The sequence below is a fragment of the Hetaerina americana genome, unplaced genomic scaffold (assembly GCF_022747635.1).
Source record: "Hetaerina americana unplaced genomic scaffold, ioHetAmer1.1.p SCAF_1, whole genome shotgun sequence".
NCBI classification, from domain to species: domain Eukaryota; kingdom Metazoa; phylum Arthropoda; class Insecta; order Odonata; family Calopterygidae; genus Hetaerina; species Hetaerina americana.
Window position 1 is genome coordinate 75,095,149 of NW_027286069.1, and position 72,089 is coordinate 75,167,237.

The window sequence follows — 72,089 nt, forward strand, 5'->3', positions numbered from 1 at the left end:
AGGGTTGCAAATTGGCATTAACATTTTGATTACTACAAATAAAGGTTAGCATTGAAATAAGTTAGTCTACAAGACAAAAAAACTGTTATGGATGGTAAATGACATTCAATTGACAAGCAACAATATATCTTTGGAAGGCTAATCAAATTACACAGAAACCAAAGAAATTGTTGTAACTTTTTAACAGGAAGCCACTGACAAATATATAAACCCCAATTGCTTGAAGGTCAGGACAACAGCTCTCTTCATATAAGCGAAGGTAAAGAGCAGAGGGATAAGTCAGGAGTGATTGTGCATATATATGGCAAGGTAATAATCATTCTAGCCATGACAAAATTTAGACGAGATTTATACTAAACTAGGTTTCCAAGTTTGGTTTTGGCCAAAACAAGAAGATTTCACAATTTAAAAAAAATCATAACGAACCAATGGTATGAACACTATCCAAGCTAAATTTGAATGGCCAAAGTTAGGAAAAATATATTGAGACTTGAATTTTTTTTGGTCAGCAATGTATTTGCACAAAAACTCCTCATTAGCCAATGAAAAATGTTAATAATAAAAACCTTGATTTTTGGTATATATGATGAATACTCCTGTTGTATGGATAGCACCACTGCTAACAGGCATCTTGCAGACTAAACGTCAGATCTTGATTTTTGCCACAATCATTAAACAACTATTTTTCAACAAAAAACATATTTCTTTCCCAGTTGAAGCTTTCATCAATACAGAATCATTTGAACTTTTTAGCCTGTAATCAAAGTTGATATCCTTTTAAACTTCCAATTCTGCAGTAATAAATTCTCACAAACAGTTATAAATCCACTAAACTTTTGATCAAAAGGAAGATCTGAAGTTAATCTATGAGAAATTTCAGTTGAACTTCATAACCTGGAGTTAATATTTATTTCAATAGTTAATGTACCTTGAATTTCATGATATATATTTGTTAAAATTCTGTAATATGTCTTCTTTTAAGTTTTCATTTAGTGAATTATTTTTTACACACACTACTAACAAAGTAATTAGCTATGAATTATAATTCATTAAAATTGTTCTTAAGTACTACAAAATATTATATCTTGTAAAACTACTTTCCATTTATCAACTTGAAAATACGATAAAATTAACAAAAGTTAAATTAAACAAAATATTTTGGACATTTTTACAATTAAAGATTAGTTACATCATTTTACCTAAACTTTTAATTGAAACAGTATTGAAAAATATGAACGTTTTAACAATGCTTGAACACAAAAACTGATGCTCAAAATTATTTCACTTATGAACAACTGGCTCTAGCCAAACCGTTCACTTCAATCTAACTCTTTCTTTGGTAATGAAAATGATTCTGTGTTCCTTTGGAGAGGACAAATAAATGAAAAAATGTCACAATGCATTTGGGGGATTTCAAATGTTATTATTATGGGAATTCTACCAGTTAAGTTAGGTTTTGGATGTAAACAAGCTACCAAATAATTCTCTTGTCTCTCCTAACAAAATCAAATGTGTATTACCATTGTAATTTCGAAGTTAGCTGTCTTAATGAAAATATTAGATACTTTTTCCAGGAAGGTAAAAATGCCACTTTTCTTAGCTTGGGACTAGGGAGGTTCATAAAACCCTCTTCAACCATAGAGCTAAAATAATTGCTCTGATCCTGAAAGTATATACAAGTGGTTAGAAAAATTATACTCGTACACCATTTTCTAAAAATAAATAAACATATTTCAATTATGTATCATAATTTAATAAACAATTTGAACATTTATATAATAATTTTTTTCCAATACATATATGGAAACAAAATGTGGTACCAATTGAATAATGGCTGAACTCAGGTCTTAGCACATCATCCCTGTGAAGTCTCATGGCCAATTGTCTCACCAATTATCCCAAAAAAAGATCAAGCTTTCATATAATTTATCACATACAGTTGCAGGAATTGTGACTGCTGAGACAAAGAAATTCCATATTAGTTGAAATATGATAAACACATTAACAGTTTTTGATATTTATGAAGGTGATGAACACTAAGATGGTCTTACTAAATCATTCCCTCAGGATGAAAGTTAGTCAAAATTCTTAGGTATTGTCACAGTTATCAACTGATAACTTTACCAATGGTTGCATAAACAACCACAATATTTTTCCACACTCTTGTTCCAGCCTTCACTTTTTCATATCTATTCATCTCAGCACAATTGCAGCATAAACAATTCTGAAGCACCGTTAAATGCTGCCACATAACCCACTTAAGAAAAAATAGAGAAAGCTCTAAAAACTTTCAGCTGCTTTCACTTCATTTAGAGTTGAATTATTATACACATTTTTTATCAGAGTAATTCTTGCAATACTTTTTTATCGCAAAGGACATTAAGGCAGAGCACATTTCCATTGCAATTTTGCTTGCAACTTAAGAGAAGTAAAAATTAGTATTCTGAAAATGCATCAGAACATATTTTTACCATCTTGGGAAATAGGGGGCTACTGATAATTGAAATTTCAACTCTTTAGGTGCAAAGTAAATACATCATATATACATTTATAGATATTTTTCTTTTACAATACATAGCTAATAACTACATACATACATAATCAAATGGAATGAATCACTTAACCAGGACGGACCCATGACCGAATTCTCGATACAGGGCCAACTCCTCATGCAAACCATTAAAATAGCTTTCAATGAGGAGATCAAGAAGCTTCCAGGTTCCATAAATGCCTTGATTTGGCAAGAGCTTTTACATGGGCTGGTAGGCAGTGGGACCCAATAATATTGGGAGATGGTCCATGGGTTGGGTTGAGGGGGACGGTTAATGACTTGACCCTCATATGGCACCACCCTCACAGTTCACTGCTGCTGTAATGGGTGGTGCCGGAGGGTTTTCATTGATTGGATGAGGCAGCGGTGGGGACGGGGGATCCCTTGACTGGGATGCTGGGGGGGCCACCCAGCCTGGAGCTGATTCTCTTCTAATGGCATTGGGGTGGTGCTGCTGGGACTGAGGCAGTGGTGGCCCAGAGGGATCCCTGCGGTTGGCAGTGGCAGCTGCCTCTTTGAGTGTGGACAGTGTTCGGCTGAGCCATGGAGGGGGCCAAGCACCAACCCCACCGGGTGGAGCAGTCCCTCCTCTGCCTCCATCCACCTGTACCTGATTTGGTGCACTCAGGCGATGGGTAAGTTCCTAAGGACAGATGACAAAACCTGAGAACACATTTTTTTCCGGCATATTTCTATGAATTGTACAACTTGTTTTTCATCTGTTTCAAAGGGTATTACTAAAACTTTTGAGTTCTGCTGACCACTTCCACAATCCTGTAGGCACTACACACCATCTCAATACACCAAACAAAGCACTTCCAGAAACACTTTTTTACATAGTCCTATACATATTTTCCCATTTACTTCACATTCAGGGTACTATGGAAAGGATTAATTCACATACTACGAAGAACTAAAGCAAAAAAAGAAACTATTACAAATGAGGCACCCAAAAATCTACAGGAATCATAAATCTACCAATGATAGAGGCAGTACCACTCCCCAGTGTTGGAAACAAAAATTCACTACCAAAGAAAAGGGGAACAGATTTCCGGTTTAATTCTTCTTTTAATATTTTAACCACAACACAATAAGTTTTAACTTGCATATACTCTTTCTTACAACTAACCATTTGACCAAACTCAACTGATACCTTTGACAATAGAAGAAATGTAACTGTAAAAAAGACTGAACTATTATATAAATTGTAAAAACAAAATGTTAGTAGTACTAATATCGTAGCCATACTAAGCAACATATTATTGTAAAAATAATAAAAGAGAAAAGATTCAGTATATTATCCAAAAATGTAAAAGTAAAGGCCATAAACCACATGCAATTGAAATAACAGAAGAACTCATACAAGGATTGAAATCGAAATAATAGAAAGCAATTGGCCTCATAGAATTTACACATGTATGTACCATGCAAACATCATTAAAGGCAGTCTGTCCTTACTTGATTTCTGCATTCAGCTTCAACTTGAGCTAGCTTTGCCCTTGCCAACTGTAATTCTAATTCACGAATGCGTTGCTGTGCTCGAGGTAACTCTCCTAGGTTAGATGAAGAAGTGATTCCCGGAGGATTACTTGCTGATAAGCTAGCATAATTGGCATCATCTGGCCAAGGCAAACGTGAACATCTTTCGCAACCACCAATGGCAACCTAAAACATTTTGATGTGAAAATAAATATGATTAACAATATTTCTAATAGCAACTAAATGACATTAATAACACCTTGTTAAAAATTTTTTCATTTCCTTTACATTTGAATTCTTGTATTAACAGATGGAAATTTGATATAATTTCTTGAAAATTGAGGAGGTAAATCAGTAAGGCCATTGGTTCCTAAGATACAAATATTTCAAAATGTACATTTTACATTAATACACACCCGTATGGACTCAATTGCTTCCTTTGCAGCAGCTTGCTCCTTTTCCAAGCGCAGACTCAGTTGTGAGCAGATCTGGTAGAAATATGAATGTATTAAAAAAATATTTATTCAAAAATAGCAAACAACAATAAACTTCATTCCTGAAAATATTCTACATGGGTCATTCAATAATTCCTTAGAAAATCCAAGAGATAAGATTAGTATTGGAAAAGGTTTACATTAGTAAATCTCATCTCTCACAAGACTTCTGTTAAAGTTTCAGCTATATCCATTACATGGTTTCATTTTCATAGTCGATGGAAGCAACAAACTTTTTTTTTATTTAGAAAAATGGGAAAACATGAGTTATGCGTGATGATTAAACACTTCGATTTAAATGGCTTAGCACTGTAAGAGATCAAAACCGAGCTGGATGAATTTCTTAGCACATCTGCTCCTGTGTTTGTGACTGTTTCCAATAGGGTGAATGAGCTTAAATGTGGACGTACACAAATGATGAACATCCTTCAGGACGTCCAAAGGAAGTGACTTAATCTGAAATGATTTACAAAATCCATGATATGGTTTTGAGTGAGCCACCAATCTAAGTGCATGAAATAGTTGAGGCCACAGGCATACATATCACAAGGTATAGCGTTTTCAGTTTTGCACAAAAAATTGAGAATGAATAAATTTTGGCAAGATGGGTGCTGCATTCTTTCAGTGAAGAATACATGCAATTGTGTGGTTGATTTGGAGGCTGCTTTGCCATTTTTCCATCACAATCCTGACAAATTCACATATCAATACACAACTATGGAAGAAACATTGATACACTGCTACATAAACTTAAGACAAAGGAACAATTGAAACAGTGTGTTATCCTAAATGCTATCTGGTTCTAAAGAAGGCGAAGAAGGTGACATTGGCCGACAAGGTCATGGCATCTTTGGATTTCCATGGAATCATCTATATCAATTACTTGCAAAAAGGTAACACAATACAAAGAGAGTATTATGCATCATTATTGCACCGGTTAAGCAAAGAAATGAGGAAAACCATCCGCCTTAGGCAAAGAAATAAAATTCTCTACTATCAAGACAATGCATGGTTGCATACCTGTGCAGTTTAAATGGCAAAAATCATGGAATTAATGTTTGAATTATTTAAATATCTACTGTATTCACTAGATTTGGCCCCCGGTGACTATTTTGTAATTTCCAAACTTGAAAAATGGCCCAGCGGATAACAATCTGTGTCGAATGAGATGGCAATCGCCAACAAACACACCTACATATTTTGAGGACCTCCTGAAATGGCTTAAAAAAGTTTGATAAATGCTGGGAAAAGTGTATTGAGCTAAATTTTGACAAACAAAAAACCTCTACCTAAAATAATATGTTTTTATACTATTTCCTGTGGAATTATTTAACAACTAATTCATTATTTTTGGATGAAGAATGTCTTAATTTAATATCATAAAACAATACTAAAGAAAAAGATGTAAAATGATCTGCTTTCCACTATTCCAACATTCTGTTTCATGGCAAGTTTTCACAAACTAGATGCCTGGTTTTACCTACATACAGACATTTTATTATGAACATGATTTTTGTGGAGAGATTTTTTGATGAATGCATAATAATTTATGATTTAAATTATTAATCAGAGAATTACAGTAAAAAGCATTTAAGCTTTCATAAGCAACAGGATATTTCATTGATTCACAGACCACAATGGGAAGTAACTTTACCTGTTTATACTCAGTGATTATGACATTGTTCTGGCATATCTCTTCTTCTGATTTGGCTATTTCTCTTTTCAGCATCTCTTTGACCTAGTGCAAAACAAAATGGTTAGTATTACTTCTTCAGATTTTCAATTTAACTACCTTTACCTCAGAGCTGATTTATATCGTATCTAAAATATTTCATTATGAGCATGAGCTATTTATTTAGTTGCAATCATTTACAAGGTAGGCATTCATAGTACTTCCACACTGTAGATATCAATCAGATCGTATTTGATACCAGTTTTTTGAGAACAGAAATTCAATTTTCAAGGTTTTGTGCAACAATTTTTACTACCTTGTACGAGGGTTGCTATTTATATTTTCAGCCAAATAATGAAAAGATATAGTTGAAAATAGCTTTATTGTTTTTTGAAGTATTCTCCATGATAATCAATAGAGTTTTGCATGCACTTCAACCAATTTTCATAACACTCTTTCCACTCCGATTGAGGTACCTCTAAAACACGGTTTCTGAATGCATTAACGGCTTCTTCAGGCGCTGAAAAACGTTGGCCACGCAATTTTTTCTTGACAAACGGGAATAAAATGAAGTCGGCTAAATAATGGCTGCGCAGATGGATGACCCATCAATTCGACGTTTTGGCCAGTCAAATAGTTTGTTGTTTCAGCTGATCTGTGACAGCTTGCATTGTCATGATGAAGACTGATCCTTTGTTGTCGCTTCTTTTTCTGTATTTCACCAAGCACTTCTGGCAAACAAATGCTTGTGTACCATTCAGAATTCACAGTTCTATCCTGCTCTAATGGTATGGTGGCCACATGTCCAGTTACTCTGAAGAAACAGGCGATCATTTGCTTCGACATGCTCCGTGCATGTATCACTTCAGTTGGATTTAGCTCGTCTTGGAAGACCAATACAGTGGATTGCTGTTTTGTTTCGGGCTCATGCGAATATATCCTAGATTTGTCACCTGTTTAGATGTTATACACAGCTTTTGATGCACCGCTATTGTATTTGTTGAGCATTTCTTTGCACCAATTGACACGAGCATCTTTTTGAGCTATTGTCAAATTCGCGAGATCCAACAAAAACAAATTTTTTCACAGCTAAACGTTCATGCAATATCTTATTGATGCTCGTCTTACTAATCCCCAAGGATGCCTCAAGCCCACGATAAGTCATATGACGATCTTCCTTTACTAGTTCTTGCACTGCATCAATGTTTTCTGGCACAACAATTGATTTTGGACCACCTTCACGACTTACGTCGCTGAGCAAACAGTGGCCATGATGAAATTCGTTATACCAGCGTTTCACAGTGGCAAGGTTGGAGCTTCATCACCAAATGAGGATGTAAGCTGATCAATGCACTCCTGTCTTGATAATTCACGCCGAAAATCGTAAAAAATCATAGTGTCCCAACATGATGCCTTTTTACATTTCTTACGGCTAGCATTCAGAAAATAAAAATTTGTACACATGGGATGTCAGCACATTATGTCAGTGATAAAAATTATTTCTATTTTGGAATATTTATTCGCTCTGGTATTCTCACCAAAACAAGTTATTCTCATTAAGACCTTACAATTATCACACAGTTGTAGTGTAGTGGTAGTTGGGCAATTTTTTTCTTAGCAAGACACTAGGTTAGCCTGACTAATTTCACGAATGCTCCTTCAATGTACACAGATGTGATGCACAAATCTTAACCTTCTTACAGAATAAATAACAATTTAAAAAAAAACTGCAACTTAAAAAAGCTCTCAGTTAAAAAAATTGCATTAGTCATTCATATTAAATATGAATAAGTAATTTATTTTTCCTTCTATTTTCTAGAAAAATAACTTCAGTTCTTCCGAAGTCCAGGTTTTACTGCCCAATTCTATTTTTTCCCAAGATTTTTTTTCAAGGTTTTCCCCATTACACTATACCTCTTTGTTAGAGCAAGGGAATGTCTTTTGCAGATTCTCTTTCACATTCTTCTCTCTTTTGTGGAGCATTATTTGCAACTAAATTCTTTTATTATTGAATTTACCAAAGGTTTCACTCATTTTTGATTTATACACAATTGTAGGCCATTTGAGTTTCACTTTTTCTTTGTGACTTTGAACAATAAACCCATGAATGTTTGGAACATAAAAAGTTTCATAAAACATGTCATCAACAAACATGTACATATAGGATTCCCAAAAGCCTACCTTGAACCGACAGAATACCTGAATGGCGCTTGAATAAATGAATGGCACTTTGGCCCCTAATCAGAAAATGTATCCCACAATGGGTACAAAACACCATCACATCAACAGAAGGCCAATGCAGTGTAGAAGAACCCAGAAATGTAAGTATGCTTGTAAGTACATGCTAGTAAGTAACTTAAATGCATCAAAAGTGCTGCAAAAGCCTTCAGCAGAAAAAAGTAACATGAATTTTGTAAAAATTCAAACCCAGCCTCAATATCAATCATTTCAAATGAGAGAATTGAAATCACCTGGGTGACTTCCTCTTCAAGCCTCTTACGATCTTCCTCTGACCGCTGCAAGGCAATTCTTGTTCGTTCCAGCTCTAAGGATTCTGATGTTTGTTGCACTTCCTCTTCCACGACATCGCTCACAGGTACGACCCCATCCTGAGACTCTATTTTGTGTAAAGAAGCAATCAAATGATAAATGTATTTTTGTTTTCACACAAAATGAGCAATACAATTATCAACTTTTAATAGCATTCCATTTGGTTAAAATTAAAATTTTTTAATTTGGATTATGAATTTGATTTTTATAATACTAAATTTATCTTGTAAAGAAAATAACATGCAAAATATACAATCCCCTGAAAAGAAATTGATCCAAAACAGACATTTTCCAGAAATTAACAAAAAAAACAATTTTATCATTAATAGCTGATACAGGTGAATTTTACCAATTCGCCATTGTGAAATTTTCACAGAAGAGCAGACAATTAAGGAAAACAATATGGTATATGAACTCTTTATATGGCATGTTTGGAGATCTATAGAGGGGCATAAATGTACGAAAAGGCTCATTGCTGAGCAACCAATATGATTACAATGTTTCTACATGTTTTTAACAATCAATACAGGGCATAAAAATTTATATATGACAGGCAGTTGTCCACAATCTATCTCGATGGCTGCTTGATTACATTGCTTCTAACTTACTTAGCCACTAAATATTGACAGATTGATATTGACAAATAAAACAGGGTATTTTGGGAAAAGATATGAAAGATATCTTAGGAATTCTCCCAGCAAATGAAGCCTGGGCTAATAAATATAAAGCCATATGAGGCTCTCATATGGCAGTCAATATTGCCAATAATTTGATACATTAGTAGACCCGACCATGCAAAAAACCAATGCAAGGAATAAAGGAGGGTTTAGGGGTTATACAAAAAAAGAACACAGAATGAAGAGTCCAAGTGTTTTGCAATTGATGCTTGAATGCATAGAGGATACTTAAACAGCCACAAAACGACTCACAAAAGGAATTCATAAATGCAGCCTCAAAGTAGAAATATTACATATAGAAGAGAAAGGAATGAAACAACATATTCTGTAACAAACTGAGATTTTTAGCAGAGAATCAGCAACATTTTGTTATTTTGAATTGTGATTTGTTTCTCTTATATCACCCATTTCCCTTCATCCTCTCCTATAAATCACTCAAAAAAATTCTCACTCTCCTAGCTCTACTCTTTCATTTGACAAATTTCTCCTTTATTCCCCTTCCTTTACTCTACACAGAGCCCAAGATGATGGTAGACATCACATTTAGGCAATTATAAATTGAGCAGATGTGGAAAAGGGTCATTTTACACACTAATCTACAACTTCTGATAGTTGTAATGTAATCAATACCAAGGTTAAAAAGGTTCTCCCGAAAGCTATCAGTGTGACCTAGTGATTAATTTACTTTAAGTTAGACTTCATGCTAAGTTAAATGCTCTTTGTTATTAGTCAAAGTGATATTTATAATATATGTTTCATACATATGACACATATATTTACATTATTACTCCAAAAAGGACTGAGAAACCAGTCAACTTTTTATGTAACATTTATGTATTTTTAGCAGACAAAGTATAAATGGGAATGAGAATAGGGAATTATTTAACAGGAAATCATTATTTAAATTTGAGATATTTCGAATAAGTAATTGTTTGGACCCCAAAATGCACACATGAAACATTTGAAAATCAGAAAAGGAATGATTTAAAAAATCCTTCAAATTTACTTTACAAAAATAATCATATTATTATCATTCAAAGACATTAATAAGACACAGACCATGAAATTAGTTTATAAATCAATGCTCAATTTCATTGAGAAATAGGTTATATAGATGGTAAAAAAATTAGTTTAGGAAAGCAAACTTGAGAAAACTAAGAATAACAATAACGAGTTTCAAAGACGATGGGGAAAAGAAGGTGAAGACATACTAGGTATGAAGATGGTACAAGGACTTACAGATGAAAGATTGTTTAGGGTTTACGAAGTAGGTAGGAAGGTGGAACATCAAGTTAAAGGAGCAGATAGTTTCTTCTCTCATTATTCCTCACTTTGATTATGGTAACATAACATAACAAGACCTTTCAAACAAACTATTGGTAAAACTCCAAAGGACATTTAACTCATGCATACACTTCATTTACAATTTGAAAATTGCAGATCACATTACAGAGTAGTTTAACAAACTAAACTGGCTATTTCTGGAATCTTGCAGGAAACTCCACATGCTGTCCTTACTCTATCAAATACTAAATTAAAACCCATAAGTATTTTGCCAATGACTTCAATAGCCTTGATAGAATACATAATCTAAATACCAGAGGTATTCATGAACTTGTAATCCCTAATCACAGAATAGCTACATGCAACCAATCATTTGCAGTCACAGCATGTCATCAGTGGAATGAGCTATTACCTGTGATAACTAATTCACCTTCCCTCCCATCATTGAAGCATACACTTCATAAAGCACTAATTCCCCAGCAAACCAACCGGTATAAATCCAGCTGCAAACAGGTTTTGAGATCCTTCCTTTTTCTGTAACAGGAGCATCATACTTTGTCTTTGCGTTTGTAAATATAACCATGAATATTGTTTTACCAGTATCGTTTGCATGTATAAGTATTTGTATGTGTATTTGTTAGCATGTATGGTATTTATATGTATTGTATGTGTGTATGTTGTATATATTGTGTTATAGTTTGTAAATGAACTATGCAACTAATGTATTGTTTTGCTGTATGTTAGTCCTATGATATTGAATGTATTAATTTTATTGCTATTTATGTATAATTTGTGAAATTTATTAGTAAGTTTAATCTTGTACAAGTGTGATGAGGGGCTAGGTGACAGAAGAGACTCCATAGTCTCTAACTCGCCCCAAAATAAAGATGACTATCCCGATGATATCTCCCCTTTTTACACCAGTTTTTCCTCTTCATGACTGCTTGGGATTTTTCTTTGGCCAGTTGCGCCTCTCTGTGACCACCTTAAACTCTTCCCTATAGCTTTAATGATTAATTTCATGCTATTTGAGAGCAATATAATAATAATAATATTGATTTTTTCAGCAGACACAGTGTACAGTATTAAGAGTACATGAGACGTGTAAAGGGCACGTCAATGGGATAAAGATCATATTATTCCCAAATAGAAATACGCATACAGTGAATACAGGAAACTAATACACACTTAATTTTTAAATAAATATTCATTTCCACAAATAACACTCATCAACCAGATATGCAAATATATTCTCCTTGAATATTGAAATTTTCGTTTCATTTTTTAAATGTTTAGGCAGATTGTTAAAACATTTTGTGCATATTGATGTTGGTCCTTTAGCTACCATATAAACGTTTGATATTTTCACATGTATGTACATCTTTACATCTTCTGTTATTGTGACAGTATTAACTGTTATTCATTGTAAAGTCACGCTTGCTTTTCTTAGCATGAGTCACTGATATGATCGACTTCTTAGGAAAAGACTGTAACCTGAACACTAGAGCTTCACTTCAGTATGTTGTAATGCATACTGAAAACAAAATAGTCGAAAATAATTTTTATCTATCAACTGGAAAAGTTCTTTCTATGCATCACATCTATAAACATGATCAAACAATGAACGCATTCTGAAACCAAACTACTTCATTTTAAAATCTCATGATCTCAAATCCTACAAGTTTTACTGGGTAGTATGTGTAACAACTACAACTGAAAATAAAACGGGGACAAAAAGAGATCTGAACGTCAAACTAAAATATTTTGATTCCTAAATGCATTTATATCACTAAGGGCATTTTGAGATTCAACGATAGAGTGACAGGATATTAGATATCAGTCTCATTACTATTATGTGAACTTCAAAAAATACTTCAGTTATTAAGTAATATGATTTGTATAGATTCCATTTATAGTCAATGAGACATCAAAGCTATATGCAATTTGATGCCAAAATTATTTTTGCAAGCTTTGGTATTCTGGGGCACATAATGAAAATAAATAAGCTTACACAAAGAGAGACCTAAGAGGTTTACGGCTATATTTTCAGCCTTGATATTTAATATCCTATGCATGTCTAACGAAATAAGCTTTTGTATAAGCATAAGAAAAGGTTTTTCAATGCCCAGTGTAATAATTATTCCAATTGCAAAAACAACCCTTGCCATATAAAAATCAGAGCAATAATATATGTATCAGAATTTATCAGAACTCGGCAATAAATATGGCATATTGGTTAGTTTTTTAAAGTACATTGATACAAGGTGGACCACCTATCTTGATTTATTACTGTTTTATATTGAATGGAAGACATAATGTGCTTTTTAATGGATGTTTAACAATAGTGGTCAATTCAATTGCTCAATGTCAGTTCTCATGCACTGAAAATTGTGTCATAGATCAATGGGATTTAATGGCTCAATATCAAATTGTCCATGTTAACCCTAGGGATATAAAATGTCTATTAACTAGATGTTGATGTCTCATCATATCCAATTATTATGATATTTAAAAAATTACATACCTCTGGAGGCAAGTAATAATTTTTTTTCTCTTCATACTCTTTTCTTTACAGTATGTAATGAATTTAGGAATGATGATTGGAACAATCAAATATTATAAGAATCGTGCATTTTTTTATTTACTCGTACAAAAGTCCACCACAAGAAAATGTAGGTATTCAAGAGATAATTCAACGTCTCACTGAAGATAAGAATGATGAAATATTTCATTGTTAATAAATACCAGTAAACTATGCAGACAGATATTTAATTTCACCATTTTCAAAGCATTATGGTAGTTTGATGGTAGTTAATTCAGGTTTTCCAGGCACTTAAACAGGCCTTGAACTTTATTTGTTAAGGGCACAATTAACAAGAATAAACTTTTTTCCAGGCAAGGTAATTGAAGTTGGAGGGAGAAGGTTGGTATTCAAAACTGCATATATGCTTATTTGGTAGAGCTTTCTTATGCTAATTATCACATAATAAATGCTTCACATCTCCAATTGATTTCATTAACATGTTCACCATTAAATATAAATATATAAAAACTCTGGGTAATAACATGGAAGTTATCTTTTCTTTTGCTTAATAATTTTACTATTATGGCATGCAGTCATTCTATTTCAAATGCTAGTAACAAGGATGAGTAGGGGTACAATGTGCAAGCTTTGGTACAATTTTTAACAAGACAAACTCAAAAGCATTAATCCTACTTGAACCATGCCAACATGTTTCCACCAAATTATTATTGTATAAGTACCCATTTACACCAAAATTAGAATAAGTACCTAGGGTGAGAGAGATGCAATACTCCGAAATAAAATAAGAAACCCACCTTTTAAAGCATTGAACTCAGCCTCATACTTTTTCAGTTTTTTCACTTTGGTGCTGCATGCTAACTTGACTAATTTCTTGGCAGTCTCCTCATTGCGGCATTTTTTCGGCAGGGTTACACGGAAATATTTCAATATTCCTTCAAAGTCTAACTGAAGGAGTTCTTTCTGTGAGTTCTACAACAAAAGAAAAACACACGTCTAAAAAAATTAATGCAATTCACAATTGCATATTTGTTAGATTAATAGTCTCAACAGAGTTAAGACAAAACATCAAAGCCATAAAAAACAACTCTGGCACAGATATATCTGTTAGTTTGCCACTGACAAATGGAGAATAGATGAGACATAATAAATTACAAGTGCCAATAATATGAATATTTCACCTTTTTTTCTTTCTTTTGGGGTAAATAAAACATTCAAATAAAAAAATGTTTTAACAACTTATGAAAATGGAAACCAATACTTGCTCCCTCGTCTGAAGCTAGTGTTGTAATAACTTTCTTTGAAGGAATTTCAATTACAGACAGGAGGGCCCTACATTCAAACCTAAGTAATGCCTATTAACACCCCAAACCTCAAATTATATCTGTATTCAGCATAGAGAAAAGTTTCCATGTAATGTTAATATACACAAGTAACATCTTAACAAACAATATAGTTTATTTTTCATATTTTATTTTAGCATTCTCCAAAGTAATACATGCATATGACATTTACGCAACTCATTAATATGATTTCCCCTTGTGTAAATAAAATAAATTTTCATATTCATCTGCTTTTTTCCTGTTAATTATGGCTGCATCAAATTGTATCTAATGATTTCAATACTTTTAAACAAGAATAAGGGCCTCAACAAACAAACATTCAACTCAGGCATAATATCACCAATAAAAGTGAACAAAGTTATGGCTGAAAATTAAATGAATAATAAGTCCATAAAAAGCTAATTTATCCATCACTACCATATTAAGCTAATGGCCTTTAGTCACAGCATTTATATTTACCTGCATTTCACTTCAAACTGTTAACTGGTTGGGAATCCACCTAGGATATCAAAGTTTTGTTGAAATGATACCTCCAGATTTTTGAGAATTCATGCAATTTCTAAAATCTTGGTCAAGGAATGCCCTAAGCTTTGAATTGCATGAAATTTCAAATTAAGTGGCAATAAAATAATAAGGTTTTACTATACCACAATTCTTAAATTAATAGCTACATTTTTTGGGTTTACTTAGCTGTGGTTTTGTCAAATGAAAGTAACCATTGCTTTCATCTCTCAAGTGTAAAAATAGCAAAATAAAAAAAGGATTTCCTGAAATGGTAACCTTTCAAATTTTAAGGGTCCATCACAAAAGCAAATGGGGATCGGGATGGTGTGGTGGCTCATGCACTGGCTTCCCACCGAGAGGCTGTCACCCTTTCCATCCCATCCATCCCTAATAGCACACATGACCTTAGCTGCCGACCACCTCCCATAAAAACTACTACAAAAGCAAATCCAAATATACAAGTCTTATTTAAAAAAGATTACCAACGGAAAACTAGGAGACTAAGAAAAAGCCTTACCATAAGAAGAGCAAGAGCCACCTGGAAGAGTGTGTCCATGCCCTGTAGAAGAAACACATCCAGTATGTGGTATACAAAGCAAAGAGGAAACTTGGCAGTGAACAGTGTAAGAAACCACTGAGAGCCAAACATATGTGACTCCACTCCTCGCTCACAAAAGTGTTGCCACAGTTCTGGAAGTTGTTCCTGGAATATCAAAACGTACATAAATTAAAAAGGTATCAAAAAATCTTACTCAGAATATATACATTTATATATACTACCGTTGAAAAGGTTAAGGACAGAAAAACCATTACAGACAATCATTCAACAGCAATGTAGGATCAAAGTCAAGAAAATTACCTCCATTAACCTATTCAACTGGTACAACCGCATGTAGAGATTCTCAAAACCATCTTTGAATAGGTCCCGAAGGCCATAGTCATACATAAGCTTCACTAAAACACAAAATGCTTGTTCCTCTGGCATCTAATTAACAAATAAATTGATATATTAGTAAAATTTGCACAAACACAACTATCAAACTAAATAACAAAAATATTGTATGTATCAATTTCTTTAAAGGGTCTGCATAACTGGGTAAAATATATTGTCTAGCATTGAGAAACAGAAGTTGATATGTTGTACGCATTTGAGGATACTGTTCAAAATTATTTTCAGATTAAAACAGGTCTAGACTTAAGAGATTTCATAGGCTTTCTCCCTTTCATCATTCCTTTCATTCACAGATTTTTTCTAAAAATTCACAAGTGATGTTTCAATGCTGGATATAGCTTAGAGCATACTGCATATTTAATTCTCAGTTATTTCTCTACTTTCAGCAAAATTACTAAACTGACATAAATATGTTTGTAAAAAATAGGTCTGTTTGCAAGGGAAATGATATTCATCTCGTAGGCACAAGAGAATGTTTCATGGATGGGAAATCACCATTCTGATACTCCTACTTTCTACCCTTTGCTAGCTAGCAAAGAGGGGGAGGAGTGCCATTTTCATTATAGTTTACTTCTAATGGAGAAACTAACAAAGCAAAGATGTATTTGTGTAACTCCAAGTAACCTACTCAGATGTATACAGAATATATGATCATGCTGTTTGTCGAACTGTTTGCTTACAAGCACGCAGAGGACCTTTCAGCTGGTTCAGTGACTCCTCACTTTTTTGTATTAGTAAAATATCATAAATAATCCTTTTAAGCACACATTTCTACCCGCAATTGCTGTTGAAAAAAAGGTGTGCTCTTTCACTTCTGGTTCCATAAGTATCTCAGCCCTTCTTGGAATGCACTTTAGAAGATGAGTCATTCTTCTGATCTCTTCCCTTTTGTCTTCTTGGGTCAAAGGGTACAGAATAGAAGTACAGTTGTGGACAGTAAGGGTACAGTCTTGTGGGGTGGAACATGAATAATAATTTCTCTTCAATGCCATCAAGAACTAGCGTTTACTCTCTAGCACCCTCCTCCTCTCGACAATATATTGTGTTTATTTAGTCTTGTCTGGACATATTTTCAGAGAAAAGTTTTCTCAAAACTTCTCTGTTGAGTCTTATAAGCATTCAAGGTTTTGGCGATATGTAATTCACTAACAGAATATAAAACGATACCAACATAAACACCATGTTTAAAAAATGGAATGTAAGATTCTCACATTTGAAAGTCCTTCTATACTGTATACATTATTTTTATGATAGAATATGATAAGAGGATGAATAATTAACACACAAAAGACAAATGTCACTGGCCACATTAACAAAATATTATGGAGAATACTGGGACACGCATGGAGAGCCCATCAAATATGGTTTGATGGCTGGCTTTCCTAAAGAGCAACCCTGATTGACCATTATGATAATTTAAACTCACATTTTGAAATGTGAATCTCTCTTAATATCTAAACCAATTCATTTTCACTGACACTGTCACTATGAAATGAAACTAGTTAGGCTCTTAATATCAATTGGCAGGTAAAACTCAACGCGAAGCGTAGCGACTCTCTTTCGCGTAGTCTATTTAGACTACGCGAAAGAGAAAGGAATGAAACAATCTTAACAAGATGTGAATGTCCTAAGCATGTGAGTTTAAAAAGTATATTTGGAATTAAACATTACACTACAAACCATTATTATGGGAAGATAACATTGAAGAAATATCAGTGATTTCCTTTAAATTTTTTTGGAACCAAAAAATATTTCAATTTTCGATAAATAAAATGTTGGTAAATATTAAAAGAGTTTTTGAATACACGCAGGTCTAGGGAGATGCCAGATATGGGATGCTTACTATGCCTATACAGTAATACTTAAAGCTACTAATAAAATAAAAGGAAGGACAAATCCTTCCATTCTTACATGTAATAGGAGTGCTGCAGCTAAGAAGCTTAAACCTTGGCAATATCCAACCTCTTCATCATACACTGCATATGCTTTTGAAATGCGATAGAGAGAATCCTGTCCCAATCCTCCACTTTCCTTGAAAAAATTGTGTGCTGGGAAAGTACGGTGAATATCTCTTTGGATCACAGCTTCACATCCACTTTCCTGTAATAATTTATTCACAATCTTTGGCATTTGAATACAACTTTTTAAAGAAAATATACCTTTTAAATTAACTACATTACATTAACAATGTAAAGCGCCACTTTGCAGAACAGATGAGAGAACATTTTTATCACACATTGCTACAATAGCCTACAGTATTGAAGATAGTTAAATAAAACATCATACTACAATAAAATTTATTAAGGATGATATACCAAAGATAACAAGCAGTGAATAATCAAACTATATTCAACAAAAATCAATCCTTGAGAAGCTACCTTTGTTATGAGTATTCGATAAGTATCCATAGTGTGAGCATCATTCTCACAGTTGGCTAGCCTCTGCCATACTTCACCCCTTAGCGCTTCAGGAACTCCTTGCCTCACAAGGGCAGCCAACTGTCGTGGCCTTGAAGCTGCACCAGCAGGAAGCTCAGATGGCACCACTGAGGGTGGCCCTCCCAGGGGAGAAGTGGCAGAATTTGAAGGATTGGGACTAGGGGAAGGCCGCCATCTCTGCAATGCATCTGCCCATGATTGTAACTCAACCTGAGAACAATCTCTAGAAACCTCACCAGTGCCACTAAGAAGAGGCTCATCTCCATCTGAAAGAACACATCAAAATAATAGACAGGAAAATAAATAGATGGCTTAAGTTTGGCATTCAACTCATCATCTCATCCAAAAAATAAATATACAATAAACAGAGTGTAGATTTAGCGCTAGGAATGATTTCTACGTAGGTGTATTACAGTAATAAGAAGTATCATATTTTCTCAACTCAATGATATATTTTCCAACAATGTATTTTATAAATAAATCTTATACGAGTTTTCAACCTCATACACAATAAATTCTTGATTATCTCTGCACAGATTACCCATTTTTCTGGATTCTCCATGTTATTTTCTTTTCCCAGCACCTCAAAAGTTTAATGATAAAATTATAATCATAAAGGTAATCAAATACTTTGAAACTTTGGCTTACTTACTGACAAAATTTTGAAATACCTCAGCTCTCTTTCAAGTTTTTATTTTGATTACAAAATCAAAATATTTTGATAGTACTTAATGTTTCAATATTTAAACATTTTTCCAATCCATACCTTCCTGTTATTGTTTCCCACATATTCATTAGCTCCGAGAATTCATATTTCATTTAAGATAAGCAAATTTATAGTTTTACCATTCAACAAATAAGTCATTGATTACAGGCACTGCATTATTTTAATAGGTATCAAGAGATGAATATGAATTTGTGTAAATGATCTTTGTCTATATTCGTCCTTTGACAATCAGTTTTATTGTTTTCTTTACCTGGGCTACAAGATTGGTTTAGCTTTCAGATAATACATTCTGTTATTCTTCAAAAGATAGTTGTTTTTTCTACAACTATCACTCAACTCTTAAGAGAAATGGCTGAAAAATTGGAAAAAATTGTACTTTCCATTGCTTAAAAAACTCAAGTTAATCACAAGGAATAATAAAAGAAGAGTTTATTTGTTTCTTAATAGCAGTCACTTCTTTTCTCAAACTATTTTGATTCATAGGAATTGAATCCATTTATATCAGCACCGTAATTCCTTATATTTTGGTTATTCCTGCTCTTTGATTATCCGTGCATCATCTTGAATCCACTAGATTGGAGATAATCAAGAGTTTACTCTACTTCAACTGATTTCCCTAAAACAGGACCAATTAGATGTTGTTATGAAAAGCACTTAGGTGGACAGGAGAGCCCATTCTGAAACTCTTGAATGCTCATATTTGAGTAGATCTCTTCCTCATTCTCCTTTTTATGAGGATATGTATTTCCATACATTTTGTATGATTTACTCCAAATCCTGTGGGTAAAGGAAGTATAAAGGAAGATGTTTTTATCCTATGAGTGATATAAAGTTGAGTGTGAAGTCCATCAGTTAGATTATTTTGGAAATTATTGCATTCTTCCGTTACATACATTGCATGATTAAAATTGCTACAGTGATAGCTTCTGAATGTTTTCGTACACCCAAGAAGTGACTCAGGACTGGCACAATATTTCTTTATATGAGGGCTGTTTAGAAAGTAACCTCCATTATTCTACAATAAATACACAGGAATAGATACAGAAAATGAATAATTATTTTCATCTCAAATCTCTACTATTTTATAAATATTTGCCAAACAGGTTTAAACATCATACCTGTGAACAAGTTTTCTCATTCCTTCAGCATAAAATGATTCCACCTCAGATTGCAGCCAATCGATGATGGCATCCTTAGGTTCCTCGTCAAGACAAGAACAAACCATTGGGTAGCCTAACTTTTCAGTCATGTTTCCATGCAACAGAGTCGTAGAAATCTAAGGAAAACTTTCTTACTAAGGAAAACTTCTTAGAAAAGATTTCAGATATTGTAAAATGCTGGTTTTCATGAATTTTTCATCAATATCAGGTGCAATTCATTGTTCACTGCAGATGGGTGGCCACTTCTGTCATCATCATGGACATTTACAGGTTCACTCTTAAACGAATGACAACACTAACGCACAACTCTTGCCAATTATCACATTTGGTCCATAAAGAGCACAACTTTCTCAATGAATGTCAGCAGTTTTGAAGTTTTTTATCGGTAAAATCCTTATCACTGAATCAACCCTTTGTTTGGTGGGAATAGCGATTGTATTGTTCATTTTGACTTGCTATTTTAAACAAACAACAAGCGGCGTGACCTTCCAACCACTGCAGCTCCAGGCACACCAACCTACTGTGAGCATCAATACGGTGACCATTTACCTCCCTCCCCTAAGTCTCATGCTGCATGAAAACTGAGATTACTTTCTGGGCAGCTCTCATATCATCACAGAGAATTATATTGGATGATGTCAGTTGAAAATTCAAATAAATAGTTATTATTTATGATATTTACCTCAATTCCCTTTTACTAGAAACCTGTCAAGAGACATTCTTTTTGCTGATGCTTCAATGTTTTGTAAAAATGTGACTAGGCTTTGTCATTAAATAAATTTCTGGTGCACACAGACACTGCCTTATTATGGTAATGTTTCGTAAACATGTTACGATGCAAGTTTCCCATGACCTATACAACAAATTTAGTTAACTATTTGGGACTTAACAGTTCTTGCAGGCTTGTGAAGTTTCTGAGTGGTAAACAAGCTGGGGTTTAATTTTCAAATCACCATTTCCATTCATGCAAAACAGCAGCATAGGATGACTTTTCATTAGCCTGCAGGTGGGCAATTCATTCTCTTCTGCTGTTACCTGAACAAATATAGGTTCACTTTGGCATCTTCTTCAATAAGACACCGGTCTCATCACAATTAAAACCTGTTGTGCCAGGTAACCCACAGGATCTATGAGCTTCCTGAAGTCATTGATGAATATCTCTGTTACCTTTGATTTTGAGGTTGCTGCTCCACTACACCTCACAAGGCCATGGATGCCGGTTCTTCTCATTAACTTCTTGAACCACACATAGCTCCCCTAAAATACTTCTTCAGCCATTGATAATCCTGACATCTTCTTAATAAGGTTGGCAAAAATCACTTTTCCCGCTCACAAATGATATTCTCATTAATAGACTCATTGCAATTGCTTTTTGTTTATCCATATGAGAAGTAACCTTTCAACATTGTAGAGAATATGCAAATGTTGCATATATATTCTTGTAACTCCCTTTGAAGCATTTATCTCCTTAATCTTGTTCTTGAAGCAAATTCTCATTGCTGATGTTGACGAATTGTTGACATACATGGTAGATCAGTCACAATCACACCTTGGTCCCAATTTTCAATTATTTTATTTTTCATTTCAACTGTTATTTTTATTCTCTCATGGCTGTATTCTTATAGATTTTTCTTCAGGGCCTTTTTTAAAACTATTCACAAAATATTATTAAACTTTGCATGAAAAAATTGCAATCCACAAGCCTGAACACAATTGTGATCACTAGCAACACTTAGTGCTGGAACGAGTGATAAACACAAACTGAAGTAGCAGGAGCACAATCATTCCAGGAATTCCCCTTTCCTCGTCACTTGTTTTAGAAAAAGTTACTTGCTAAGGGAGTCATTTTATGACCAATATTTTTGCTCATTGTGTGAATTACTCACTATGTGATGTGCTTGTTAAACTAGGTTCCACTGTATTTGGAATAGAAAATAATTGGACATAAAAACATATATAAGAAATAGACAATAATATTACACATGGTATACCAGGAAAAGCAACCAATAGTTATATGCTAAATAAACAAAGCCTTATTAACTTGATAGAAATCTTAAAACTATTTTTTGTGTGGATTGAAAATAAGTATCTTTTTAAAATACTTTAATTTGAGAGTTGAACCTAGTCTGAACCTCAGTAGCTCCAAAACCATGGAGATATCAGGCTACAAAATGATACTCCCTAAGTTTTGTTTTAAGGTCTATGATGATGCAGAAATTTGAAAAAGTGAAACTAAGAAGAAAATTCTTGGATTATTTGACATGAAACCACCTACATTAAAAATATTATCGAAACCTTACATACCAGATAGAGGTTCTTCTTCCTTGGGTGACAATAAAGATGGAGCATGTCCAGTCATAGATGCTGTTAAAGATGCATACGTAGAAAGTGGTCGATTGATCAAACCAGCAAGGTTAAGGGCTAGATTCAGCCTGTTTCGTTCTTTTTCAGTCAGAACCTACAACAAAAATTAAAATATACTTAATAAGTGAATACAACAAGAATTATACAAAGTCAATAATTGAAGAAGCATCATAAATGAGCTTCATTTCAATCACTTTACCAAAACCCTGATATTATGTGCTCTAAGCTATTTCAAAGATAAAGTAGAAAGAGCACTTATGCATTTATGGGGCATTTACACAGATATTACTCTTCTGTTATGCATAATGCTACAAGACCCTTGAATTTATAAAAAAATAATTATAATTAAATGTTATAATAATGAAAATAATAATGGTAGGATCAAATTTTCAATCTTTTCTCCTATAATGTGAAAATATTATTTCAACAATTTGACTTCTAAGGCCGATGCCTCTATAATATTTTATGAATAGTTTTAAAAGTGTCCCCAAAGAAAAATTAGCAAGAAAACAGTCAAAAGAGAACAAAAATAACCACAGAAATGAAAAGTGAAATTATTAGAAAATGAGAACAAGGTGTCAGTGCTGCTGATCTATCACGCACATACAATTTGTCAGCATCAACAATTTGTATTATCCTCAAGAACAAGGAAAAAATTAAGATGATAGATGCTTCAAATGGATTGACAAGCAATGGTAATATATTCTGAACAATGTTGAAAGGTTACTTCTAATATGGGTAAATGAAAAATAATGGCAAGGCAATGCTATCAACTATAATATGCTTTGTGAGAAGGCAAAAGTGATTTTTGCAGACCTCGTTAGAACATGCCAGGATCATCAATAGACGAGAAAGAAGTATTTAAGGGAAGTACTGGGTGGTTTGAGAAGCTTAAGAGAAGAACCAGCATTCACAGCATTGTGAGCCATGGTGAAGCAGCAATCTCCGACTAAAAGGCAGCAGAGAATTTCATCAGTGACTATAAGAAGCTCATAGTTTCTGAGGAATTCCTCCTGCAGCAGGTTTTCAATTGCGATGAGAAGGGTCTTTTCTGGGAAAAGATCTCCAAGCGAACCTATATAATATCAGAGGAGAATGCATTGTCGGGCCAATGAAAGACCGTCACACACTGTAATCCTGTACCAATGCAAGCGGAGATGTGAAAATTAAGTCAATGCTTGTGTACCATTCAGAAACTTCACGAGCCTTCAAGAAGTGCAAAGTCCAGAAGAGCAGGCTAAATGTAATGTGGAGGTCAAACAACAACATCAAGTTTCTTCCTCTCAACACCACTCCATTACTTCAGCCTATGGTCAAGCAGGTTTTTTCTAACTTTAAGCTCTACACTAAAGCACTTTTCAAACATTTTTATGAGGTGACTGAAAGGGCCAATCTCAATCTGACAAGCATTTTGGAAATATCATTTCAACATCATTGACTGCCTTTAGATGATCGAAAAGGAGTGGGAACGGATTTCCAAGAGAACTCTCACTTCTGCTTGGAAGAAGCTTCAGCCGGAGAGCATTGACAACATTGATTTTTTGGGATTTGAGATGGCAGATATATGGACTGTAGTCAGTGAGATTTGGCCAAGTTCCTGGGACTGGAGGTGGATAACAATGATATTCTTCATGAGCTTGTGGAGGAGCACAGCCAGGAGCTGACCACTGAAAACTTATGGGTTGCATTGTGTTTTGCAGGAAGAAGTTTTGGAGGAGAGGTTATCTAAGGAGGTAACAGCAAAGAAAGATTCATCAAGTGTCATAAGAGAAATACAGGAAGCATGGGAAACTGTAGCGTCATACATTACGAAGCATCATCCTAATATGGTAGTTGTTACATGTTCTACAAGTTTTTATGATGATACTGCTGTACTGTATTTTTGAAAAATTTTGAAGAGTTGGAAAAAACAAATTTATTTTGACAGGGTTATCGTATAAAGGAATTATGAATGTACCATAAATAAAAACTAATTATTTAAATTCGTTTTTTTCTATAAATCTAATTCATATTACAGGTTGGTTCATTCCAGGATAGAGGATGAGATGAAGACTATAATTCTCTGTGGCATCTTGTCTTTTGACATGTGTCTTGTAAAAATGAATTATGAAAGTATCATAAGTAATAAACTACTTATTTTGATTCTTTTTTTTTGTACATTCGAATTTGCATTCCCGGTGGTTTCATGCCACAATAGAAGAAAAGGTGAACATGAATCACGATCCTAAATAATATCTATATAATTTTCTTTTGAATAAAACTCACAAAAATTTTTATGGCACAGAATGCATTATTGTATTTTACATTAATTTACATGGAAAAGATGATTCTCTAAACAAGTGTTTCATTTTACGAGAAAGGCCACGGAACAGTTCATGCTCATATTATAAGGTTCCAATGCCATTAATATCTTTATCACAAAGGCTAAAATACATACATGCCAATTCAACGTGATACAATTAAAACTTACCTCTCCACAAGTGTCAATACCAAGGACTTTATAATGCACGGAGATCCCATCATCAGATGATGGAGAGAGGGAGGATGTACCAACTGGGGGAGGAGGAGGAGGCTGATCTCCAGCAGGGCTTAAAATGGACGTGACAGTCTGCAATAAGAAAGATTAGAAATTTTTCTTTATTTTTAACAACCCTCCTTTGGATGCCATCTCATGTTCAATACACTTTTTTTATTTTTCTGTCATAGTACATAATTTATTTTTCTACTTTACAATACAAGTTTGAGTGAATAGATTAAAGAAAAAAAAGTTTAGCACACATTGAAGCTTCTTTGAACACAGCTATTAGATTGGAAAAGTAGCTTGTATAAATATTTACTCGTGATATCAAAACATTAAGGCTCTGATTCATAGTTTCACCAGAATATGTCAAAGGTTTTGAATGACTAATGGTACCTCTCAGAATTTTACTTTCAAATCTCAAACAGCCAAATGTCCCCTGAACTTTAATTATAAAAACCAAAAAAAATATTTCTTAAGTAAATACTTCATTCCCAGGAACACAGAAATATGCTCAATTTGTGACTTTGATGGGATCAGGAAAACAATGGAAAGTCATAGCCAAAGCATTCTCTAAATATGAAGTAAAGAATTTCTTAAGAGCTTATTTTTATTTTTTTAAATTATAGAAGATTAAGGCAAAATTATGAATATTACATTCACGTGCACATGGTAATTGATGAAATAATTATTTATTCATGAGTAATAGTCCACAGATCAAAATTTTAAACAAATTTAAATTAGGATAAAAAATCTACAGCTATAAATTAAAACTGAGTTGTCTTCTCCATTGACATAAATGTGGACCCACATTCAAGAGCCTAAAGTGAGGATGTTTTAATTAACAGTTCACCACCATCTTGCCATATCTTGAGGTTAGGTAATAGCAAGATAATTTAAAAATTTTATAGCCTACCTACTTGTTGCCATTATGACAAAGTAAATATTAATATAATGTGACAAGCTTTTTGTCCTGGTTATTTTATCTTTCTAATCACTTTCCGCTTCTCTTTCCTCTTTTTCAGGACAAGTAATTACCATTATTACTTCTGGATATGCCATGATATTTTCTTTGTACAAATATATGCTTCAATTAAATACAATTGGGAGGTTATTTTAATTTTTCAATTATATACTTTCTCTCCTCATATATATACAAAGATTGAAAATTTGTTAAATAATTTCTAATTATATTCTTAATAACAGAACTTCCTCAAAACAAAACATGGATTTCCAAAATTATGCAGACTCCTTAAATATTGGATTCACATAATTCTATGTATCAGAGGTGAGAAACATTTACATTATGTTGTAGGAACATGTTTTAAAATGGAACAAATTACATCCTTCCTTAACAATATATATTCAATTAGCAATGAATGCTTAGGGACGCACTATTCCAGGGGGCAGAGTGCTGGTCTACTAATCAGAGGGCCCAGGTTCGATTCCAGAGGAGGCATCTGGGCACTCTCAGATTGACCCAATCAGTGAAATTTTCCAGGCATCAAATCTTTCTGGGAAACCACAGATGGCCCAAGAAAAGGAACTACCCCCATAAACTGATGTGTGCCATTGGGCTATTCATTAAGTGAGTTCTACCCACAACTATCACACTAACATTCAGGTTTAATAATATGGCTGCTGTGAACAAATACTAGCACTAAAACAATAATTAATGGATGATGGAGTTAAGGTATTTTGTCACTAAATTTTTAAAAAATTAATGGTACTTAAATGCATGTTTCAGCTGTGGCTTGGACAATAATCTAAAAACAAGAGAATCTTCCTATTCTTCAAGACAAATTTAATCTAAAAGTAGCTTATAAGACTACATATAGAGTATTATAATACCCTGAAAGCTACTGCAAGGGTACTTTTCATTAGGAAAACTGGCCCCATTTACGAGAAAGAAGAAATTGGAAAAAATTTATTTATATTTACTACAGTGGTAGTGTCCCCCCATCTCTTTGCTATTTATGCCATATTCTCTTTCTATACCTGTACTTGTTGGCCTAATATTCTTACCAAATAGATCCTCTATGTGATATTTTCATTTTTCTTTAATCTTTTATCGGTAAATCAATAATTTTCATGGCTATCATTGGTAATGAGTACAGATTTTTCCTAATTACTTATTGACGGTGCTTCCATCTTCCTTTAAAAAGTACCAATTTCATCATTTGTGAACTTTCCATATTCTCATACTGCATACTCCACTATATTTCTTTTGCCCAAGTTTCCAGACTTAATTTACTATTCAACTCTTTGAAATTCCTTCTTCCTTATTCTGTTTATACATTCTTCCATTTACTTCTCTATTCTATCTTCTTAATCATCTTATCTGTGTTTCCTTGTCATTTTCTATTTCACCAATCCTATAGTTTTGTTTGTGATTCAATACATCCTTTTTTTAAGATATTCCCATATTTCTTCCATTTTTGTCCTCACTCAACAATTTTCCACTGTCTTCTGGAACTCTTTTTCACCACGATTAACACTGCATTCTATTTCCTCATCTGTCTTCCCTGTTTTATCTTCCCAGATTTGAATTAATTATTAGAAAATCATTAAACATGTAATTTGTGAGACAAATAATTCGGGAAAAAATTTGTTTTCCTCACCCACACTGTACAAAGAACATTTTAAGTTTGGAAGAGGCCAGTTCTGGTTACAACTAAAATATTGTACTTTTATACTACTTCAAAAGAATAAAATTAAATGGATTAAGAAAAACATTAAAAATGCTTATTTTATTATTATACATCACCTCCTCCAAATGGAGATAAAAGTGCTGGATAAGAGGCCGACGGGTTGAGTACCAGAAGCGCTCAGCTGAAGGGAATACACGGACAGGAGCCTCGATTAAAAACCTCACTGGTTCCCTAATCCCACGTAGGACTAGATCAACTCCAACTGTTATGTAGCTATTATCTATTTGGCCTGGCTGAGATATCGTTGATGTTGTGGTAGGCTGTACAGAAGTCGGAGCATTTGATGTTAAAGAATTAGGTGCATGCTGCCCCAGCTGCTGCTGTTGAGTTATTGATGATGTTTCTACATTTAGAGCATCAAAAGCTTTATCAGAAGGGTCTAACTGCCCAGATATGACATAAGACTTTTGCCCTTCCTCTGCAACACTTATTGAAATCTGAAAGAAGCAAATAAACCAGAGGGTGATAAATTAGTTTACAAAGAACATAAGAATAAAGACATGAAATAAAGACAGGCTAGTACCAGTTTTCCTCCATAATCATTACTGATTGCAATGCTACTTTGCACCTATTATATTGCATGGAAGTAATCAGTCAAAACACTTATTCATGAATTTATATCCATATGCATGGAAACAAAATCACTAGACCAAAACACTGGAGTGAAAATAAGATACTATTAAGAATCATAAAACTATTTAACTACTATTTTTAAGATACTATTAAGTATCATAAAATAATTACTTTTGTGATAATTATATACCATGATTATGTTTTATCATGAACATATACATATACAATCACTTTTGTTGTCAGCTGCAATTTTAAAACAGGTCCAATAAATGCCTGTTGACTCTGAGTTAACAGGGAGAGATAACATGTTATGTGGGTATTAGCAGATGGGCAATATTGTAATAATATAATGGTTTGTATAATAACTACTGTAGCATTTATTAAAAAGCTAATATAGTAAAATAATATAATATTGTAATAATATATAACTTTCTGGAGATTTTACTCCTACAACACAGAAGGTTCAATGTGTGACCTTTGTTACACACAGGGCAGAATAAACCATGCAAGTAAAATTTACTCTAGAACATCATTTATCAGAAGTCTTAATCTCCAATCCAAAATTTTTCATGCAATAAGCAGGATTTTTCAATCATATTATATATCAACACATACAGGAATCACAGAGAGAATAGATACTTTAACTATAAAGGCATTTGGTTGTTAAATATTTTTTTAGTTTTCCACAGTTTCATTTCAAATCATTACCTGCCCACAAAAAGATGCATTTAATCATCATATTCATTTATTGTGTCAGTTAATTTGTATTGTACCCATGCTAGATGAAAAATTGTGGGTATTACATGCTTTTCACATCATTTTCAATAAATTTATTCTACATTTTATAATCAATTGTGCACCATCTATGAAAAAGAACAAATAAAAAACTCTATAGACTTAGGTACACACATAAAAATAAGAGGGGGCACCCAAAAATATCTAGAAACTATTTGCTTTAAATAAAGGATTTATTTTTGAGTTACCAGGGTTAGCCATCTTTTAAGTACTCTCCATTAACAATGAAACATTGGTTCAAATGTTTTCTCTCCTGCACAAAACACCTTTTGTACTCATACTTTCAGATGCCTTGCAGCACCGCCTTCGATTCTCTTTTCATAGAATGTCTCCAAAACGTTTCCTTTTCAGCTCCCTTTTCATTTGCGAGAAGAAAAACAATAACAAGGTGCAAGATCCAGTGAGTAGGGTGGTTCAGGAATCAGTGTCATGCAGTTTTTTGCCAAAAAACATGCACAAAATCATCATGGCTGTGTGAGCTGGAGCATTGTCATGGTAGAAGAACCAGCCGTCAATCTGTCACAAATCAAGCTGTTTCAACCAAACAATATAGTGGCAACCACCTCAAAACTCTTAGGTAGACAATTTGGTTCACCATTTGGTGCTCAGGGATATACTCTAGAGTGAATGATGCCACGAATGTCAAAAAAATAGATCAATATTTGTCTCCACAGCCAATTTGACTTTCCAGGCCTTTTTTTGGCAAGGGGAGTTCGCTGCCTTCCACTGGCACAACTGTTACTTTGTCTTGGAGTCATACCCATAACATAATGATTTATCCCTGGTGCTGATTTTGTCGCAAAAGTTACTGTCCACTTCCAAGAGGTCCTAAAATTCACAGCAAGCAGTGACATGAGCCACTTTTTGATCAGGAGTCAACAAGCATGGCATATATTTCACTGAGATTTGTCTCATTTCAAATCTTTGGCTCAAATGCATTGCACTGAGCTCCACAAAAGACCAGATAATTCATGAGGTTCATCAATAGTACTCCTTCTATCCTTGTACACAAGCGCATGAATTTTTTCCAAATTTTCATCAGTTCTGGATATGAATGTCTTCAATTGACATGTCACCACAAATTATGAATGCCACTCATACACTTGAGTTCTTTTCAAGGCGTGATTTTAATAAGCTGTAAACAACATATCAACCACGTTCAATGCATTTCTACCAAGTGGAAAATAAAATTTCAACACCACTTGCTGTTCTCCAATATCAAATTAAAATATATCAAAGAGGTCAATAAAATCATTGCACAAAAATTCTCTCAGGGACTTTCTACAACCATCTCAAAAGACCCTGCTTGGGCATACTGACTCAGAAGGGTTTGTACTTGATACTTTCAGGCTTCCCTTCATGGAATTGTTTGAGGTCCATATGAAATGAGTTTGTAATTTTCCACAGACTTAAGCCAGTGTAAAATTACAGAGGGGTTTACTTAACATCCATCTAGAAAGAGAGGCCCGAACTACAAGAGCAAGACCAAGAGCGAATCCCATCCAGTTATTTTTAGGTCCCCACTCATGCTGTTTCTCTACTGGGTTACAAAAATTGATGGATACACCTGGGCTTTAGTAAATTGTTTTTTAAAGGCCATTTTGCAGGATCCCAATTATTTTCATGATACAGCAGGTAACTTGTTTTTATTGCATCTTGTTTAATAGAAAGCTCACTAGATGCATGCACTACAGCATATTTGACTATAAATATTACACACATATTAACAAATAATGACCAATATTTTCCACCATCCTGATTAAAGCAACGTTCAACATATGAGAGCAGAGTTATTTAAATAATCAATTAAAAGGCTGAAATCCTCCAACATCTACATGGAGCTATCTCCAAGACTCCAATAAAATCTTGTGTATTTTTAGTGGCACTGGGAATATTTTTTTATAAATGGTCATGGGCAGTTAACTCACCATTTCCAGGAGATGCATATCCCCATGTCGTACATTCTTTCCAGGACTGACTAGTAGGCCAAAACATCGCTCCACTTCAATTGGGCGTGTAAGACGAGGATAACGGCGTAGCCAAGGATGAGGTGGCTTTCCATCAGCTGAGTACTGAGTTGGATTAGGCTTCCCTCCACCAGCTTCACCAGTCTTGAAGAGGAAAATGTTCATGTTAGATCAAAACTGGAGTCCATTATTTCAGTAAATGTTTTGAGATGAAATAATAATAACTTGTTCTGTATGTTCATGTTAATTCCATTATTAAATCGTGAAATTTTCAAAGTTATACATGCACAAACTTTAGTTTTAAAAATATTTTGCTTGAATATGCCATGTCATCTGCTTATTTAAAGAAATGAAAATCACTGCCTTCAACCTAAAGCTCCACTGTTTGATATGCAAAGGAAGATCTCACATGATATTAAGTCCTATGGTTTTGAAATTCATACATTCAGAATGAAGAGGTAAACTTCATATGATTTCAAAGTTTTGAATTCAAAATATTATGCAGCTTGGATTCAGTCAAGTATTTTTAGAGGCATCAAAGTACTTGAACTCAAGACCTTTAGGTCATTAGCCATATAATCTACCAACTGAGACATTGTTCAACATCTATTAAATTTTTTGTACAGGGTCCAGCTCTTAAATCGGGACAAATTTCAATTTGAATTTCTCACCATATCATAGCTCCACTGGAGGTCGCAATTGGCGTTATTGAAAGCTATAGGCATTTAGTAAACAGCCATAACCTCAAAATGGCCAAGATGTCACATACAAGTGCGGAGTACAATTGAAGAGCCGCTATTATCAAAAGTGTTCATGCTGGGCATTATATTTCGAAATATTTCGATTCTTCTGGTACCCCAGATCAATTGTTTTCGATATTGAGGCTAAGTATAATTCTTCGGAGAAGTCTGGAGAAGGTTTCGCTAAACCGGCAAGGAAATCTCGTTTGAGGAAACGCATGCTTCTCCGGATTTAAGCGCCGCACCCAGTATATTAATGGTCTCATTAAAAAAATATTGAACAAGGCAAACTTTGCGAATTCACTTACCTTTTTTCACTAGTGATAATGAAATAAAAGCAATTGATTCTTTATCCACTTCATGCATAAATGCACAGAACATAAAACTTAAGTATTTTCACGTAAATGTAAGCAGAATTTGATGTATACCATATTCTGATATATGTAGGTGATATTTGAATTGAATAAACAAATTTTTGAAATCAGAATAGAATCAATTAGCCAATTTGTGAATCGAATCTTGATAATTCTACAGGTCCCTCGTATTTTCATTCAATGTACTCTATAGTAAGGCCCCAGACCTCAATGAAGAACTTTGGCACTGATACTAAAGCAGCAATGTAGTTTTTGGATAGTTTTGTACACCTATTTGCTAATAACACAACTCAAATAGAATGTATGTTTGATACACATCAGGGTAGGTCCATGCCCTCTGTTCCATAGCTTGACACTTTACCCACTGGACTACCTCACCCCCTTTTTGCTGTTAGTTCTTAAAATTTCAATGTTTCCCTGAGTTCCCCTGAAAATCACAATCTCTTATTTATTTAAATCAAAGCTCTAACATCTATAAAAATAGGGTTTTGACTGAATTTTAAGGACATATAGGGACAAAATGTTTTAATTTTTTATGATGTGACCACTTGGTAGCATTACCCTTTTCTCACCTGTTCAGAAGGGAAAAATTGCTGCCTCACATTAACCACCAACATTTTTTCAACTTTTGCTCGTAGCTTAAATCCTGTCTTGTCCTTGGGAACAGTAATAAAACTACCCTAGAAGAAAAAAAATGTTAATATTTTTAATAATTTTTAAGAATTTAAATGCAGACTCATGACAAATCAGTAATAGAGACATCCTAATTTGAGTATGTTTTCAGTTAATTCCGCTAGACATCATATAGGAGGGAAAATATTAGGTAAGTCGAGTAGAGAAGGGAAGGGAATAAACTTTTTACACAACATAAAAGCAGGTGAGTTCATGGAGAACTGAAGAAGGAATTAAAGCATGGTAAACAAAAGGAATGTCATACAATACATAGTGTATAATAGTCCATCACAACTACTCAAAACCTAACCTCAATCGGTTGACTACCTTGAATGGAAGTGAAATGGGTCAATAATTTGGTTCACTGTTCACATATCAGCAATTTTATACAATTATAAGAACCAAGTGAGTTTTCTCAACAACAAAAATTCTCACACTCACTTTTCCATCCTCTTCTTTTATCTCAAGCGAAACTTCAAAAATACAGAGACGTGACTCAGGAGCTGGTCTAGAGGAAGCTTTTGAGCTCTCTGTACCACCAATTGCAGTGGGTTCCTGCATCTCAAGCTCTGCAGGCACCCTTCTGAATGCTTTTGCAAAACAGGCTGACACTTGGTCTACCTATTACGTAGAGATAAGAACACATAATTTTTGCATTCAAACTTTAGTAAAAACCTTTTCTTACAATTAGTTGCTAGAGCAATTATATTAGACGTTCATTAGGAGTCTATGGCAACATTTACCTACTATGGAACAATCCTCATCAAACTGTTACACATTTCAAGTCATTTACAGCATTATAAGCATATGCTAACTATATGTATATATTACTAGTGCATTAAATATGCAAATGGAAATAATCACTGATAGAAACAACATTCCACTAGCAATAAAATACTGCATTATTTGTAGTTCTGTGATCAGAGTAATTAAGGAGTGGAGCATATAATCTCAAGAACATTTACATTTTAATTATCCTTAATGAGTTGTAATCCTGATCAAGTTCAAAGATTATTTTCAAGACCAATATAAACCCATCTGCATTCAAGACACTGAATATTCATATTGCTACATTTGGAGAACCGATCATGAGCAACAGATTATATGCATATCAAATTAGACTGGAAATAAGGGGTGCAAGTTCATTATCTGCCTTAGCTGAACTCAAAAGTTAATCCTAAAACACTTTTTCCTCTCTACTACCTTTCCCTCAAAGATGAATCACCATTTTATTCTTATTAGAAAATCAATTATTTAGAAAATCAATCATATTCTCAATTCAAAATCAATTACTTAGAAAAAATCAATTATTTAATTGATTTTTAGCCTGTGAAATTTCATCAATTATAGTGCCTTCATTATGAAAAATAAAAATAATTTTGATTCTTGGGTACTTCATTTTTTTAATACTACAACTTTCTTTTAAAATGTCAACTAGTTTAAAATCTTGAATGTAGACTCAGACTGTACAGAAGAAAACATTTTTGGATCATGGATCAGCACAAACTGTCACTACTAATATGAATGCAAAACATGTTACTGGGAATGGGCACAAAAGTAATCCTTTGGTTAAGTGAGTCAGGTCAAGACAAGTAAGTTTCCTTCTGCTGCAACAACTTTGGCTTTGAGTCAGTCAGAGTCTTAAATCAACAGGAATTGAATGGCTAGCCCATGTTCTCAAAGCTCTGAGTTCACATTGTATAATATATTTATTGATATCTGAAGGTATACCATACAAAATATCACACACATAATAGACTAGCATGTAATAATAAAGCAAAGAAACAATAAAAAAAATACAAATGACAAAAATGTCTTTCTCCATTCTTGTTAACATTAGCCACACTAGGCAATCTGATTCAATCCTCCCCGAATAGAATTATTTACTTTCTTTATTTTTAATTCATTTAATTCTTTCTAAGAGTTTCAGGCATTTATAATATTTAGTTACATACAAGGTCTGTCCAGGAAAAATCCAGCCATGCAATATTTTGAGAAATTTTGCCTGTCTAGAAAAATTAAGGTATTAGTCCCCTTTGAAGTACTCCCCTTAGGACCTCACTTGCTTATCCCAGTGTCTTTTACTTTCCAAAACTATCAGCAAAGTCCTTTTTTGGAATGGCCCTTCTCCTTGCATTTTCCTTTATCTTGACAGCTGACTGCCGGGAAGACTGGGCTTTTGTTTCAGGGTTATAGCCATAGACCCATGATTCACCTCCAGGCCTTTTTTTTGGAAAACCTGGGTCATCGTTCGAGACTTGGAGTAAGTCCCTAGCAACTGCAGCATAAAATTCTTGACATTCACAAGATAAAAGAGATGCGACGAGGCAACTGATAACCATTCTAAAAGAGAACTTTGGCATTTGTTTTGAAAAGTCAAAGAGACACTGGGATAAGAAGGTGAAATCCTAAGGGATGTCTTTAGAAGGGGACTAAGGCCTCATTATTCTAGGTAGGCTATTTTTCTAAAAATATTTCATGGCTGGATCGTTTCTAGACAGACCTTGTAAAAGATTGTACCACAGAATACAAATACGTTTAAAGATTTTTAAGAAAACCCATTAGCTTTTTCCACCCTAATCCTTTACAGGAGTCGATACATTCATTTTCTAACCATTCTCCCATTTAAAATTCAGTTTATATTTTCAGGTTAGACTTTCACAGATATAATCAGAGCTATTAGTGATACTTAAAAGTTCCTTTTTAAGAAAGACCAAAATTGTCACTTTTTATTTCATTCGCAACATGAGCTGTCTCTTTACATTTCAGGAAACAACTAATAAATATGATACATTTTGCACCTAAACATAAACGCATTAAATTATCTATATTCTAAAAAACACTTTGGAGAACAATTATTCTGGGAAAGTAGAATATATGTTATGAAAAAGAAAATAAAAACAATTTCTGAGAGAAATTCATAAAACTTACTGCTTCTGGAATGTCACATCGGAACACATGGCATTGAAATATTGCAGATTCTTGAGAGGAACCATGAGAGAGGGTGAAAGCAAAACAGCCTCCACTACCACGTGCATAAAACAATATCCTCTGAACCTCATACCGTGCAATTATAGCTTTTGTGGCAGGATCATACAACCTATAATACCAGAAAACACTCACTTTCACCATAGGAAATTAATTATAAACAAAATCGTGTTGATAGAAAAAGTTTCAGCAGGTCATGCAAATTAGTAATGAAATGATTTACTTAAGAAAATAATTTGGATAAATGTATTTCAAAATTCTTATTAATAATATTTTGTATAGGTTAAGCTTAGAGTTGATGATAGCCAATTCTATCCTTTTCATTATGTTATAAAAATCAGTTATAAGAATAATAAAATATTAATCACATAATAAAATTGTATAAACAAGATCTACTTATAGCAAATCAGTAATGGCATTAGGCTATATATGAATACGTACTTAGCTTATATATCTAAGAAAACATCTAGACATTGCATTAGTAAATAATCAAGGAATAGATGGAAAAAATGTGGTAAAAAATTTACAAATTCTTCACCAAGAAGAAAACTAAAACTCCAATGACTTAGTAGACATTCCATTCATCGAAATTAGAAGTGTTAGTTAGTAAGATACATGTAAAAGTTATAGCACAAGATATAATTCAAAACTATATGAACTCCTGAAAGTTTAATCTCAATTGCAGAAAAAATAATTATGAAAGCTGTTCAATAGAATGATCATGAAACTATTTTTTCACAAAATTTATTGTGCAAAAATGCAATTGTATGTTATCCTTAGGCAAGCAAGGCAGGGGTAAGAATAAGAGAGGCATGTTGGATGGAACAAAAGGAGGGAGGGAGAAAGTATGCAGAATTGAAATGGGGTTTATTATAGCATTGAATGTTAGGTTGAATTTTATAAAACGAGGCAATGCATATCCTTGTTCCATTATAGGCTGCGCCCATCCCAAACCTACCTTAACCAACAGGATTCCATTAATAATAAAATAATATTTTTAGCCTGATGAATGCTGTAAATGTAAAAATTTCATTGACTTAAGCATCAGTGGCAACTGTTTCAAGATGAAACGCTCAGTTTGCCTACACCTTTTTCTGACAATGAAAAATGCTTTCAAGAGGGTGTTTCTTCACATAGGGGAACAAAAAAATGTCACATGGGGCAAGGTGTGGAGCATAAAGAGGATGAGGAATATAATTCATTTTAATTTTCATGTTCAGTTCATTCGCAGTTTCGTAGGACCAACTACTTACAAATACGTTTCATTTTTCCATTACCAATGGGTGAGTAACTCCTAATCAAATTTGAAATATTTCTGAGAGTGCTCTTAACCTTATCTGAACATCTTCTCTCACAATGGCAACATCAGTGCTTATTTTTACATCATTAAGAGTAATGATTGGAGCCCCAGGTCCATCTACCTTTGAAATTGATAGTCTCTTTAAACATTTTAAATCATCTTCACCTGTGCTAAAGGAATAATTCTCTCCATAAGCCTCCTTAGGAATTAGACAAGCTTTCGCTGATGAATTACTCAAGCAAAATTAAAATTTCAATGCAGCATTGTGTGTTTCTTCCATCACTACCAGAGGTTAACTGAACATGTCTCAAATTCAAATGGCTGCAGCTGACCCAATATTGGTGTCATACTAATGAAACTTTTCCTGCATGTATATTACACAATAAGCTAACAAAAAAACATAAAACTAACATTTTGCACAATCAATTTTGCCAATAAAACAGTATCAATAAAATCAATCTTTATTGTATTTCTTACTCATATGTATGCTTACGATAAAAAACTAACTTAAAAAAGGCATCTATAACAAAAAGTAAGTAACGTTACTTGACCCTGGATCTAGTATACCTCCTGGAAAGTAATCATTTCAGTAATATTCTTGTTTTCACTAAAAAATACATGATGAAACATTTGGAGAAAATAGCAAATGTAATACTAGGCATTAGCCTAAGTTAAAATTTAAAAAATGGCAAAAAATCATCCGTAAAAACAGATATATGTATAGCTAGTTTTGTGAATAGAATTCTTTCTCTTCTACACAATAAAACCCCTAAGATGCCGAGTTATAGCTCCATGCTCTTTTGGGAGGAGGGGGACTGCTGACCCAGAGAACAAGAGAAAAAAGAGTGGGGTATAAATACAGACAAGGAGATTTGAGAAACAGGTAAAACGAATGGAAATGTCACCCCTCTACGTACCAATGAGTAAGAGATAAGATACAGTAGAAGAAGAGTCTTTACATCTAGTACACCATAATACAAGTTTTGCCATCACTGCTTCTATGAAAGAAACAGCAAAATTTTACCCAATAACAGGAAATGGGGATTTTTTCAAAAAGCAATACTTATATATTCAGACCATGATAGAAAAGCTAAGTTCAATGAATTAGTCATGATAAGAAGGTATGGCTGCAAGTAAATAGCAATCGTTTACACTGCAACCAGCCAAGCCAACCACACCCAGCACTAGGGCATGTAGTGAACAAAGGTGCACAGGCAGATGTGAAAAATGACCACAGATTTCTTAGGGATTACATACCTCCATAGACTTTTCAAAATTAAAACATTATGGTGGATATTGAGAAAGCAGGTGCAACAATAAACTCCGTGTAAGAAGACAATATGAACAAACCCAAATGCTTACATTTCGAGTATACATATAATGGTTTGTACCCCCTTCCCTTCCACAAAGCTGAGAAATATGTTAAGCCATTATTGAAAAATATTCTGAGTCATGGGGTAGAAATTATTTCCATAAGGAATACCAAAATTTTATTATTTACCATATACAGGAATTCAGAATTAAGTACTTAATGAATAGTCTTTATGGGCTATATTATATATAAATATTGAACTGTTATTTAAGCAATGACATAAACACAATGCTCAACAGGATTGCCCCAAAAAAGCTGAAATATCCTACCTTTAAAAATCATGTTTATGATTTGTTTAAGATAAATAACCCTTAAAAAATGATGCTCATGAGCCAATCACTTCCTACAATTTTGTTGCATGATATGCTTAGCTTGCAAAGTCTTTTTGTGCACTAGGACAGCTAAGAGTAAGTAATTTTGTGCTATAAATACAATTAGAAATATGACATAACAAAAATCCTCCATAAGATATTTTGAAATGTTTATTTATGAAGTTAAAAAAGAACAAAATAATATTTCTGAAGTACTTTCATTAATATATTACATTCCCAGCCTGTTTCAAGATATGATGTATAAACTTGAGCCAATGAAATGCTATGTTTGTGCTATCAAACTACTGCAGCTACTAAGATCCACAGTTAAAAATTTTAATAATATATAGACATTATTAATACAAAACCTGCTATGAAATTCATGTGAGGTCATATATTTGTAAGATCACTAATAGCAACCCAAATATTCATACAACTATGTGAAATACCTATGATGACGACTATTGTAGCCTTACAGTCATACAAATAGACATGAAGTGATCATAAAATCATCATTAGTAATAACAGAAATTAAATATAGTTTATGGTTTTTAAGGGATTTTAATGTCCTCAAAATGCAGTCAAACCTCTTTAAAATGAAAGTCTATGAAAAGCATACATTGCATTAAATGAAAAAATTATGGCTCTGATTTTTCTCTCATAATAAGATTTTAGGTACTTTTCATTATTTACCACGGCATCTCAGTTTCACGCAAGCATTGTGATTTATCAAGTAAAAGATCTTCATGAGAAACCATTCGTGGCACCGGGAAAGAACCTTATCTGTGAAATTCATACATCCTTATTTATCTATGCATCTATGTTTTAATGTTGATTTAAATATGCACTATGTGTTGTCACTGCTTGATGTTTCCACCAAGTGTGTCTGTGTGTGTGAGTGGGTATATAGTTGGGAAAACTGACAAACTTACACGACAGTTCCAGCAGAATTGTTGGGCACAGAAAGAGACACTCGTATAGGTAGTTCTGATGAGGCTTGCGAGGCTAAGATGGCCATGTTGCGCTGTATTTCCGTCTCACTTTTAGGAGCTTTGATAGTTGCTCCTCCTAAATATCTGACACCCCCAAATGTTGTACAGTCTTCTTCCTCACCGGCACTCAAATCTAAGATGTCTTCCTTTTCTTCATCCTCATCATCAGCTGATCCGGAATCACCTTTCCCTTAAATAAAAGGGGGAACCTTTGTAAATGCTAATACATGAGAAAACAAACCATAGCAAATACAGTATCTTTGATGAAAAGGTATTTAAAGAATCAATAAGTAGAGAATTTATTGAGTAGCTTCAGGCGTGATGTGGTGGAAGTCGAACATTATGAATAACTGATCATAGTACTTTTCCACTTGAGTTTTAACTCTAAAGCCATTTGAAGGAGATATTTTTGTTCTAAGAAATGGAACTTTCCAAAATAATGAGACAAATTTTTATTTTAAAAAATGCCATGACTTCAGAATTTACTACCATGTTTTCTAGAGTGACCAAGGAAAGGCACCAAGGACTAAAAAGGGAAAAATGGGACTTTCTGACAAAAATTACCATAAGCCTCGCGATAACACAGCCTTGAGATATAAACTTTTCAATGAGGAGATATTTGGGAGGAAGTTAGTCTAATTAGAAGAGAAGGGAAATGAATAAGAGAGAGGTAGAGTAAAATTAGAATAGGAGAAATAATGGAAAAGAAACAGGATTCAGGGCAGGACAAACATTCAGCCAGTCGAAATGAAGACAGTGTCAAGCAAATATACCTATTGGCATGCAAATAATTTACTACATATAGTCACCTGACATATTCATAATGTTTGGGGCCTTACTAAGAGTTAGTCGTTAAATAAGAGACTGGAAAACTATCAATCATTATTAAATTCAAATCAAGTGGAAAAATAAAATAATTGCTGAATTTTCCAAGGTAGATATCTAAAGAAGAACAATGTGTTGATTAAAAGTGCACGGGCAGGTTTTGGAACTTTAAATCATATAACTCCATTGGAATACAGTCCAAGAGTGAGCTGAAATGTTCATAAGGATATTAGAGAAGTGAAATCAAAATTGTACATGAAATTATGTTCTTATTCTATAAATAATTAAATAACAAAATTTCACTCTTTTCAAATCAATTTCTGTCTGGGATTATGTAAACCCCATTATGAAAGGACATCCTGCATATATCATGATTTCAAAATGAGGTTTTTAAGTTTTTATAACGAATCCATTATAACCAACATACAATAAAAGGAGACATTCTCAACTATATTCTGTTATTACTTTAAGGAATCAGAGGAGACAAAATTCATGAAAACTGCAACCCTCAGATGAACAAGTGTGGGAATAGATGTTTCTGCATGTACTGCAAATGATATCCTCAACAGTATTGATCAAAATCAAATCAATAAGAATTTACTCTTAATTAATTACATCATATTGAAATATAGCACTCGCATGAGAACCCTGCCCATAATATCTTAATATGGATGAAAACTGATACATTTTAATGTATTCTACCCAGCTGATAAGAAAAAAATTAACAATTGATCATCTCAACTTTAACTTTCCAAAATGAACTATGAAGGTGAATAGTTTGACAAAATGCTATTATGACAAATAAAAATATTTGAGAAGAGTTTCAGGAAAATATATTTACTAACCAAGATTCATTTCAGGGGTTTGCTTTCTCAGTGAATGCTGCTCTCCAGGCAAAGCAGTTTCACCTTTACTTGGAGCCTGCACCACATTTAGCTGCTCATTAACTTCCTTGGATCCTTCCTTTAAAGTCTGCTTCACCTTAACCACAAATTTAATATTAAATTGGTGACACTGAGGTGAGAAAAATTGACACTATGCACAGACATTCAATTTACTTCAAATATTAAGATGAATCCATTTGAAAGGATAGAAACTTTGGGATACATCAATATTTACTGTATGGCAGGTTTCATCAAACAAGCAATATTAGCGGGAGATTTATAGGTTTATAATAAAGGAAGGTAAAAGATAAGTCAAAAACACATTCCAAAATAGAATGTAGAAGAGGCAAAATCATGACTCATTGGAATGGCTAATTCTCTCCAAAATGCCGAATATTCTTTAGACACAGTCAAGCCTAGGTGATCTAAACTCCGGAAATGAAGTTTAGACTATAAGTGGCACAGTTATAAATTACACAGTTTCGGGCATAACATGGTGGAGAGTCTTCATGATGAAAGAAGACACTTTGCTTTTCCACATTGAATATTTTAGTGCGATCTAGGCTTCATTACAGTGTAACATCTTCAGGTAATCTTCAAACCATCTCATCGATTGCGGCCATGGAAGTGACTTCTCCCCAGTCATTCTACATGTGGAGAGGAAGGGACACCACCTGGATACTCTGGAACAGCTAGAGATCCTACACCATGCCAATTCGGGAAAGGATGTTTTAACCAATGAATTTGTGTATCCCACTCGCTCCCCTTCACTGCATTTCACAATGGCCAGCCCTTAAACCCCAGAAAAAAGAAAAACCCCAGCTCTTGTCATCTAGGAACTTGAGCATATATTCAATTTACAAAGAACAGGGTAGTTTGGGATTTCTTACCTACTAACCTATGTTGATATGGTGAAATTAAGTGAAAAATTGAAGGTAACCAGATAATCTTTTAAGGAATAAGTCTGCTTTCACAAATTTTTGCATCCAGTTTCATTAGAAGGTTAGAACATTACTCCCCAATTATTTTTTTACATTTTTCAAGATAGCTGATCGACATATGTACTATCTCATCCCAAAAAACTGACGACATGACCTTTCCCACTGATGGCACCATCTTCACGTCCTTCAGAGTTGAAGAAGCGGCCTATATTTAATGCACCTATCTATGGATTGTTGTTTTGATTCTGATGTGTGATTGCACATCCATGTGTTATCTATTAATAGATTCAGAAAATCATCCTTGTTTTTTGTAAAATGCTGGGAAAGTGTCGCCCAAATGCATTTTGGATCCACAGGGAGCATGACATCCATCCTGCACAAAGCTTTGTTATGCGTGATTTCTCATGCAAAATATAACCTTGTTCTCTTGATATCCCTGCAGTATTAGCAATTTCATGCACCTTTGTAAGCCAATCTTCCAAACTCATTTTGTGGACTTTTTCGACAATTTCCAGTACGGTTGCACTTTTCGGACATCACATGAATCATCTTGGGAGTATTTTTTGGCCATATTTAAACTTGGCCACCCATTTCTTCATGGTTAAAATTGTAGGAAAAGAGTCCTCACACACATTTATGATTCTCAAATGAATTTTGGTAGGCATTTAACCTTCTTTTACAAAGAATTTTTTTCACTACACAATACTCAATTTTTTCCATTACGAACAATACACACACCATAACTGATTCAAACGACTGCCTTCAGTGAACTGCTGAATGAAATGGCTTGCCATTTCATATGGCATCTACACCCAGTTGTACCAACATGAGCGAAAAAAATCATGTGGGTAATGATTCCCTCTAAAGGTGAGACCGAGAACTTTTCAGACCACCCTTGTATTGATAATATGGTATAGTCACTCAGCTGAAATCCAATTACATTCATCCAAGAGAATGGCTACCTATGTTATTATGAATGTTACTGCTGAATGATACAGTACATCCTGCCATAGGGCTTTTCTCCCCATGCTATTGAGGTATTTCATAGTCAGCAGAGCTGTAGGTTTGATAGTAAAGGCAACTTTTCATGTTTCATGGAGACCAATTTCCAACATGCTAGGTCTGCTTTCATTGTCTTGTATTTACATTTTTACTTGAGTAATGGTCATGATGAGAGAAACTCATAGGTATCATTCAACTTAACTAAAATTTATAATGACTTTGACATTACAATGCAACAAACTAAGAGTGCGATGTAAGAATGATTTTTACACTCTGAGATTGTTGCATTGTAATGCACACTTAGCGGCAGTAACTTTCAACTCCATTAAAAGTTACTGCCGTGGCATCTCCCACAGCTTCTTGGACTATGAGATGAAACCTTTTAGAAAGAGAGGCAGTCAGCTAGGACCTACAAACTTGAGAACAAAGTTATACAACAGATTACGTCTGCACATGCAAATGGGAAGTGGTGGTTATTTAAAGGAGATGTTAAACCTATTTCTGAAAATGAAATTGTATTATTCTGTCAATGAGTTCTTAACAAATTCCCAAAAGAATATTACAATGGTTTATATATTTGTACCAATATCTTAATTTATGCTAAATCAATGTATGCTCATATAGGATAACTAAACACTATCATAATCACAAATTATTCAAGAATACATCCAATCCTACCACAAGATCAGTAAAATATCAATGCTTAGGAATCCTGCTCTTCAAGATCATATCCATCAACAAACAAAAATTTGAGCAAGGTGGAGAATTCGAGCAATTGGTAGAGAACCTTAAGTTATCATTCTGATGAGACTACTGGCATTGGTAATCTTTCAGAACAAAAGAAAATTATTTGATTTCTGTCTAATTGGTGTCGATCTCAGAAGAAACAATAATATTAAATACTAAAGATACATTATATCCTGAAAAAATGAACTATTCAACAAAGTTTAGAACCTGGAGTAATTCCAGATTTACACAATTGTCACTTATCGATTGACTTTTCATTATACAGCAATCAAAAGAGCAATGTGAAAAATGTTAGTGAGGCAACCATTCAAAAATTTACCATACTTGGGAGTCTAGGCTGAAATACTTTTAAGCAAACTCTTCCTCTCTCCCAATTAGTTACTTGTATATCAAAATTGTATTTCTTTTTAAGGAAAGCAAATATGCACTGACCAAGTCGGAGGGACAATATTAATGATGGGAAATGAAATTACACAGCGGTCCAATTAGGGCCTGATCTGCCAGCCCACTTACTAAATTATAAATCAAATTTCACGATCCAATATTTTAGTTCAAAACCTCCCTATCAATTTAGACCAAGGCTTTTACTTACAATAAATCACTTTCAAATGACACTTTCCAAATACTTAAAATTAAATTTACTGAGCCTGCAAGAAAATATATTCAAGTATTTTTTTTAAATGAAAACAACAAGACCAGGTCGCCACAATGAATAATATAATTTTTCAGGAATATATGCCATGCATGTTCAAAGTCATCCTGGGTAGGTTGAATAAAATACTAATAATTTCCTTCTATCATTTTCATGAATTACATTTGTATGAGGTTATATTTATAATATTCAGGCAAAAATGTGATGGTTAGTTCCCTTTTATTAATATAAAAACTGGAACTTCGTTCAAATTTGGAAATACCTTAACTGAACAAATGCTTACAACACAGATAGCTGCTATGCAACATAAGTTTACACCAGAATAAACAGTTGTAGGTTTATTTGGTACTTACAGCCTGACATCCTTCATCTTTTCCTGACCCCTTCCCAATTTCCTTTTCACCCAACACCTCCTTTAATGATTTTTCAAGAGTCTGCAAATCTCCATCATCCGCAATACGCAGTGTGGGCTCACTGGCTCCTCGACATTCTTTATCAACACCTCCCACCATTTCGTACTCCTCACTAGTAGTGCCAGAGTCATTTGATTTCAAACTCAAGCTATCTTCCATTATCTGCAACATTGTTTCATTGTAACTAAGCCATCTTATTCCACAATTAATTGGCATTCTAGTATTAACAAACAGTAAAGAATGAATACACACATATAACATAACAATTGCCATTGAGGAAATAAATGAAATAAACGACTAAAAAATAAAATTTCCCAACATCACTCAATATTTATGACAAGCTTTTAGCCACTTCAGTGAGCACATGCACAAAGCATAGCACAACAAACACTGAAAGCGTAGAGGTGGAGGTAACATTGATTAGTCGTTTAAATAACAAGTGATGTTCACGTAAATATTTAACTAACATCGGCGATTGCAAATCGTAATTTATCAAATTTCGAGACCTATAATAGTTCCACTATATGAATTACTGCTTTCACATGAATTCGCTTCAAACTATAAATAAGTATTTTTCTCACCCCTTCAATGACATTTCTCCCTTGAGGCTGTAAACTTTCTGACAAATAAGGGACAACCATCATTACTTTCAAGAATACACATCTACTTTAAGAATTACCACATACCACTAAACACAATGACATATCAAATTGTTTTCTACAAACCAAATTTACTGCTTGCACTGCACACTTTTGCTTTCAAACAGAATACATTTAAGTGGCGAACTATTTTCAGCGATGTATATCACACTTGTGAATACCAAGACAGATTCAGACTCACACTCGATATGCAAATTTTAGAGACTATTAATTGATTGTGAAAAATATATAATAATTGAACAGAAAACGGCAAACAAGTAGCAATTTTCAATGGGTTAGTGTAAACAATCTGGGCATGAGGAATTTCACGTCGCGAATATGCCAACAGAAATGTACACTTCATGCGAATTCCATTAACCAATAATTGCTTTCAAAGTAGAACTAATAACTAAAAATTAAAACTTTGCCCAAAATTACTTAACACGATCTGCAACAAAACAAATCTTCCATGCCACTTGCACTACCAATAAAGGTGTACACAAATAGCTACGATTTGTAATAAATCACCAACCTGTTTTTCTCGGTAAGAGGGGCGGGTAGCGTGTTTCCGTAGTAAATATGTCATGTATAATTTTGTTTAAAACCTGAATATCTTTTAAAAAGTGGTCCCTCTTGATCTGAACTGAATCTGTCAGTTTACGTTAACACACAACTGACACCATTGAATATGATGTCAGTGCGCAATAGACGTTTAATGTTAAGTTACATGTACCTTAAAGTGTTCCCACTGATCAAAAATACCATTTTCAGGAACATTTTTCTAAATTGTAGGCGTATTCCTTTCACGTCAGTCTACACAACATTTATCGACGACTATCTCAACAAATTTTTAAAGAAGGAACGGTATCGGACAGAATTTAACATGAGGACGGATTGCGGCGAAATGAACACCAATCACAAGAGAGAGTAAATAGCCAATAAAACTTTATCTTTCAAATCGCGGTAAAATAAAAATCAATAATAACCATCACATTTAAACTTATGGAAGTATAAAAATCTATGGCTCAATTTGGACGGATATCTATTTTTTTATTTCCCATTTTGGTACAAACGGCGATGTTTCATTATTTATTTACTGCATTTATCCACTTCAAAGGAAGTTTTATTTTTAGCGCAATTTCCGGCTCGAATCACATATCCATTTGACTGACAACTTTTACGATATATTCCACAAATCATTCAATTCTACCATTCAATATACACATTTCATTTTAAATGTAGGTGGAAAAAATTATGCTTTGTCAACACTAATATTTTTCAGGTATAATATCCTGCAAAAAAATACCACTACACAGGAACTATTGAGTGGGACAACTATTAGAAGCCTCTTTATGTAAATATCATAAATAATGCCACTACCACCTTATTATGATGCCTGCGTTAATTATATGAAAAACGTGTGGTATAGATTTAGTTATGACTAAACCATAGTGATCCCAAAAATCCGTTTTTAATCGTCATTTTTTTGCAGGGTATACGTTGATACGTAAAATAAAGGGAGAAATTATACGGTAAAGCAGACGTTCCAGTCATAATTACATTTTTAAGGGTATACCGCGTCTAGCGATGTAATTTCACTGATATATTTGCTGCATAATGTGTGTCCACTAATCCTCAAAAAAATCTGAATATGCTAAAGAACTGATGGTGAATGTTTATATATATATATATATATATATATATATATATATATATATATATATATATATATATATATATATATATATATATACATATATATGTATATATATACATATATATATATACATATATATATATATATATATATATATATATATATATATATATATATGTATGTATGTATGTGTGTGTGAGTGTGTGTGTGTCTACGGAGTTCTACAGCCGGAAATTAAGACATAGCCTCGGTTTTTCGCTTCAGCATCGCCAGCAATACTCTTCATTCCTCGCATCCCCAGAATGGTGCTTGAATTCTGCGTAACACAATCCACACATATTTTTTCGGTCCTCCAACCTCCATTCCTTCCATGTGTTCTCACTAGACTTTTTTCGATGTCCTTACCTCGTCCGTTCGCATTACCTGACCTGCCCATAAATAATAGCTCGAAATAATTTTGCCAAGTCACTTAAAAGAACAGATACTACTTTTAATGCTAACACTTTTCCATTATGGTTTTCTAAACGGAACTCTCTCTCGATAGATCGTTAACGCTATCGTCTTCGAACGCTAGGCATTTGACGTTTTTAGATCAGCGACCGATGAGATAACCTACCTTCTCCAAACATCCTATGTTTACATGCTGCATTGCATTGTTTTTCCCTTTAGCCTTATTTACACTAAGTGGGACATTCAAACTTATTGCCTTAAACATTTTTCCTCATCGGTGAGTAAACCTTTGAACAACTACTTAAAGCATCTGATTATCTTTGAGAAATTTAGAGCACATATTTATCAACGTTTGAGGCCATCGAGTTCTTCACTTTTTAGAAAGAACCCCTCATTTCGTTTTATTTATTCATGCATAACCTTACATAAAGAAAGCAGGCTTAGCCTCTCATCGGCCATCGATCAATCGTACAATTCCAAACATTTAGAGTAACAAACCATATCGTCTTTAAGTAATTATTACTGAAATGTCTGGATAAAATTTATTCTGCCTATTGATCCATTCTTATGTATATATTTTGTAAAATACAGCTATTAATATTGATTTATTTTGTTTTAGGAAGCCGTGGATTGAAGTAACTCGGAATATGAAGAAGATAGAGGTTCGCAGGGTGATTTAGTTTATTCATTTGAAAGGTAACAGTGCCTGGCAAATCCTTGATGAAATGATGGCTGTTTATGGAAATGACAACCCACCATGTAACATAATTGTGAGGTGGAAAAGGAATTTTCAAACTGGCCACATGTGCCTCACAGTCGATCCAAGAAGTGGAAGACCATTACTCACAGAAGATATAGAGAAGTCTTAGGAATAACATAAACATTAAGTTTCTCCGTCAATTAACAATAAAGACTAATTTCGCATAAAACAGCACAAAAGACAATACAATTACTGTACTCGCCGATAGCTCAGCTATCTTTACCAGAGAAACATTTTTTCAAAACTATTTTATAAAATTTTACGCCATGGTAGGCTTATTTGATATTTATTGGAGTCTTGAAAGAGAGGAACATCTCACTTTAAATTCATTGACATTCAATCAAAATTACTGCCATTGGGAAAAGTTAGCCAGAATATTCCCTCCGTTACTACAATTAAATATGTAAGTACTTTCTAATCCCCGATTAATATAACTAAATCTAAAGTCCATTAGGGCTGCATGAAGTTAATTTTTATCTTTTAATTATTTGGCTCATAAATACGAAGTTATAATAAGAATGTTAACAGAAACAGACGAATGATTGAAATGATGAATATACGAGGGTGGTCTGAAAATTTTCCGACCTAACAAAGATACAAGACATTTTTTCTGAAATTTTCTGAGGTCGGAAACTTTTCAGACCACCCTAGTATAGGTCGTTGATCTCAAGAGTAGCCTTTTCATGCGGGGGTATTCATTTCGTTTGACTGGCTCTTCCATATGTTTCCTTCCAGATTAGACAATCGTTTTCCGCTGCAGAGATCTGCTGCTGCCGTGATGGAATGATGAAACACAACACTTGTACGCGTTGCATAACACGAGCAGTCTTATTTCAAGAGAACTAAAATTGTGAGATTAGTTCAATATGCGGGCGCTTTGTGGCACATTATAATTCTCGGAGATGAACATTACGTATTTTCAGTTTTATCTATTTGGAGCTCAATATTGACTTTACTATTTGGTCCAATTGATTAGACAAGTCCTATTCTTCATTCAAAGCCTTCGAACACTACGAGTGAATGCGGTTGGTATCCTCGAGAAGATAAATAAGAGGAGGCCCAAGGAAGTCAAAAGTACTTAAACCATCCTTCGGAACGCCTTCTTTCTCGAGAGAGGCGACATGCCTAACGCGCTCATTTCGGACGGGATCTGGTTAACTTACCCGCACACATCTGCTCGCGGAAGGACAACGCCGTATCCGCTGTAAAACCAACGCCCGCGCACTTATTCTTTTCAAGGACAAAATTAATGACGTTTAAGAATACACGCCCCGTAGTTATTGCAAACACAAGAGAAAAATTTTACAGATCAAACTATCATCCTTTGAAAAAAAATTATATAAACTTAAAGGAAAGAGTGACGCAGCACTGATTCGGCACATTCCCTTAATTTCTCATTACTGCGACGTCCACATTGTCTTTTTTTCCGCGAACTATTCGATCGAGATCACTGAACTGAAGCAGCACTTAATTTACCGATTACTGTTGCATTAATTTTTCCTAGATCGAAAATTAAATGTAGAAAGTTCTTTTCTTAATAAAATAATATTTCTCAATTAAACTGCTATCACTGAAAACACGATATTATGTTATTCGAATCGAAAGTGAACCAGCGAAGTTAAGTAGCTTCAACGGAAAATCACTTCAAAGATGAAATTAACTAATCCGTTGCTATTTTGTGTAAATTTCAAATCATTGCGTCACACAAATTGACTTCACTTATTTCTTGAGAATGTTAGGGACGCATGGTCAGAGAAAATTTACGAAGACAATTTCGATTTCATCAACTTTGTTAACGACATTAGCTAGCAGTCACTGATTATTAACATGTTAATAAATTGCTCAGGCCCATTCCTTGTGTGTAATATGGGAACTTTGGGCAATGAATAAAAAAAAAGGATGGGAAGTTAATTGTAGCATTACAAAAAGTATTGTAGCGATAAAGCCACTAATTGTGAAGTAACATGTGAATGACGGTTGGAGAAAGAAGAAACCAAATTGAAAATATAGCACAATTGCGTCAAAGATAACGTAAATAAATCCAAATAATTGAGGACATTAGAGTTATAAAATTAAATATCAATGAAAAACCAATTCGAATACAAGAAGCCGAAGAAACCAATGAAGAATTGATGGCAAGTAGAATAGTACAAATGATGTGAACGGGACATTTTCTGTCGGTAAGAGTAAGAAAAAAGGTCTGCAGAGGAATTGAGGTTGTGAGTAAACTTTCAAATAATGTGTGTTCAGCTTTATTACAATTTCAAGGAAAGCTGAAGACGCAACTTTGGGGAAGTTTTTCATTGCAATATATTTCCCTCCGAAGAATAATCTTATTCCAAAGGCCAAGCGAGGCGATTATTTTCAAAGCGAGTTCCTAGTACTACTGATATCTTCTACGTAATGTTCTTAGAAAAAGTTTTCCCGCCAAATCCTATAATGAAATCTACGAATGTCTTCCTACGTACTAACTCGGCATCAACGAAAACATTAAACCATGAAGGTTATCTATTTCGAAGTTTGAATTTTAGCCTTTATAAAATCAATTAACACAAATACACATTTGAACACAGTTGAGTCAGAGCACATTCCAGAAATTACATTTGTGCGCAGGTCTGCAGGAAATTTGCGCGCCATGAGAAGGAACAGGATACCCATCGTGGATATCGATTGTTTCGCACTTGCGCATGTTGAATTCAGACTGGAAGACAAAAAAAACCGGGTGGAATGGCCCTCTCTTACATGGTTTTAAGTACCTAAACGATATTTAACTTTCCCCTTTAACCAGGAAACCTACAACAGGTTCTCCGATCCCTCGATATCCAAGTGTTAACTATTTTTGTAACTAATAACAGAAATACTTGTTAAAACGCTTTTTAGCGTTACTGATAGCAATATTCATTGCGCGAATGAATACGCAGTGAAAATAATTCAAATTTTTATGGTTGTTTCTGCTCGGCCTATCTTACAAAACTGCCTAAGAAAGTTATTTCAGAATGTGCTTAGCCAAAAATCTACCCTGGCGTACGATTGATACTACTTAGATGGGTAGTAGGCATATACATTCTTTCCGTTAAAAACTGCTTTGCGAGTTTCTACTTTTTCATTAGAAAATGTTAATAAGTTTTTTCCAGCTCTTTAATGATACATAACTTTACCATCAATTTTTACACTTCTTAAATACAGGTACCCTGTGCTATACTTAAGTGAAGGAAGTCTTTCAGGGTTCGGGTAAATTCAGGCTAGAATGAAAAAATCGGTGAGACAACTCATAGCTATTGTGCAATACAACAGGAGACCACCAGGAGCTTCACTACATTTTGACACATGCTAAGAAAATTTATAATTTTAGTAACTTTTTATTCGTGATGAGGTGGGAAAAGTATTGTTATTAATATTGTTTATTTAATGAACTGGACATGACAAACGGGCAAAGCTAGTTTGGCCATTTGTACCCTGTATGTGTTCGATCATTAATGCGGAACATTTTGAGTTATTCAATGATAAGTTAGGTGGTGTTGAAGTGGAAATTTGAACACTAGCAAATCAATGAGATCATTGCATAATTTTACATGAATACATAGTTGATCCATTCACCACAACTCATGGCGATGCATGAGATCGTACATAGAGATATCTCTTAAGAAAGCAGATATATATCCATATATAAAATAATCCAAAGGCTAGCTTGATTGGCAAGGGTAGAGCTCATCTATTATTTAATCCAACAGCATGTGAAATTCGCACATTAGGGAAGAGGGACCTGTTGCTTTCCATGTGACTTGTTTTCTCATGAAATTACAGAGCTTGGGTGACACTGAGGCTAATCAGTAGAATCACCTGATCCTCCAGTTGAGTAGGTTGGACCTCAAACCCTTGGACTACCATACCCCATTGACATAGATAAAAGATCACACAAACATCAGCTAGTTATAGCAGTTAACATACTAAATTTAGGGAACAATTCTGTTCGTTCAATTTATTGTTACCTACATAAAGATATCATTATCAAAGAGAATAAAACAAAATGACTTGGGCGATGAACTATATCAACCGTATTTTCAAAGTTTGATTTAGGGGAATGAACAAGCCAGTACCTCTCCCTTAGTTTATTATAAGGTGGCCTGAATGGAGTTTGAGCATACCACCAAAGAGACATGGCTATGTAAAATTCTGAAAATACGAGAATGATCAACCAACAATTGAAAACGGTTTGTGTAAAAATGGGGGTCCATGGGTAATACATTGTATTACTGACTGGGGGCCCACAGTTGATTTAGAGCAATGCACCCTCACCTAAGTAGTGCAATCATATAGGAAATATTCCTACAGGAGATCGTACTTATTGTTTTGGGGTTTTTTACTTTGCTTGTTGCACATATAAGCAGACTGCTTCAATTATAATAATGTAAGGCATTTCATCTATAAAACAAGAAACCAATATTTAAAAAAATTGTCATCGCAACCTCAATTGCAAGTATTTCACCAACCCCTTCAAAAAAGGTAAATATGAGATTCCATAGTAATAAGTTAATGTAGATGGGGAAATCCCTTTCATTTATAAAATAAATTATCTCAAAATTAAAAGGTAATAGAGCCAAGGGAAAGCATTCCCTCAGAAACCCCTACATAAAGCAGAGGACTCACTCCATTAACCCTAATTTCATAAAGATGCCATCGACAGGATTCATTTTGAAGCCAAAACCTATGGTACAAATTACATCAGAGCATAGAGGGTGTCTTTATGGTAGTTATAGTTTTCCAGGATTGAACAAAGCCATTCGAGTATTTTAAAACCATTCAGTAATAGTGTATCATGTAAGTTGAAAAGGCACTAAATTTTTTTCTCACAAGTACATTTGATCAGGTGAACAAGAGAAAATACTTTGTCATTGTGGTCATTAGAGCAATTCAGAGGGAAGGTTTCCCGTGCATTAAGTATTAGTCAGCAGTGAAAGGCACTAAATTTGCAAGCAATAAAAACATTTCTTTGGCTCTAAATATTTTTCAGAAAATATTACTGAAATCCTAATTATTTTAAAACCAAGTGATACTCCATCAAGGATTTGAGCTTCATGGTTGAAGGAGATCTGTGTTCTAAACCTGCGGTTACCATAAAATAGGGCAATGTGGGAATATAAGCACCTAGTTTCTGGGGAGAGAGGATTTTTTGAAGAAACAGATAAAGTAAAACTATTTGAAAATATCATGTTCCTTGCAGAGAAAATTATAAAAATGTAAGAATACCTATATCTTGCAGTAAAATATTCAAGCCAGATGGAATGAGTCACTACTGGTCAATTCTCTATTTTTAAACTCCAAAAATATAAAACCTAATGCATTCTGTTACATTAAACAACAATCTTCATAAACAAAATGGAAATTAAAGAAAGGATGGGAAATATTTAGTTGTAAAGGGAATAGCAAATGAAATTTTCTTCAAGCAGTAACCAAAATTTAGTAACTAGCTATCCTCATGGGATGGCAATAGAGAACATTAAGTATAATATCACATTTAAGGCATCTCCGAACACGTAAGCCTTCAAACTAGATAATGGTATAGAGAAATAAATGCAGCTTAGACCGAACTCCCAACTGGGTGTCATGCTCCACTTCTGTGCCAGAATGATTTAGTTAAATATGACTTTCCAAAAATGTTGTAATACCATTAACAGCACAGGAACAATATCCTTCAATGGCATGAGAGAAATGTAAACTGCATAACTCATGCATATGTACATCCAATGACAGCCCAGTGTAATGAAATAATTTCAAATAAGTTACTATTAGGTAGGCATTAGACGTGTTCTAGCATGGCTCCAATCATTCACAAGTAATACATATCACCCATTACTTAAATAGTTATTTTTAATATTAGCTATCATGAATTGTGACTATTATCTTGATAAACAAATGATAACTGAATTGCTTTTTGCACGAGAAAATTTGAAGATTTAGTGCTACTTCACCACCATTTACATTACCCTGAATGGTTGTTGATACCTGAAGAGTGACAAGATAATTTTAAATAAATGTAAAACCAATTACATACATGCATCAAAAATATTTTAATACAATTGTAAACTAATGAAAAGCTTGCTACATGTAAGAAATAGAATGTAGAAGTCAGTCATTGGTGAAAGGATCTTAAGTGAGGAGTATTGATTTTGGGAGGAAAAAGATTAAATATTTTTGTATTCAACAAAAAGTTTCTCCAATAAATGAAATGCCTTGAAAATATTACACACATTTGCTTGGCTGGACTTCTTTTGATGGATTTCAGTAGGAACTTCAGTCGACAACTCAGTTTTGCACGGTGGCAGGCCAGATCACAATAATTAACTCAAGATCAAGTGCCAAAACTACTAAACTATGACACAATTACATTGGATTTTTTTGAAAAATTTGACATCAATTTGCTTAAAAACAACAATTAATATGGAATACCAACAATTATTATTATAGTACATTAATTTGAACGTCAAATAAAAAACAGACAAGGTTTAACCATTAATGAAATGTTGCGGTAAACAAAATGAGCATGAGTCGGAAGTTAGAAACACAGAAGAAACTAATTTTTTACATGAGGTTATGAACATTAATTGTCTTTAATCTCTATTCTCCACTCTGGACATTATTTAAAATATCAACCCTACATTCCAAAATATAACATTCTTTGAGAAAGATGGGCTGTAATACACATCACTGAAACATGACAATGTGTATTGCATGGCATGTGACACTGGGATTACCAAATTAGATAGTCATTTAGAGAATGTTAGAAAATGAAATTAATGAAGTACAGCACTAAAATGGTTTGGAGTAATGCAAAATACAGTAATAAATAACATGCCTAAAATGTCAATAATATTGGTTAGCCTTGAATTATCCTCCCCAATAGCTTTGCGATTGAGATAAACAGCAGCAAAAGAGAGCAAATTCATTGAAAATCAATTCAGAACTTTTGATCACACTCAAGCGATAAGAATAGTGAGTTTAAGACTAAAAACTTCAGAACATTCAAAACTTAGAAGAATTTTATTTCATAATTGCTGCCATTTTTAAAAAATAACATAAAAATGTATATTTTAAATATGTAGGATATCAACAAAATGCAAACTTAACGATGGGTTGTGAATTTGATTATGGCAGTCAGACAGGAAGATGAACACACACAAAGGTCTCACATTTTAAACAAAAAGAATCTCTCTCCATACATAGCTTTAGACACAAAATGATGAGTTTTTTTTCCACCTCTTGCACTTAACTTAATTCAGCAAAGAAGCCTGACATACTTTTTCTTCAAACAACCATCATAGTGAAGAGGTATTGGCCATAAAATGGCAATAAGGGCCAATGGAATCCATGAACTTCACTAGGTTTCTCTATTAAATTAAGGTCAACTTTGGTGTCAGTTAAGACTCTCCAGAGTGGCACATTTTTACTGGGTTTCCTTGATTTCCCACAATATAAATAAATTTGACACATTATGCACCAGTAAATAATTAGAAAACTTGGACCAGTCATTGAGAAACTATCAGAAACAATTTATTTACAGAGTCATAATCACCTCTTTTAAATTAAAACAATTTTGAAAGATTTTTTGAATGCCCCAATGATTTTATTGGGTTGCCTGCAAAATAATCAAATGGGAAACATTAACACATTTAAGAGTTTCTTATGAAATTATCTGAAAAACTATCAGATATTTTACAACTACCTCTGATTGCAATTAATTTTCAGGAATGTGGCTGGTATACAAAACTGTACTGTATTTATACATTCATACGACTGTCAGTTACAAAATATGGAAGAGAAATTTGACAGATTTTTGGTACAAAACACTAATCAAAATATTCCATGTAGTGCTGATTTAGGCCTCAAACTCACAAGCAGAGAAAGTATCTCAAAAGTACCTGAAGTGATGGGAAAGAATGGAAAAAGATAGATACCATAAGGTGGGGCAATATCAGGAATACTCGCTTCATAATTCATTCCTCTAACTACATTTAATCATTTGGCTAAATATTTTTTTCATCAGTAATCTGTTTAAGAGCTGCAGTAGAAGGGCATACAAAATTTACCAGAGTAACATTTACTGCACTTATCTTTGAAAATTATAACACGCATGCGCACTAAAGACAAAGCAGAAAATACTTGAAATTCACTTGGTTCTACCAATTCATTCTTGTACATAGTAAAATAGATTTTAAGTACAATCAACCCAAACATTTGACATGCTCACGCATTTTGGAATAATCAGGGCATCTGTATTGATGAAAGCCCTTTCAAGGAATTTATGGGAAAGAAATTTCAGACATGGTGCAGATGTATGGAAGACACATGAAGGCAAGTTCCAATACCCAGAAGAAAGTCATACAAATGCTATGGGGACTTTAAAGGAGGGAAAGATATCAACTTCCAAGTCATCAGAGCAGCATGGAATCTCCATGTGCTCCACATCCAATAAGTTCTGAAACATTCATAGCTCTAAAATAAGAAAACCTCTGCCCTTTCTAAATAGAGGAGCTACATATTAGCAAGAAAGGCTGAGATCTTGAGCCACATGAGACAATTCAATGTGATATATGAAAAATATGCACATTTTGGGGGTTAAAGTCTAGTATAAAAATACTTTAAATTACACTGGAGTTATAGGTTGTTATCTAGAAATTTAACCATGCTAAAGAAAAACATCTCAAGCATTAATTAATTTTGACATATTAATCAAAATACTGATCATGCTATCAATTTGCCATTACTAATTAAATTTTATCAGATGGAAACATGAAGGGTATCATTAAGGGGGGCTCTGAGCACCCCAAGAGAAATATAGACCGATCAAAAACCATTTTTACTGCAATGTTGATAGGAACAAGATTTGTTCCAACAATTATTCCATGCTGAATATTAGACAAGTCCCATGTGGATAGGGTTTTTTGCCTTGAGTTAGCTAAAACCCATGATCAAGTATGTTTTATGGGTGAATATTTAACTGAACTGACTCCTAAAACCTATCTCCTGCTCCCAAGGTGATTAAATTGAGATCTACGAGTCCTCACTGCCAAAAATTCATCAAGCCATTTAAATAAACTAATCTTTACCAACATTTTCTTGGGTTTGTTTTTCTTCCAAGAAACAACTTTTCTATTCAAACTAGTACATATGCCTCCCTAATGATCCATAAAAAGTGCTTGAAGGCAAACTATAACAGAATGAAAAAAATTAAATGTGATTTGCCACCTCCCCAAAAAAATTTCTTATCTTGGTTACTCAAAACATCTAAAAACATAAGCTTTGCCATGACTTTCAAAAACCAACTCCGAAGCTTTGCTACTTAGTCAAATTCACATGATGAAAAACAATGATGCCAAAGACATGTATATCATATATCCACTGATTTCATAAGTACATTGAGTCGACATTTCAGACTAACTCAAAGCAGGATCAATGAAAGGGTGGAGTGCATTATTGTGAACGGCTTATTTTTGGTTCAAAGAAGATACAAACCCATTTACAAGAAAAAAATGGTGTTTGCAACATTCATAGATCATCAGCTGTGAAGTGACTGATTGCACACTTCACTGTCATAATGAGATGAGATTATGCACATTAATTGAATTACTAACAAAAATAAGATAATGGCAACTTAAATTAAACAAAGTTATGGCATCAACTTTTCTGCTACATTCTTTTAAAAAAAGGAATTTAATTTTTTCTACCCGCACATTAAAGATGAGCAGATGCAGATTTTATTAACATATTATGGAAAGAACATTCACAGATGTTGCATATTGTTCACAGACATCAACATTGCCAACACTTGAGCACTAAATTTTAAGCTTCAAGTTAGTTGAGTGATATTAATATTTTCTCCGGCAAAATTTACCATGGATGTCTAAATACAAAAAAAATAAGTGGTTAGTTACACTCACGAGTTCCAAAATTGTGCTAAAATAAAAGAATGCTCAAAAAATTAACATTATGTCAATTCTTGGTAATTTATAAAATATTTCAATAGATAGTTTTTGGAGAGAAATAATAATTAAAAACTGTAATTATCACTACACTATTTTTATTCACATGAGCTAGGTTTCAAAACTTCGTGTCATCTTCAGGTGAAAATTACTTATGCCCTTTTCCCTAGCCATCTCCCACCAGGGCCCTTGGAATCACAAAGACCACCTACCTGCTAAGGCAGCAAAGATTGAAAGAAGAAAAAGTGCGAAGTGTTTCTTTTTTACTGAATCAGTGGAATTTGTATTTTTTTTGGGGTTTCGGTGTGTGGGTGACGTCATCAGTTATCCAATGTCGTCTATGGGCTGAGATGGGTAGTAGTGAAGTGGAGCTTTTGTGAGAAGGTGCAAGGTTTGAGCGATCATGTATTGTCACAATGTAGACCTTGAAATTATCATATGCAGTGTTTCCCTTTTCCTTGCTTGTCCCTTTTACCACGCTGTTAGCTCTTTCACCAAACCAATCAGTCTCCACCTCCTGACCACCAAAACTCCGCAAACCCTATGCTTCCTCTAATCTACAAGAGTATATATTTGCCAACATGCATGTAATTTTCACCTGAAGATGACACTAAGTGTTGAAACCCAGATTGCGTAAATATATAGTGGAATTTACAATTGTTAATTACCATCTCTTTCCAATATGGAAATTTTCCTCGAAATTAAGCCTGAAACTAAATGGTAAGCAGGGAAGTTTTAATTTACTGAACAGAATGAAATATGTTCATAAGATTCATTTTAATGGTTATTCATAAATTAATTAATATCATAACCCATTTTCGCAAACCAAACAATAAAAAATATAGTCTGAAATTACTCAGGGCACCTAATTTTTGATACCTTAAATAAATAAAAGAATCCATAATCATCCAAATTCCTGTGGATATTTCAGACTCTGTTTAATAATAAAACTGACTTTGAATTATCAAAAGATTTTAAAGCAATATTTGTAAATAAGGGAGGGAATATATCCCTTTCAGTGGAATTTGATGCTGTTTGATGAGGAAACTCTCATGAAGTCCTCAAAAATGTCCACAATTACCCCACCTTATGGTAACCTTCGATTCAGCAATTGCTCAGTTCCAATTAAGGACATAGTGCAAATTCATCTGGGCACCATTAGCTAAGGCCAGGAAATGAAGAATATATAAGGAAATTAAAAATTCTTAATACATAAAATATTATTGGTCACAGAATTTCCATTCATTCCACAGTCACCTCTAACCTTAGGGCTGGAGTTACATTCTCTGGAAAGTTATGGAAGTTACTCTTATAAAGCATTTTCCTAACAGAGAGAAAAGAAACATCCTCTTAATCATCTTAAAGTAGCCAATCAGGAAATTTAAAAAATCATTTACATGTTGTTTTGCATAAGAATATTATTTCATTTTTGTTATAATTTCATATTTATAGTTGATAAACAAATTTTCACAGCAAAGTGACAACAGCTGATTTTCCTTTTCCAGAGTGCATCACAAAACTCACAAGAACACTTAATAATTAAGTACCTTTTAAAACAACCTGAACAATTTCATCTCAAAATATAAGTTTGATTCCTTACAAAAGATTGTAAGGCAATTAAAAAGTACTGGAAATAATATTAGAGAAGTTTCAGCAATGAAATAACAGAACACATTTTTGCATTATTATCAATGTCATACAGTGTGTGTAATGCATCCTTTGAAGAATAACCTCTGATGAAGTTCAGTCTTGTTTTTGTCTTCTGCTCACATCCCCAATGACCAATCAAATGCTCACATCTTGGCAAATGGTATTTGCTTGGAGGGAATGACAATCAGGGGCACAGGAAAACAAACACAAAGGCCACAGCATAAAATTATCATTGAACCACCACTGACACCTAGAAGACATTGATCAACAAGATGTGACTCATTTGCCTTGTAACTGACAAAAGACAGGAAAGGGAATATATTCCATTCCTATTGTGAACGCAATGCCCTTTGAAATGTGACCAAACTTGTCTTCCACTTCTATGAAACAGATACAAATGCACATACACTTAATGTACACACTCACATGCACACAAAACAGGAGACATACATATTTACAAACTATCACACATTTTCCATCAATGGATTTCAAGAACACAAGCAATTGGCTCCACCATCTCCTAAAACAAATGGAGACATTATCACACTCACGGAACTGAAAACTATGCCAATAAGAGTATAAAAAACTCCCAAAAACAACTACTCAGTTATCTCTCCCTTAATAGAGGCAGTGAATCATTAGCATGGCAGTCACACACTAAGCAGTAATTGATTGTTGGGAACATTGTCCCAGCGGCCTACATGGGCTCAGATGGGGAGAGGGTCTCCAAACCCATGCAGTCGTTACAAAGGGTGGTGTCTCCTTTTATTTTTAAAGGAATGGGAGGAAGGTCGGTGGTGGGGAAGGCTTACTATCTAACATGCCACTCCCCAATTACATCCCATAAATGGCTCACAATTTTATCTCTCGCAATAATACTTGGAATTTGTTATCAAGATGAAACCCAAGCATTTTGCCTCAATGTGCTGGTTTCAAAATTTACCATCAAAACACTAGATCAAATCTCACAGAAATATTAACAACTGGCAGTAATCATGTGAGGGAAGGGAAGAAGCCACCATAGCTTCTTTTTCAATGGTGTACAGCATTTTGGAGAATTGTTAAACAGATAATATTATAAAACACTGAACACCAAACAGGCATCTATGGTGGCCTGAATAATGACACATGATACAAACAAATTATGCGGTTTAACAATTGCTCCAATCCAAATGCTGAGGCTTAAAAGGTAACAGTGACTATGAGTACATAATACAAGGCCAAAAGAAGACAATATGCCTGCTTTTTGCCACCTCTTCCAGCTGCAGTCAACAGGAGTAGCATGCACTGCCTAGACACAGTCAGGAAATATATTGTGAGCCTACTAAATGGAAATTCCATGGAAAGTGGATTGACCTCAGTCAGATGCATTGGTATGTGATGATGGGACAAAAAAAATGTTTTCCATAGAAACACAATGAAAAGGATCTCACACTTGGCAGTCAACTTATAATGAGCACAAACTGTAGCAAATAGGTTACAGGCACCCTGCCACAAGATGGAATGGTTAACAACAGGAAGAAAGAAAAAAATGTCCCACCCCTATCTCCAGCTGCTAATCACAGCACAGTCAAAACTACTCCCAGGAGAAATAGCTTCAGAGGACATGTAGCCATAATATTGGCTAAAATTAAAAACCAAAAGTCTACTCTCAGTGACTAGAGGATAATGCTGTAAGCTTTTGAGCATACTGGGTCAACAAGCTCTTTGAGGACATATCAAGAACCAATGTGGTCAATCACAGTGCCCTCAATTACTGGCAGGTTTACAGTTTCCATTGCTAGAATTGAAAATGCACGGTAACAATTATCAGCAATTGTTGACCTTAAGTCTTTCAGTGAACAACATTTCAGAAACCAGGCACCTGCTACAACAGAATGCCAAAATATACTTCATCCATGCAGATAAGTGAAATAGGGAGACAAGGGGCTTAACAATTTCATTCTGACATTGGCCATTACCACCAAATGGGAACCTAAACCATGGAAATTTTTTCCATTTTTTAGGTTAAGAAACCTTGACAACCCACTTTCTTCTTTCTTAGCACACCCATTCAATGCAAGTAAATCCAACATCCCAGGACTGATAAAGGCTCTACTATGATTTCATATGAGTAATAAAACATAAAGGCATACACGTTGAAATCATACAACATAGGATTGGGGATTACAAGCCACAATTCTCTACAGCATCAACACAAAACATACAACTTTATTACTCTAATAATGTTCAAAACAACTTTAATAATACCCCAAGGTCCTTTTCCTACTGATATGGGCCATAGGATATCTAATACCGCATCCTAAATACATTGTGCACTTACAGTCCCCATCATAAATAAGACACTGTTCACCCAACATTAACTGGCATTGATGACATTGCAACAGATAATCATACATGAAACTCAGAAAGTACAAACCATAGAATATATAAGACCCTGGTCCCTTGCCATGGAGTTTTATAAACCACCTTGCAGCAAACATGTCCAAGGACCTAAAGGGATTATCTTGCCGGTCCTGGATGGAGTCCAATATAAACTACTCCATTCTTACAGTGCACGCCTTTCCAGCAGATGACTGCATAGCTGCTGGGCTATTGTTTTTCCTTAAGCTGTTGATTTGGTTAAGTGGCTGGAGGCCCCTCCCATTCAATCAAGTATTGTGATTTACCTCCAGGGCTTACCCTCTTTCCCAGAACTGTGAACCTTTCCCCTGAAGCAATGCGATTGGCTGCACCAAAGTAGATGTTGACAGAGGACTTGAGTTCATCAAGGGAGATCTCAGGAGGGGACCTGGTATTACTGCTATCCATACTGCTCTGACCTGTGGATGCCCTGCTCCCATCAGACGTTCGGCCTCGCAGTGCATAAGCTACTCGGTTTCCAGATGATGGTGAAGGGGGAGTGGAGCGTGGAAGGATAATGGGGTCAGGTGAGCGCCCAGAAGCTGATGGGGTGATTGAGGTCAGACAGCCATTGGGAACTGCACCACCAAGGAAGAGGTTTGCTGCAGCACGTGGCAGTGGGAGTTTCTTTTTTCCTGAGTTAAAGGGGATTTCCATGATTAAAATACAACCAAAATAACCACTTCTTGATATACTAAAAAAATTATTTGGAACTTAAGAATGAATACATAAAAACACTGTGTATTGAAGTGAAATGTATAAAATCTTGTAGCACATTCTTTTTTATCACTATTTCCTAGTTGAGATGAATTAAAAAAATTTAAATTCATTTACCTTCAAATAAATGTAATATCACATTACTTTTTTCTACTTGATGGGAACATATCTAAATGGTACTAGAGAGAAAAAGATCAATCAATTATACATGGAAGCATATTCCCCAAATATATGCTGTGCTTCTTGGGAGGAGCAGCACAGCAGTGGTTAGAAGAATGACCTCCGTATCTTCCCAAGAGGGTTGGAATAACTGAGGTGTGTGAGCCCATGTAAGACATATACCTTCTAGTAGTAGTTTTGAGGGGAGGCGACCGACAGCTAAGGTCATTTGCGCCATAGGGGAAGGACAGGAAAGGATGAAGGGTGGAGAGAAACCCGGCGTCGGCATTAGCCTACTCTTTACGAAAGGCGCCAAGGGGTCCGCGGCTTAACGTCCCATCCGACGGACGGCGTACTCACTCAAAGTGCCCTCCACAAAGCACCTCAAGTAGGGATCGAGATACCTCTGAAAAATATTCAACACCGCCGGGATTTGAACCCGCGCCCTCAGGGTGGGAAGCCAGTACGTTAGCCCCCGCACCATCTCGATCCCCCTCATATACCTTCTATTTCAATAACAATTTCAAGTAAAAGTAAGGTACGTGGTACAAGGGTTTATATGATACATAATTTCTGGTACTTAGTACTTTTATTCTCAAAATGTAATCTCATTCTGATATCAGCACTTCTGAACTTCTGAAATATCCTACAATTTAGGTCCTCGTTAAAAAAGAATGATGGCAGATGGTATACTACTCAAGACATTCAACTGTTGCTTTACAATGAGGGCAAATAAAATACCAGATTGTGATTGTAAAAAAGTAATGGCATCTGAATGGAGTATTTTTATCTTCATATTAAAAAAATAGGTCATCCTTTGATAGTAATTTGATGGAAAATTTACATCCTATTATTGTCAAAAATAAACACGAACACAAATATCTTTAGTTACCCACTGAAGACCACTACTTTGGTACCTTAACAAGAAAATAAGTTAAATTTCTTCTAATCCTTCAAGGTGAATCTTTATGATAATGATATAAATTGGTTCCTGAAATACACGTTTGAGACATGTATGGAAAACGTCACATTGATTGCAAATAGGGCAGACAAAAACTATGCAGTGGCACGTTACTTAATAAGCACCTCGCACAGCGAGTAATTCTCATGAGCAAAAAATTGATCCTGAAAATGATTTACTCGACAAGTGATGAGGAGAGGGATATTCCCGGATTCATTGCTCCCGTGCTACTAGTTTATAAAGCACTCGATCCACTAGCATCTTAGCATTACTAGTAATCACACATTTTCCAAAACTTGTGTCCAAATATAATATTTGTGATTTTTTGTGAAAAGTTTAATAATATTTTTGCATAGTTTTAAAATTGACCCCAAAGAATAATCCGCAAGAAAAAAGATATAAGAGAATAAAAATAAAAAATAACAGTAGAAATGAAAAGTAATATAATTGAAAATCAGGATCAATGTGTGAGTGTGGCTGATCTAGTATGCATATTAACAATTACTCGACACCAACGATTGAAATTTTCTTCAAGAACACGGACAAGACCAAGGGTATACGAGGGTAAGGTGAAAAGTTCTCAGCCTGACAGTGATGTTGTTCCAATCAGCAAAAATTTTATGATTCCTACCTGGATGCACGCATCATTAGTTCATAAGGCAAATTTAACAAAATGTTCTCTCAAGTAGTTTGTTTACATGTATTGTTGCAGTAGACGTGTTTCATGGTTTTCATTAAATGGAAAAACTTGAATTTCATGCAGTTCTACAATTCTTTGTTTTGGATGGACTAGCCCCTAAGGAAATCCATCCCAGACAAATGTGTACGGGGAATCTGCTTCTTCAATGTTAACTGTTAACAAGTGGGCAGCGAAATTTAAGCGTGGTCCTACATCACTCGAAGATGACCCACGTGAAGGACGGCCAAAAACAGGCGAATATTACTCCAACCTCTTATATTATAGATTGATATTTTCACAGCCTTCTAGACAGTCACTTCCGGGAAGGAATACTAATGCTGAAGAAATACTGGACCATATGTGTTGAAGCCAAAGGAGATTATGCAGAAATATTAAACCATTTTTTAATTGAAAATCACAGTCTTTCATTGGAATATTGACAACTTTTCACCTTATCCTTGTAGATGATTCCAATTTTTTGACATGAGTATCTATGCAATGGGCATGTATTCTCAGCGATGTTGAAAGATTACTTCCCATACGCATAAACGAAATGCAACTGCAATGTGACACCATTAATGAGAGTATGACTTATGATAAATTATGGAATAGTAATTTTTGCCGACCTCGCTAATAAGATGTCAGGGTCATCAACGGCCTAACAAGTATTTAATGGAAGGTGTGCATGATTCGAAAGGGTTACGAAAAGAACTGCCATCCACAGCATTTTGAGGCATGGTGAAGCAGCAAAAGTCTGCATAGAACTTTATCAGTGACTTCAAAAAGCTTGTATATTCTGAGGGTCACCTGGCACAACATGTTTTTAATTGTGATGAGATGGTAATCTTCCGGAAGGCAATGCCACAGCAAACCTATATTTGTGCACATAACAGTAGAAGAGAATGCATTGCCCTACCACATGGCAAAGAAAGGCCGTCTCACGCTGCTATTTTGCACAAGGGCTAGCAGCGATTTGAAAATCAAGCCCCGGCTTGTTTACCATTCAGAAACACCACAAGCCTTCAAGAAGTATTAAGTCCAAAGCAGCAGGCTAAATGAGATGTGGAGGTCACAGGAAACGTTTGCATTGAACCATGCATACAAGGCATCACTCGAATTAGGCAGTAATAACTCCATAAATTTATTTTATCATAAGGCTAAGTCTCATCTTTCCAAATTTTGAAGATTTGGGAAAAACAAATGTCTATAGACTGCTTTCTAACAAAAAGACATTAGATGCCTCTCATAAATAATTAACATTTTATTTTGATTCTTGATTTTAATAATCAAATTTGCATTCCCGGCTGTTCAATTCCATGATAAAAGATAAGATGAATGTGATCCCTGAACCTAAACTATGTATACACAATTTCCCTTGAATAAACCTGGTATATAATTTATTTTTTCAGCATGGAACGCATTACCATTTTTACATTGATTTATATGAAAAAAACTGAGTTGAATTCACTAAATGAGTGTTTCAATCAACGAAAAAGATTGCAGATCAGATTTTGCTCATATTATGAGATTCCATTAAATTACAGTTCCAGTATATTAAAATTAGAGTTTGAACACAAATGCACAGTTATAAATAAAAAAACATTAATAGGAGCAGTAACAGCATTACTTACTTTTACACAGTACATCATGCATCGTTGCATTCAACCTGATTTATTTTGTAATACAGTAGAGAATTATACATGATAATAACTAGTGACCTAGGATTAACTTAATTTTTAAAAACCTCATCATTAAAAGATAAATATATAGGATATAACTGACTCCCTCAGAATTGAACACCATTCAATTTTTTTAAGTGTTAAAATACATAAAATATTCAAACGTGAACTGTGGAAAATATTGAAAAACTGACTTCAATCTGCTAGATTCTCAAATTTGCTCACAAAGGAGCTCAAAAGTTATTCAAGAGAAAATTCATCCCAGATTAAAACATGCATTGAAAATAAATATACATAGAAAAATATTTAAGGAAATATAAAAAAGAATCTTGAAAATGCTGCTAACTGGAAACAGAGTTATACATTATATTCAGAATAACAACGCACTTAAAAAGAGATATTTACTAAGGAAGAGAGATTTTTCTTTTGATTTTCTTCCTCACCTGCCACTAAATTTCAAAGGGTGACTTTTTGTTTTGTTTCATATGACTATTTTGTTCTAGTTCCCGTAACTTACATATTTCCTCAATTTGAATGATATAGCAATAAAATAGCACACCGGAACATGAAAAAGTGGGTTTCATTGCACTTGCATTTTGTTTTATGATACATCATATAATATTTTATACAATAGTGAATTCAGGCATTTGAATTAAATGTTGGCCTTCAATTAAATCACGCAAAAAAACAAATATAATAATTTCACAAAAATTACAGCAGAGAATGAAATGAAATACTCCATACACTAACAATATTAGAAGGGAAAACTAGAAAACATGTACACATACCTGCTGCGGCAGCCGCAGCAGCTGCTGCAGCAGCATCAAATGGCAGTCGTCTACGGAACCTTCTCCTTTTCACCTCTCCACTCTTTGAGATTCTAATATCCTTCTCTGACAGTTGTCTCTTAGCTGGTCGGATACATGGGACTAGTCCAGAGAGGACAGCGGCAGCATGATTATTGACTTGAGGAAAGGTAAATGTTGCCTGTTGAAAACATTAGAAGTGACAGTGTATAGTAAAAAATTACAGAAAGGGCCAGTTTGGTGTTCCACATGGAATTAAAAAAAAAATTGGTATTTTCACATGAGCATTGGATTAGAGCATAATACTATACTGCAAAATTGTATAAAGATTGTTAGAATACCATGACAAATCACAGAGCAAAATATTGAAGAGAATCAAAGTTAATTGTATTGTACCAATAAGTTTCTATATCATTATGTAAAATAGCTAAGGATCATTACTGAGTTTATCATCATTTATTGTTTTGTAGCGGCTATCAAAAAACTATTAACTTTCACTTTTGTCTCCTAATACTTCCTAGCACCAACAATTTCCAATACTTGCTTTTCATAGTTCGTCCTTGAACTTCCCATCTGTTTCCTTCAATTATTGTCTTCAGTAAGCCATCAAAACTCAGTTCATGCCCAGTTAGTTTTCCCTCTTCTTTTTCAAATGTCCCTTGAAGCTTTTATTTTCACCCACTTTTCGAAGTACCCTTTCATTTGTTACTTTATTTTATCTTCATTATTCTTATGAAACACCTCATTTTCATCACTTCCAATTTTATTTTCCATGCTGTTCCCATCATCCATGTCTCACGTCTATACAGAAGTAAATTTCATGGCTCATTGTATGCATCAAAACTGAGGCTGATTAATGCCATTAATTCTTGGTACCAACAGATCTGGCATTGCAAGAAAAAATGGTGCACATTTTAAGAATAAGGAAAGTGCTAGTTTAGCATAGTACTCCATTATTTTTTTGATACATAATGATATTGAATGGATATAAGTATCCAGAACTCGTGTTTGGACAACAGTTACAACAATATGCAGCTGCTGGAATGGCATTGCATGATGATTATTTTGGCTCTGTTCATACTGTTACCTTTTTTATAATAGGATACCTCCAAAATAATCAATAGATGTAGTAAGACAGTAATATCACTGATTTTTTACACTCTAAACAGATTTATACAAATGAAGAATTCGATGCCCGACTCATGCATCGTCCTCAGGGATAATGATGTAATGATGTTCCACTAAGGAATCATCATCCCTGAGGACGATGCATGAGTCGGGCATCGAAACGTCGGCCAACATGGAACCCCTGACCCAGTGGAAGACCTGAGAAAACTTCATCAAGCAAATACGCCGGGAAAGCACCAGATCTTACTTCAGATTTATATTACTGTTTACGTTGGGACACCTCCAAAATAAATCATTATTGATCTGGTAAGTAAGTAAGTAATGTCTCGTTATTGTTGCTCTCCATAAAGTTCTACATTGCAGGTGGCAAATTTATAGTAACAATTTCAGAGTGTAAAAATCATTCGCCTGGCCTGGGATTCAAACCCAGATCTCTCAATATCCGGTCGAGTGCTTTAGCCAGTTAAGCTATCGAGGCGTCCTCTTAAACTCTGACATTTTGGCCGAGACCGGATATTGAGGGATCTGGGCTCAAATCCCAATCAAGGTGAATGATTTTTACATTCTGAAATTGTTGCATTGAAATGCACATTAACGGATGACTCCGTTAAAAGTTACGGTTGTGGCATCTCCCGCAGTTTTTTTGAAATATATAGTAATTCAATACTTGAAAATTTATAGTAGTTCAATACTTGAACAAAAATAAACATTGATGATATTCCCCATATGCATGCTGTTCCATTACTCATAGTCACTAAAATATTAAGTATTCTCATTATTGGTGTTTTGACTAGGTGCAAACCTCACCAAAGTTGTATTTTATGTTTACAATTTGGATTGCATAGGACTTAGAATTACATTCTATGTGACTTGAACACATTTTCTCACCAAAGTTTCATTGTATTATGTGAAAGGTGCTAAATAAAACACTGGTTTAATCTCCCACTTCAACTCCATTAACGTAGGAGTCGTAATCAACTTGCCAACATCAACACTCTCTATCATAAGAACACCATGACCATCTTTCTTGACTTCAATGTCATTTCACAATCATCCTAGAGGTTATCAAAAGAATTAGAAATGCCACACCTATTAAGCATATGTATCAATTTTTGTTATAATATTTTCTCATGCCTGGATAATCCACTTGCATTAAGTTTCTAGTGATGGAGCCTGAATGGGAATTAAAGGAATTTTTCCAGTTGATCATTTGTTCCTATGCAAACTCTGATTTCTTACAGCATTTTTCATGTGTTTATTTGGACACACATCAAACGATAGCAGAAAACTGGTTAAACCTCCAGGATCACTGCAATATATGTATATTTCCACTTTTTAGATATGCAACAACACTGCCTATTAAATTTCAATTACATGCAACCCAAACTAACTGAATTTCTCTTTTCTCTACCCATCTGGTTGTTACAAATTGTTTCACCTATATTTTCAAGCTATCATACTTTTCTCATAAACATGTACAACTTCTCCTTTATGGATTTGAGTTTCCATCTTTCAATCTCTTTCTTTCTTTCTGGTTTCAGTCTCTCTCTTGAAGATAAATGCTGATTTCAATTTTGTAGTATCTGACGTACATATTTAAATAATACTTCATTGAGATCAGTCACTCAAACTTGTTCTTCCCTTAACTTTGTTTACCATTTTATTGAGAAATATCAAAATTTATCTTAGGTTAATCCATATTTCCTAGAGAGGCGTTAAGGTTAGTAAAGGGGATCAAGGTGTTGCAGTGGCTATTGTACTGGCTTCCCACCCAGAGGGCCTGGGTTTGAATCCCAGCGGTGGCGTTAAATATTTTTCAGTGGTATCTCAACCCCTACTTGAGGTACTTTGTGGAGGGCACTTTGAGTGAGTAAGCTGTCCATTGAATGAGACGTTAAGCTGCGGACCCCTAGGCGCCTTTTATAATTAGTAGGCTAATGCCGACGCTGGGTTTCTCTCCACCCTCCATCCTTTCCTGTCCATACCTAATGGCGCAAATGACCTTAGCTGTCGGTCGCCTCTCCTAAATACTACTAGTATAGTCATGCTTTATTCTTTGGTTATAAATTTCAGAAATAAAATGAATTTCTCCTTGAAACCTGAGGGAAGACACTGAAATATTTGTCTTTTTATAGACAAAAGATCATATCTTTCCATAAAATTTGTGTGCCTTGAAGTCAGAAATATTTAGTCTTTTTGCTTATTTCAAGGTCAAGATCCAAGTTGTCCTAAAGAAACATTATAATCATTCAGCTGATATTCAGAGATAAATTTATTAACTACAGCTCTTACATCTTTGGCATATTTGCCCATAGAATTTTCATTAGCTATGAAGAGTTACCTCCAATTCCTAATAGTAATGTCCATCGTACCATGTTCAATGATTCAGAAGAATTATTTTTATTATGCACTCAACCACTTTCAGGTAAAAATTAAGTATCATACATAATTTCACTGGAATTCAGTCATTGCATATTCTTAATTTATAGTTTACATAAATGTAAACTTATCAACTTATGAAATACAATATGATATTTAGAGAAATTGACTCAAAAAAGGTAAAATTACATATGTCCTCCACAGATTCCGTTTGATGAGACGATGTAACTTCTATGGAATGACTAAATTCATAAATTTTAAACTAAAATCTTTGGATTGGTTTGAATGGGTTATCCAAGGACTATGAAGACTCATTTATATTTAACTTGCAGATGTTTAACTAAGTAAGACAACTCTTTCTCAAAAACTGCATAATCTTTGTTTTGTTTACAATGATTAAAATCCCAAACCTATTGCACTGACTTTCCAATACACTCAGCAACACTTGCAACCCCTTGGGTAATAGGCAAACATAGTGATTTTATGATTTCTCCACTGACTTTCATTTCCAACTGCAGTTATTTCCATACCT

General features: G+C 34.2%; 2 protein-coding genes across 4 annotated transcripts in view; both read right to left on the reverse strand.

The window, feature by feature from the left end:
• Positions 1-1,750: 1,750 nt before the first annotated feature.
• On the reverse strand, positions 1,751-47,012 carry GAPcenA (GTPase activating protein and centrosome-associated). Of its 2 annotated transcripts, none has more exons than XM_071591679.1 (21): positions 46,886-47,012; positions 45,455-45,676; positions 41,721-41,856; positions 39,991-40,240; positions 36,019-36,187; positions 33,529-33,708; positions 32,988-33,095; positions 31,263-31,445; positions 28,023-28,403; positions 25,208-25,345; positions 22,678-22,831; positions 18,427-18,752; positions 17,960-18,148; positions 15,956-16,081; positions 15,614-15,799; positions 14,047-14,221; positions 8,668-8,813; positions 6,179-6,262; positions 4,447-4,518; positions 4,010-4,216; positions 1,751-3,194 (listed from the first exon to the last, which is right to left on the reverse strand). In XM_071591679.1, exons 2-21 carry the CDS (start codon positions 45,671-45,673, stop codon positions 2,838-2,840), a joined length of 3,786 nt encoding a protein of 1,261 aa, XP_071447780.1. In that variant the 5' UTR covers positions 45,674-45,676; positions 46,886-47,012; the 3' UTR covers positions 1,751-2,837. The 2 variants fall into 2 exon arrangements, with proteins under 2 accessions (XP_071447780.1, XP_071447770.1); XM_071591669.1 differs by lacking the exon at positions 46,886-47,012 and adding an exon at positions 46,685-46,821.
• A 13,032-nt stretch (positions 47,013-60,044) lies between these two features.
• Pcl (polycomb protein Pcl) overlaps positions 60,045-72,089 on the reverse strand; it is a 54,478-nt gene continuing 42,433 nt past the window's right edge. For both annotated transcript variants that reach the window (XM_071591690.1, XM_071591699.1), the window contains exons 12-13: positions 68,033-68,231; positions 60,045-63,684 (exon numbers count right to left, since the gene is read on the reverse strand). In XM_071591690.1, coding sequence (XP_071447791.1) covers positions 63,269-63,684; positions 68,033-68,231 — 615 coding nt within the window. In that variant the 3' untranslated portion in view covers positions 60,045-63,268. The remainder of the gene's footprint in view (positions 63,685-68,032; positions 68,232-72,089) is intronic.

Coding starts and splice junctions, on each gene's coding strand:
- GAPcenA (XM_071591669.1), bottom strand. CDS start 46,738: ATGACATATTTACTACGGAAACACGCTACCCGCCCCTCTTACCGAGAA. Junction 18,149..18,426: donor ATCGAATACTCATAACAAAG/GTAGCTTCTCAA, acceptor AAATTATTACAG/GAAAGTGGATGTGAAGCTGT. Junction 8,814..14,046: donor TGAGTTCAATGCTTTAAAAG/GTGGGTTTCTTA, acceptor TACACAAAATAG/AGTCTCAGGATGGGGTCGTA.